Raw genomic sequence first — 72,089 nt, 5'->3', positions numbered from 1 at the left:
TAAATATCGTTCTGTTTGAAATACGAACGACGGTTAAATTTGTTCATACAAAAATAATAAAATCGCGATTAAAAAATGGGAGGGTGAAAATTTGGGGTTATATGTATTTTTTTATGCCAAATAATAAAAAAAAAATACAAAAAAAAAATTGTCAAAAAAATAAAAGAAAATTTTTCTGTATAGAGATACCCTAATCACCTAGCGGTATGAAATATACTTGTTGACCTATTCTCATACCTAAAAAATATACATAAAAAATTTAATAAAAATCGGTCGAGCCATTTCGGAGGAGTTCGACCACAAACATCGTGACACGAGATTTTTATATACGAGTATATAGAGATTAGATTTTGCTGTTTGCTATTGAGATCAGTTTGACCATCATTTAAATTGTCCTTTCAACTCAAATTGTCTAGTAGTGATAAAAAAAACTGATTTCTACTAACACAGTTCATTGAAACTCAATTAATCAACAAAAAAAAACGTTTTCATATTATTACATACGCATATTCATAATAATTTCTGATTGTCTCTCAACGCGTTGAAGTCTCCTTAAAAAATCTCAAGTATACATTTATTTATCGCGATGTTTCGCAATTTACCGAGCATTTTCGGTCACGCTTCATTAATATAATTAATATATTTTGCAGATAAAAAATAAATCCATGCTCAGTGTTTTCCAAAATACATCAATTACGTTTAATTGTGAGTCACAGATTTCTAATAAGTGACAGGGATACTTGTTCAGGATAATTATATGACGTGAATGGGTTATTGCACTTGAGGATACTAATTATTGCAAAGTCAATTATCACCATAAACTTTCATTCTGAAATACTCATAAAAACCGTTTTTCATAATATTAAAGACTGCAAATCAATGCAATAATTATTTAATTTAATAGTATCACAATTTTCGATCCTAATAAGATGTACGGTTCCAACAGATTTTTGTTTTTATGAAAAATATATGTTAGCTATTTGCTCAACCAATCAAACACACATATATTTTTCAGACCCGAGATTTGAACCTAAGACCCATGACATTGAAAGTCGATACGTTGCATTACTCGGCCACCGTGAGCGTAATAATAATACTGGCATAATTCTATTTTGAAGACATTATTCAGGTGACCAAAAGCATCCAGCCCAACTTTATAAATTTCATCAAATATACACCCATCTTATAAACACTTGTAAGTTATCCCAGATAGATTTAGTTTTTCCCTTGTTCGAGCGGAGTGCCATTGATCAGGATCTCTTTTTGGCCCGCAAATCAGTTGAACATGACTTTCGTCTTTGTAACATTTATTTTAAAGCCTAATTTGTAATTTATTTAATAATGTCTTTAAAAACGACTTCCCACTGTGCTCAAAGTGCGTCAACCAGCGTGTGCTTCCCGTTATCACATATGCGTGTGAAACATGGACCTTAAGTGAAAGAGAGATCCAGAAACTTAGAGTAGCACTGCGTGGTATGGAGAGGTGCATCTTGGCCATAACGCGAAAAGACAAAAAGCGGATGAGAGGATAAGGATACAGACAAAGGCTTGCGATGTAGAGTTCATTAAAAACCTCAAATGGAAATGGGTTGGACACATAGCTCAAAGAAGGGAGAATCGCTGGACAAATTTAGTCATCCAGTGGTACCCAAGAAGTACAAAACGTCCGCAAGGTAGACCTAGAGGCCGCTGGATCGATGAATTGGTTAGGTTCTGCGGAAGTACGTGGCAACGCACAGCACAGGGCAGAGAGAAGTGCAATTAGCTTGGAGATGCCTTCAGTGGATAGATTCAGGTGATGATGATTAATACTATAGCCTAAAACAGATTCTAATTATTTATAAAACCACGTGATGTATTCGGAAAATCAATAATATATCAATATTTGAATAATTAACAAAAAAATAACAGTAAAAATAGTTGCATATTTGATGGAAAGTTAATGAACTAACACTCATGAGAAAGGTACAATATTAAAAGCGGTAAAAAGGTAGTGTATAAGATAATAAATGTGCCTACGTTCAGACTGTGGTTGAGGATCATAAGAAATGAAGGAGGTGTTAATAAATATATTTATAAGGACGCTGAATGGACTGAAGTAATTAATATTACATGGTGTGGAGAAACATGATTTATCGAGCATTTCTTTTAAAATATAAAATGCTTTTTAATTTTTTTTTTTAAATATATTTACCTTTACTTTATATCAGTACAGGCTTGATAACAAATGAAAGGTACACGGATAAAACAAGCTCGTCGCATTTATTTTTATTTTTTGAGATTTAAATGCCAATGTGTTCAACAAAGGAAGTGCTCAAGAATGTCATCATTAAAACGATAAAAATCGATTTCATTGCTTCATAAATGAAAGAAAAAGAAAGTGTAGTCAAGGCAAAAATCAATTCATTGTAGGTATATGAAACTGCACAAAACGTAGGATATGTTTTTAGTACTTTTTTTTCACTATTATTATATTTAAAAATAGATGAGAAATCATTATATAAATTCTTTTTCTTAATATTAAACCCATTTTCCAACCAATAACGATTTCATTATTCTTTTTGCTCTCCTACACAATTATTATCATTTTGTCGACGAGCTTGTTATTGCCGTGTACTCTTCAAATTATTTGTTTAATTCATAATATGTAATTACAACTTACACATTCACCGACCTTTTTAATATACCTAACAATAATTAGATTTTAAAACAAAATGAACCAATCGTATAGGTATTAATTGAGAGTGAATTATTGTCATGCATTTTTTTCTTGAATATAACAATATATCTTCAGAATTAAGGTTTAATAGATGTCTCAATAAATTATATACTGATTAATTTTAATATTATTTAAATTAATTAAGAAATTTGTATGTTAATAACAAGGCTATTTCTGTAAATATTTCCACAGCATACCTACATCAGACATGAAACTTTAGATAATTAATAAATTAATTCATATCGATATGAATAAAATATTTTTTGATCATTCTTGAGCATAACGTAGGTAGATTGTAGAGAATGTATGTACACCAGAGTCTCCATTACTTACCAGTCTCTTTGTTTCTTTATAAGTTATGCCAGCAGCTTATAATTTCATCAAAGTATGGACAACATTCATACATATTATTAAGAATTCAGTTTGTAAATCTTCAAAGATATCAATGAAAAATGCCTATTTTATAGTTGCTATAAAACTACACATTATACAGATGTGCAACATATAAATGATGTAAATGATGTAAATTTTCTTCAATCATTTTATTCATATAAAATGTTTTACATAAATAATTCCATATAAGTATGGCCAACTATTTATAAATCATATGCGGTTCGCGGGCTGCGGGTTGCTGACCTCTGCTTTAGAACATTGTGAACATGAATAAGTGAGATTACATCTTTTTTTTATATTTAAAAATAATCTCAAGCATCCGGATGAAATAATTATGAATATATCACCAAAATAAAGTGACGTAATTGTGATAACAGTTCAATAGGGTATATTGAAATTTTATATTCAATACTAAAATTTTACCAATCGTCAAGAAAAGAGAAATGAATAGGTGGTCATTACAATATATCAATATGCTATTTTGTGGTGGATGTATTAATTTTATTGATTACACGAAAGGCAATAAATTAAATATGCAAAGAAGAAGCATGTATGTATTGTAAATCTATTATAAAACCAGGGACATCCTTTCCACATGGACTGTGTCTGCGGAGTGCCAATTTATATAGGGCGCCAAAATTTCGAAGTTACAATATGTCGTAGCTATTAATGTAATTTACTCTCTATATTTTTTACTATGCATAATAATTATTGTTAGCCATGCATGTCGTATACGAATTAAAAAAAAACAAGTAATCCACGCTTTCAGAGACGGGTGGTCTACCAATTAACGTGGATGTTGATTATTAAATAAATAAACATCTTTATTTTTAAAAACTTTTCAAAATATCTATCATCTATCGAGATTAAAACATCATAAAATCCTTCATAAGCTTAAAGTTAAATAAAAATTGAGATACATTTTGAATACGAGCTAATGATTAACAAATCATACATACAGACTGTCACTATACCTTGGTTTCATTGATTATGAGAAGGCATTTGATTCAATAAAAAAATCTTCTATTATAGACGCACTTAGCAACCAAGGAATTTCCAGACGCTACATAAACATATTGAACAGTATATACAGTGATGCCACAGCATGCGTGAAATTCTACAAACGGTCGTGTAAATTCCCCATTAACAAAGGTGACACCATTTCACCTAAACTATTCACCGCTACTCTTGAGGACTTATTTAGGAAACTTGATTGGAAGGAAAAGGGTGTTCCAATTAATGGGGAGCACCTCAGTCACCTGCGCCTTGCAGATGATATTGTTATACTTTCACAAGACCCGAAAGACCTCCAAGGTAGAATGCAAAAACTCGTGGATGTCAGTCAAACGGTCGGCCTAAAGATAAACGTCTCAAAGACAAAAGTGATGAGGAACTGTTTTTCGGACCCTGCGATTATCTGTATTAATGGCACCCAACTCGAGCAAGTCAGCAACTACGTCTATCTCGGACAGCAGGTGTCCATAGACGGAAGCATGCACGATGAAATTGCTCGAAGAACAAAGCTGGGATGGAGTGCTTTCGGACGTCTGAATAGTATCTTCAAGAGTGACCTACCATTGTGTCTCAAGCGTAGGGTGTTCGACCAATGTGTTCTACCCGTGCTCACGTATGGCTGCGAGACGTGGACCCTCAACACGAGAGATGTCCAAAGGCTAAGAGTCGCACAGCGAGGCATGGAGAGGTGTATGTTGGGCATCACACAAAAGGACCGTAAGAGAAATGAATGGGTTAGGAAGCAGACAAGAGTACGCGATGTAATAGACGTTGCCAAACAGCTGAAATGGAGATGGGCGGCGCACATTGCTCGCCGAAAGGACGGCTACTGGACAAATGCCGTCATCCAGTGGTACCCAAGGGGCACAAAACGGCCACAGGGTCGCCCTAAAAGCCGCTGGATTGACGAACTGGTAAAGTTCGGCGGAAATACGTGGCAGCGAACGACACAGGATCGAGAGAGTTGGAAGAAGCTTGGAGAGGCCTTCATCCAGCAGTGGATTGACCCCGACTGATGATGATGACAACACAGGGGTTATTGTCATTGATACTGATTTTATTTATTTGTTCATCGCATTATTTATTTAAAGGAATATAATGTTGGGATATTTTTATTTGATTAAGAAAAGTATATGCATGGACTTGTCCTTTTACAATGTAGGTATATTACCTATGTAGTTTGTACCAGTGTTTCTCAACTGTTTTACACCTATGGACCACTGAAAATATGAGAAGCGTTTTGCGGACCGCTGATTCAGAAATAAAAAATATTATTCGTACAGTAACGTATTATAACGTCTGATCGCGGTTAATTTAGTGACGTAAAACCATTAATCTATTTTAAGAACAAAAACACAATGCACAAATAGTTGCAAGTGTACGGGTTTTGAAGATTTTATTGGAATTTTTAGCATAGGTATTTGGACGCCAAAAATACGCGGACAATCACACAATTTTTGCGGACCATCGGTTGAGAAGCACTGGTCTATACTAGTTGGTGAGATTGTCTGTATTTTCGTTCCAGGTTGTCCTGTTATAACTGCTGGACTAATATTAATGAATTTTTTAAGACCAATTTCATAGATTTCCCATCCAAAAAAACAATTTTTTTGTTAATGATGCCATCAATTTGAAACCTTCTTTCTCTCCTCTCCTCTTCTAAAATTTTGTTATATCTTATAGTGAAATGATATATTGAAAACTAGGTAGAGTTGTTAGATAACACCGATGGAGTGGCGAGGTACAGGTAGAGCGGAGCTCATCTAAGGCCAACTGATGTCGAATAACGCACTTGCAACAAATCACCACGAGTAGGTAAAGTAGTTAGATAGCAGCAGAGGAGTGATGAAGTGAGGTGCTGAGAGAGGGGCGTGTGAATAGATTCATCGTACGCTTGTACTCCAGTGCATATGATAACAGTGGCGCAGGGTAGAGGTAGGCTGTTAAGATCCGCCATAAATAGTGCACACTAAGCTTTGTGAGTCATACGTATTTGTTTTCATTGGACTAATACTACAATTTACTGATATTGTTGGTAAGTTATTAAAATTCAATTAAACCCTGCGAAACCAAACCTTAAGAGATAATAATCAAAAAATACTCGTCTATCTATAAAATATTTTAAATTATGCCATTAAACGATACATTATTTTGGATATTTCATAAATAGAATAACATTTTTTATATATTATAGTTTGGTTTAGGCAGCGTTTAATGAATTTTAAATAATTAACAAACAACATGTCTAATATGTATTTCTAATTCAACGAAAACAAATAAGTACGAATGCAAAAGTGTGCCCAATTTTATCGGATAATATACCAACCCAACCCAAAATATACCAAAAGTATTATGGCTTAATTTTTTTAAAACTAACCAACACCATCTGTAAATTATAGTCTTAGTTCAATAAAAACAAATACGAATGACTAACAAAGTTTAACGTGCACTATTTATGTCGGATATTAGCAGTGCTCTCATCTGGGAGCTGTGTTTTTGATCCCGGTGAGGTCTGAATAAATATTTATGTATTTTTATCAAAACCTGGGTATTTATGTTATTGTTTCGTTTCTACCATTGCAGTATTGTTTCTCTACATTATCATCACTGACCCTCATGAGCTGTTGTAGTGTGAAAAAGAATAAATATGTATTGACATATTTCTATATATATATATAAATATATAAAAATCAAATCAGTCTATTTCTTTATTCTGTATTTCGGTCCATATTTCACGGATGCTATTTTTCTGGCTATTGTCACTAATTTATATGAAATAAAAATATGGTTATCTTATATTCTTCTCGGCTTGTGTCCATTTAGTACTGGAGAAGGGAATGGGACGATTTGGCACCGCGAACTGGCCTCCAGCGATTGGCCTCCGGTAATTGGCCGCCGGTACAATCGGACGCCGACCCAATTCGATGCCGACCCAATTGGCCTCCGGGAGGATTGGACGCCGCACAGTTGAATTAAATGCGCAAAGGAATAGACGTACGTTACGATTTGTTGGAGTAAATAAGCAAGTCAGTTTAATATTCTTCTATCTTCTCAGTAGTTGTACCTTATACATTTCGCACTTGACACATTTTTAATATAGATTGAGAATAATTATTATGCCTTATGATGTTTATTAAAAGAAAATAATTCTTCCCTCGCTAAAACTTGTGCTCGCTCAAAATCGGGAATTGCGCAATTTTTGTAGGAGAGACAAATCCCATTTTTTGCGGAAAATGGGTTTTTCCGATTGCGCAATTTTTTTTTCAGGAGAGACCATTTTGTAGAATGAATGGATTTTGTGTCTCTTGCAAAAATTGCGCAATTCACGATTGCTCAATTATCGGTGTTTGTATTTTACATTTTTTTATATTTCCACAAAAAATGGGTTTTTGTGTCTCTTGCAAAAATTGCGCAATTATTGATGTTTGTATTTTTTTATTTTTCGGGATTTTGGCCTTCGGGATTTCGGTATTCGGGATTTCGGCTTTCGGGATTTAAGCCATTCGGGATTTCGGCCATTCGGGATTTCAGCATTCGGGATTTCGGCCTTCGGGATTTCGTCCGGCACCCAGTACCTAAGTAGTTTATCAATCAAACTACTGAAACATTTATACTTAGCAGATAACTTACTTAATATTTTGTTTGTAATTTCATACTATCTTAAAATACGCATTTATGCATAACAATATACATGTTTAAGCTTTATTATAATATTAAGTCGATAAAACGCTGAAATATAATGTTATTTTCATTCTAACATCTAACATTATTTTTAATATTTGTTGTAAATATAAATAAGTACCCATGTATAGACAATAAATTAATTGATTATGCACATCTTTAAGTTTTAACGAGGGAAGAATTATTTTCTTTTAATAAACATCATAAGGCATAATACTTATTCTCAATCTATATTAAAAATGTGTCAAGCGCGAAATGTATAAGGTATAACTACTGAGAAGATAGAAGCATATTAAACTGACTTGCTTATTTACTCCAACAAATCGTAACGTACGTCTATTCCTTTGCGCATTTAATTCAACTGTGCGGCGTCCAATCCTCCCGGAGGCCAATTGGGTCAGCGTCGAATTGGGTCGGCGTCCAATTAGGCCGGCGTCCGATTGTACAGGCGGCCAATTACCGGAGGCCAATCGCCGGAGGCCAATCGCCGGAGGCCAGTTCGCGGTGCCAAATCGTCCTAGACCCCTGGAGAAAGCTTTGTTAATTATCATCGTTCACTGCTATATTCATATCCTTTGGGATTGTTTGTATCCAATTTGCCTCACTGACCTTCTTTATATAGCTTATACTCCGTTAAAGCCTTCCTACATTTTATTAGTTGTCTCCTAATAAATAAAATTCAGCGTAATATCTTAATAGATATGTAGAATAAACAGTAATCAAATATGACAACAGTGAACATATTAAATAATGTAATGATAAAATTGACTGTGATCGACCGGACCGGTGAAGTTCGGGAAAAAGATGCCTAAGAATCGAGCAGTATAACATTATTTATGTTGCTTTTAAATATTAATATTTAACAAAGGTGCTAAATGTTACTACCTCAGGGTCAATTAAAACTTTATGACGGCCCTGTAAGCGGGTATAAATATGTTGATTGTATTAAATGATAAAATTAAATTAAATATACCACATGCTGCCAAAGGCATATTTTTAACACTATTTCAAACGTCAAAATATATAATTAAAAAAAATTAAATTGTTATTAAAAAAAACACTTTCATTATATTAATATAATATTTTTTTACGCTAGTAAAATAAAGCATAAGTTTGAATTTATATAGTGTTACTAATTGTATCGATGGTGATATATTTTACATTTTTTCACGCAAATTAGTGATTCGATTAGTTATTATTACCAACAAAATTTTTTGACGTTGAATATAATTTTTCAATTTAATTATTTAAAAATTAAATCTATACTTACCTCTGATACCAGTGTATCTTAAGTCCAAAAAACATATCTATCAGAAAAACAGCTCTTCAGATTTTTCGACCATTTAACGTGTATGGTTTAATGGTTTTAGAAAGTTCAGGTTTCTGCTATGAACTGACTGAAAAGGTTGATATCGGTTCTGAAAGATATAATAGCTTGGGTACAAACCCCGTACCGTACACATTTTCATTTTAAATTGCCTTACTCTAAGAATCTAAGGCATATAAATATAAAGTGACAATTAGGTAAACAAAATGTGAAATTATCTTGTTATTATTATGATGTCGATTTTGTTAAATTAAGATATACTTACCTTTTGAGAAGTTGTATTTACTTATTTAATCTGATATTAGTATTACTTAAAAAAATAAACTTCTAAATAATACCTACTCTTACAGGTTTTATTGATATGCATGCGTTGCCTTCATCTCAGTAGATGCTACGAGAGTGATATATGCACTGCAGAATTATGGTGGAACGTGGCTCTAGATCAAAATAAATAAAATGACACTGTGTTATCCTATACTTCGACGATTAAATTTGAAGGTATATACCTAACATTAATATTTTGTATAATCAAAATAATATGTGTTTTGTATAAAGTGTGACAGTGTATCCAATAAATGATAACGTATTCAATCAAATGCAATATTCATTATAATTGAATAAAGGATGTATGGAAAGAATCTGAATGTGCACTAAAAAGTTTTAGTGCTGTAATATTATATATATATAATAATATAAGTACATATTCACATATTATATGAAAACTAAACCAGAATCTCGATGCCACAGTGTTGCTTACCTACGTGAAAACTTTATAGACGGTTTCATTTATTTCTATTGTTGTACAAAAAGAGCTTCATGCTGAAAAAAGTGTATTTTGATTCGCAAGTTTTATTTAGGTTTTTAACCAAGCTGACTTATGTGCGGCAATCAATTTATCATATTATCTGCTCCTATAAAATTTGTATGTGCGCGGAAAAGTGTACAAATAGGAGACACTTCATACTGGTATAATATATGTATACGATCGTTTTAATGAAGTAAAAAGAATGATATTGAATATTATAATATTATGTAGTATCCTAATTTTACTATACTGTTTATTACATTTACATTTCAATTCGGTACTAAATTTTGACTGCTGATGCTTTATTATTATCACGGGCGCATGTGATGCATTTATTTTAATTCGTCTCACCTTGCCGATAATTAATTATTCACCTGTTAAAGTATGTAAAACATTTCATTAAGTTTATAAACAATTTTAAATATTTACTAACAGAGCTAAGTAATAATTAGCGATGCAAACACTATTCTACGTGATATGCCTTCCTTGCAGTATTTATGTGTTTACAAAAATGTTTTTATACCGTTCGTGTTATTGTATTTGTCTTACTTTGTTGTCAATAATATTTATTTTAGTTACCGTTAACATAATTTGACCTTTTGTTATTTTTTAACATTCAACAGTTTAGTATTGGATAGTTTTTGGGAATTTCGTATGTCGGTAATTTGGTAATGTCGCTGTTAGTGCGAGTGGCTTCCTTTTTCTTTCTATGTCTGCAGTGAGTGGCTTTTTTTACATTCTTTAAAGGCCGGCCACACGCTCATGCTTCACTACGGTGTTGCCTGCGCAAACCATTTTGGGCAGGCAAACCCGTGCGTGTGGATGGCAAAACTGTACACCGCGCAAACCAAAAAGTGCGGCTTGCGTAAAATTCAACTTGCTTGAAATTTTAACTACGCAAGCCGAGTTTTACAAGCCGCGCTCATTTTGTCGAAGGTTACGGTCTTTTTTCATTCATACTTATTTGTTTTCGCTAGATTAAGAATACATAATATTTATTACACATATTATTGTTGGTACGTTTTTTAAATTCCTTAAAATCTGCCTAAACAAAATCAGAATAGATAAAAAAAATATTATATCTATAAAATATTCATATTTATATATGATTTAATTGCATAATTTTAGATATTTTAGAGATAGACTAGTATTTTTTGACCATTATATATTATGGCTTGGTTTTCGCAGGGTTTAATTGAATTTTAAAAACTAACCAACACCATCTGTAAATTGTAGTCTTATTTCAATGAAAACAAATACGATGACTGACAAAGTTTAGTGTGCACCATTAATGATGGATCTTAACAGCATACCTCCACCCTTCGCCACTAGTATATATTATATTTAAGCAAAAAATGCTGATTTATATGCGAGTGTATGTTTCTTCTCAATAGCCATTGTTTGGTCCACTTGAATCTGGAATATTTATTTCTCTTTTATTAACCAATAAACAATAGAAAAACGCTTGTGACAAAAACAAATCGTCACTTGACGACATTGCTGCGATTCCGAAAAACAGTGTTTTCACGACGACGACTTCTGTCGTAACGTAATGAGGTTTGCGCAGTTTTACTTGTGCCGTGTGGCCATGCGAGAGTGTTCCGTTTTTTTTGCACAGGCAAAACCACGCAGGCAAGTCGCTGCCGTGTAGCCGGCGCATTAGAGTCTGTTTTTTCTATGATACATGTTTTTTGATCCTGACCGTATTTTTGTATGCACTAATTTTTGTATAACTTTCAAATGCTACATGCAAATATAGCCAGAGCTTAACAAATCGTTTGATACGTTACTTATTTTTCTGTAGCATACAGTACGGGTGCTATGCCCGGTGATTGTTGGACGACTGATGACATTCATGCTCACATTTCCGTAATATACTCGTCCCCTGCACCGTTACCGGTGACATGTAAATTATTACATGGAACTTTGAACTATTATCTACACAACGTCAACTCACTCATTATGATTTATTGAATAGTTTTTAAAATATTACTTTATGACTTACTTCCAATTTCCGGCTTCAATACAGGCTCGTCAGTCATATACTGTAAAGAAATATGTTATTTTACGTCAAAATGTATAAGATTTTTTCAAAATCAAATGTCTAGGAGCTGAAACAGTCAATTATGAATCCCTGTCCCAACATCAAAGATTATGTAGAAGATTATTTGTAACACATATTTATAAGAAAATCAAAAATGACATATTCAAATATTTGCTGGGGTGTTGCAAAATATCAGATTTATCGATATACACTTAATGCATTTTAACATGCTAATCGCCTATTCAACAATGATACATCTGATAAGAAAAAATGACAATGCTGGTTTTGAGCAGTATAAATTACATACAAAGATATTGAAGTAAATTTGAATGACAAGGGAACAAATTGGAAGACAATAATAAACATATGTGGCATGTTAGTAACTCGCATTATTTGACAATTAAGTCAAATTCTGGTTATACTGTAAGCTGGCTATGAGTGTTTTTAGTTGTTACCTTAAAATTTTTAACACTTAAATAGTTAATATTATTACAAAAATATTAATTTACCAAGAAAAAGCGACATTTTATATATAATGAACCTGGGTACATATTTCATTTTTAAGAAGGTTTAGTGCAGTTTATTAATATTAGTTTTTTGGTAATAAATGCAGTTTTTTGAATGAATTATAATATTTTACATTAATTTACCGGTGTATATTATGTGTATAAAATACACAAGTTTGAATACGTAAAAAAAGAAGACTTAGTATGACATACAAAATAAGAGGGATTGTTGACATTTACAACTGGGAGTCAATAGCAGATACTGCGAGTTCACGGTCGTTATATTAATTATAATAAATATGAAAAGCTATTTTAAAATATCATATTACATTTATAAGAATCACGTAATATTTTGGGAAATATGTTGTAATAGTGGCTAGGTAAGGATAAGGTAAAATCGCGGTCAACTATTTTTATAATTCTAGTAGTCGCCACTCAGTCTGACATCACGGTTCAACAGTGTAATAGCACGGTTTAATCACTCTGCTATAATTATCCAAAATTGGTGATTAACGATTTTATCTTATTAAAATACTTTATTGGATTCAATTAATTGGCAATTGTAAAATCAGATATTTAACATAACTTATCGGTATGGCGTCGGAAAGAAGAGTTCTCATTGCAATGACTATATGCTCAATATATAGGTCGAACACTGCACAGGCATACATATAATCTATTATCACATACATGGAATTCTCTCATGGGCTAGGGTCACCGTAAGAATATTAAAATCTGCAAGGGATATAGCAGATGTTCCAAAAAATATCATAAACTATCGATTTTATTATGTGAATATTACACGTCATATTATTACATCCTCTACAACATTATGGTAATATTGTTCGTTCTTAAATCTAGTATAATCGGTACTTAAGGTGAAGTCTTTATCTACCAGAGGCACCTAGCGGAAAAATACGAAAATTGCCATTTGAGATATTAATTTTTGATAATTTACAATTTTAACTATATAAATTGCAACAACTAATATAAATAAAAAGGATTTCAAGTTGTACCCATTTATATTTTCTATATGAATATAAAAAATATTAAAACTGTATTTTGGTCAAAAATTTCTTCATTAAAATATAGGAAAATCAATAAACTAAATTTTAATGTTAAATATGACCATACAATAATAATATGTAATAATAAGATGGGACCCTTTAACCGATTCATATTTAATATTTTTTTTAAATTGTAAGTTTATCTTTAACTAAAAATACAAAATATTTTCCTTTTTAATTTTTTCAGAGATACATATTTATTAATTAATGTAGTTGAAATTGTAAATTATCAAAAAAATGTCTCAAATTGCAAGCTTCAAATTTTCCGCTAGGTGCCTCTGGTATGTAAAGACTTCGTCTTAATCTAAAAGGTATCTCATATTTATTTATATAAAAAAACATCTCTTGCTATAATATTTTACAAGATAACATGTAATCAGGCTTCCCTATAATATCTGAAAATCAGTCTGCATAAGAAAAAGTAGTTGATATTTTTGTTTTTAAAATATACTTGCAACGCAAAGGTCTCAAATTAAGGTTTTGAGATATCGTTAGGAACTTATTCTGAACAATCTATAGACTTTGTATGTAATATGACGTATATCTTATCAACATTACGAACAATATTTTATATCATTGAAATTGATATTTTCATAATCAGAATATAAAATAGTTTATAGTAAAAATATGTGTTATTTATTGTAAACATTGTCATTTCAAACTCCAAATAAAACCATATCATGTTGTAAGGTACGTCAGACTTATATGGTTATAACATTTTTTTAAATTATTATTTTGTCTATATGTACGTATACTATAGTTTTACTTCTATTGAAAAATAACATTACATATACATACATTTTTTTACCATGTCCGTAGTATCTCCATATAGTAGAGGTTGTATTAACAGTGTTTACAAGAAATGAATGTTAGCAACTTGCTCAACCTCCATAATCTGGGTCCAAAAACACACTAAAAATCAACATCTATTTTTTTGGCAGACTTGAGATTCGAAACTGGAACCCACGACATTATAACCTGTCACTTTACATTATATAACTAATAAAATATATTCAGCAATCTTTTCATTGGATTCTGCAATTGACCCGTAATTTTGGAGAATTTACTACATTTTACGTTCTATATTTGCCTGATAATATAGTTAATAATATATTATTTATGATCGTTTAATATCCGCTTTTTCAAGTTTTATCGTTTTACAAATAAAAAATGATATTATAATATCAATTTATTTTATAAATAGTGGTTAGTAATGGTTTTGGACAATGGACCTTCTTTGAACATGTCTGTTTTAAAATTAGTGTTTCCAATTCCGACAAACAAGATGGCCGATGAAAAACCATATTATCATTAATGAAAATTAGTTTTTCTCAAATAAGTTTCATTTTGAATGTAAAGTAAGTTAGAAATGCGTAAAATTTTTATAAATGTTGTACACAAAGTATAATGTCTTTCAGAGACAATAATTATTTGCCCTTTGAGTACAATATACCTATACCTGAAATTATTAAAAGCAAGAAGCTGAATGTTCATAAACATTAAACTACGGAAGAATTTTGAATTGAATTTATCCGAAAGTGCTATTTTTGGACGTAAGACATACCGTCACTGTTCTGGCAGAAGACACTTATTCGAAAAAATGACATATTGAGTTAGTTATATCAAAATGTTCCTTATTTCACCGTCTGGAAACCTTCTTAATAAATAAACAGTCTTTATTTTTAAAGTCATCTTTTTTACGATTACTTAATAAACTCACATGATAGACCATTTCAAACATTTTAACAACTTCAAAGTCAAATTACTCAAAACTAGTATTTTCCAGTTAGTGTGTTCTGCCAGATCAGAGACGATACTATCTCAGGTACAGAAATAATAAAAATAAAGATGTTATATATTATTGTTTCACACGTTATGTCACGAATATAATAGAATATAATTTAACGTAAATGTGATAGGTATTTTTCAATTCAATTTATTTTGATCGAAACAATTAGAAAGTGTTTATTAACTACCATAGTCTAAATCGATTGTGTCATACTCGGAAAATATTCATGGGTAAGTAAGTGCCTGGCTTACCTACTTATATTTTGAATAATATATTAATGTGCGATCATTTGAGAATAAATTATTTACGCTTCCGTATTGACGTATGTGCTTTATGACTGCGTTTGCCTTATCAATATTATCATTTAACACGAAGATGTATGTAAATCTATTCGATAGTATTTGAATTTAACTCCATCATAATGTCGTAATATCCTATTAAGTCAATTTTTCCTTGGAATATTTTTTTTATCATAATGCTATAATAAATATTTATAAAAAAAATAGTAGAAAATGTATTAGAATCATTATATAACAATGATATAATACGGTATTAATGAAAATAACAGATAATATAGATATACTCGTAAATAATAAAAAAGGAAATATATATCATTGAAATCACTTTCAAAAATTCATTTGTTATTTTTAAATTATAATAACATTAATAACAATCATGTACTGTTATGTAGTTTTCCCAAACTTACGTCATATCAGTAGATACCTTTTAGAGATGATGATTATACCGACGTATCCGATGAACGAAGTGTGTGAAAAATAAAATCAATACAAAGTTTTAGTATACCCTGCCAGAACTTTTCCATTACAAATATTCTTTCGTAATAAACAGATAATAAATTATAACAAATGAAAAATACGGCAAAATGAACTCTACTTTCTTTGTAATAAAGAGTAATTTCAAAATCGCTTTAATTTATATACTTACGTCTACGTACTACTGTATTGTTACTTCAATTAAAATCTCTTCTTTGTACAAACACATTGTATGTACTTACAAACTATATTCTACCTACATTGCAATTTGTGTACGGCTGCCTTCCATAATGCAATACACGTGTCTGAATGAAAAGATTTGAGTGCCACACTTCCTTGTCGCAAAACGAAGCTGCACGGCAATGATGTAGTAACCATGCACCATGGTGCTTAAAAAATGAGTTTAAAAAAAATGAAAAAAATCTGGACTTGCTCTGTCGTTGTCTATCTTTAGAAACAGTCCTCTGTACCCGTGTACTGAAACTTTGCCAAAACATAGGAGACAGGAGTTAAAAGTGATGAATCTAAGGAAGGATCGAAATTTCTAATGCTGACTTTTCACAAGTCGGGAAGATGTTAGTGGTCATATGGTACTCACCATTGCAAAGAAGGCGTCATGCGCGTTAGCCAGCAATTATTTGCAAATTATCGACACAATGTCGATATTTCAACAAAAATGAACGGGCGCCAACATTTGCCTGGCTTAGGCATTGTGAAGAGGGACCGTTACAGGTTTTTGTCAGATGTCGACAACCTTTTCAGCAAAAGTACTAATTTTTCTGTTAAAAAATGTTTTTCCCCTATAAAATCAGATTTGAGAGAGGTATTCTTTTTACTTCAAAGTTTTAGCTTATAGCTTTTCCGATTTTCTGAATGATATATGTATATCCGATTAAACTATTTTTAATCACTGCATAATACACAAAATGTAAGACTGTAGTATTTTGTAATTGAACATACATTAGCATTTTTTAAAATAAATAATAAGTATAGAATATCGGTTTAGCTTCTTGTCAAAGAAAGCACTTTGGCCAAAATCCGATCCTTTCAAGTTCAGTACAAATATATTGTATCATTTTTTTTTCTTCTAAATGTTTCTGAGGTAGTTATTAATCTAGGATTTTTGACAAAATTAAAATATATATTACTAAAATACAAAATTAAAGTGTTTTTGGTGAACTATACATAGGGATAGCATTTCAATTGCCATTTCAAATCTTTAGCGTACCTCCAGAGGAAGGTGTACCAAAGTTTCAAAAACACCGTTGTAATAAAATGATTTTTTTATATCTCATGAGAATTTTGACCAAATAAACTCATAAAATGTTGTTGTTTCTTTTCTCAAAATAGACTAATAGCAATGCAGTTTTAAAAAATGTTGTTTTTTTCAATAAGATTATTATCTTAAATAATTAACAACATCTTTACGTGAGAAGGGGTAACCAGATACATTAAATTTATTTTTAAAATAAAATTACATTTTGGTTTCACGCTCATGACGTATTTTAAAGTGACTACTATCCTCGTAATTATTAGGTTTTTTCAGAAAATAGTTTGTTGCATTGCGCTCACGAGTCTGGAAAATCTGGTAACTAAAATTATCATGTTGTTATTTTGAATAAATAACCAAATCTATTAAATAATATTAATAAAACCATATATGGATCTACGAATCTTCTAAAATAGCTACATATATTTTGAGATATTTAATAACAACATATAAACCTGTTAAATGTTTACGACAATGGCAGATGCCTACATACTCCTTATTAATGAATGAAAATGTGGCTTTGTTTCTTTTACATACAAATTGTTAGAATTTTGCTAACTTATTGTGAAACAAAACAGTTTTTTACTACTACCCAAAGATAAGTAGCAGCATTGCTTAGCTAATAAAATACACTGGAATAACCATTCAGCATTTTTATTGCATACTCAATGATATGCGTCGTCACGATATCATTGTAAAAGAACATATGCTACACACCTTTCGATGTTGATGTTGTATATGTGCATATTAATATGATCAGCAATATTTTAAAGATATATTTAAAATGAAATTAATAAATATTATGTATAACTTGACGTATAGGTTTAAATTAAATGTTATAAAGTGAAAAAATAACACACAACAAAAATTATATATATTTGATAAACATACTAATTATATAATTAGATATATATAAATACACCGTATAGATACAAAAAATGCTCTTACCTACTCCATCTCCTTAATCATTAATTTTATATTCGATCTCGATCAGCTTGAGGGTCTCCAGAAAGATCATCAATTTTAATTTGATGGATGGCCAGAAATGTACTTTCTCATTAAGCTATACACCTGGATTCTTTTTCTCTTTATGCATTTGAAAGAAAATATCTTCTAATTATTATAATGTTCAAATATATTATATTATCCTTAGGTACGTCGTTTTTGCTTGACGGGCTCGATATACATATATATCATAGATAGGTCTTAAAGACCTATTTAATTAACCTATTTAACTATTTTTTTTTTTTTTTTCGACCATGTCCGATCCTGATAGGATCATATGGGCCTCCACAGAGTGGAGGTTTGTATTGACAGATTTTGTTTTTTACGAGAAATGGATGTCAGCCACTTGCTCAACCTATTAGGTCCATACCCTGACACACACAAATTGAAAAACAATTTTTGTACTTGCCAGACCCAGGATTCGAACCTGGGACCCACGGCTTTGTAGTCCAACGCTTATGCCGCGCGGCCACCGTGGGCGTAAACTATATCGCATTGTAAAACTACACATACGTAAAACAAAAAAATAACATATTGACATTATTTAAAAAAATATATATATATATTATTTATTTTTCGATTGTTTTACCCGTAATGAATGGATCTATTAGTTTTCAAAAATAAATGTATGCAAATATTAATTATATTCTTTTTTTCTTTTATATTATAGCATTTACTTTATTATATGTGACTCAAGATGATGCATCGATGGAATGTTTCTTTTTGTGTGCTCATATTTCGTCATATTATTTGATTAAATGGACAAAAATATAAAAGTTCATTGACAAAATATTGTCAAAACCGCAGCCGCGCATTTTGTAAGTAAAAGAAGCTCGGCAACATTTATTTTGATTCAACAAGGTCAAATGCTAAATAAATACATTTTCTCTCAAATGTTGTCCGCCGAGTTGACACACGAAGCTCCGGTTCAACGAATTACACATAAATAATAAACTGTACAAATTCAAAAATGGTGTTCCCAAAACAGGTGTTAAATCCAGTTTCGTGCCAATTAATACGAATAAAATTGAAATAACTTATCCACAAACTCGCCAGGCGGATGAATATTAAGACTTCTTATACTAATTAAATATACAAATTATGCATATCCCTCCGCAAAATTAAACCAGAAATGGAAAATGCCTTGTATTATAGGTGAAAATTAAAATGAAACAATATATTATCAGATTTATTTCGTCCGTTTTTATCGAAATATCAAAAAAAACCCGAAAATCTCCAATATTATAACATTTATATTATACAGACCAATTTTATAAAATCTGAAAAATATTGTGATTATTAGTACAAACTCATTTAATTACAATAACATTAAGGTTATTTCAAGCTTTATATTCTGGTCCCGGACGCTTTTAGAACAATTTAAACTTAATGGAATATAATAACGAATAATTCACAAGATTTGATAATGTAATAATATGCTATATATATTGAATGTGCATAATTTGAAAACACCTCTATATAATGTTACATTCTCAAACCTTGTGAATTGTTCGTTGAATAAAGAAAATGGTTTATTAAATTATTAGCAAGTGCAAGTACATTATAACTAAACATTTTGAGCGATCCGAGCGTCGGTTGGTAATTAAGCCAATTAATGATATTTTAATTAAAAACAAATACATCGATAGTCAACATTAACGCAATTTTATAAGCACGAAGTACTAGTTAAATTTGTCTTAATTGAGTAGGATGTCCGCCGTTTAATTGGTAAAGTGAATCCAATGGTTATATATTCAAGTCACGTCTGGCGTCGTATTTTTTCAAAAAAGATTTTTTCTAGTACCTAGGTGTTTTCAAATTGTGTATATTCAATATAGTATAGAATGTTACATTCTCAAATCTTCCGCATAATTTTTTGAATAAAATAAAGAGTATATTAAATTATTAGTAAGTGCGAGTACGTTATAACTAACAAAATAATGAAATACATACATCATAATAATGGGACTGGGACAATTAGACGCCATGACAATTGGGCACCACACTGTCGAACCAAATAAATAGAGCCAGATAGTAGACCGGAAATTTATCTACTACTTACTAATTTAAATTAATTTTGCTCTTAACATAATGTTTTTTATTGCGGATTGAGAATTATCACGCCTGAAGCTTTATATAAAAATACTAGCTGACCCGGCAAACGTTGTTCTGCCATATAAATTATTTCTAGTGAATATTTTGGTTATTAAATAAAAAATAACGAATGTATCGTAAGTGTGTGGGGATGGGATCTATGACAGAAAGAGGAATAGAGCGCTGTAGACGATGACCGCCGATAAAAACAAAAAAACATCAACCATTCATTTTCTCAATTAAAAATGAGTAATGATGTTCATAATGAATGAATTACCTGTCACAGGATCTCGTTGTTTAATGTTTATGCAATATCCGTCTTGTCCCTTCCATAAAATTAGCGGATATTGGAGAGCGTCTTATGAACGGTGTGTGTCAGCGATGAACTCCAGATTATTGTTTCTTCTTCGAATCACGATTTCTCGCGTCGATGTGCGGTCGCCAACCATGATTCCAGCAATGTCGTCAACAACAGGCGCATTGAATCGACGCACGTGCTCTCCATCTGGTGTTTTATCAGTATTGATGATAATAGCGTGATTGTCACTTTGCAATTCGTGCATGTGTGCTTTGAAGAATTTCAATAATTCATTGTGCTCATTCAACAGGGCGTCCAGTTTGCCGACGATGCGCCTGGCATTAGGCGAATTGAGGCTATTGTAGCCGCAACGTGCATCCACATGATTGATGTCCTCACCGCCCATGAAGTAGATTTGTAAAAATTTATGTGGTTCGTTTGGCATTGGCAGCAATGAGCCTACTTTGTGGTATACTTGGCCTTTGATTTTGAACGTAGAATGGAATTGTTGACCATTTGTCGCAGTATTGTGAACTATTTCTGTTGCTCCGAACGAAGTGATTTGGAAGCATGAATTGAATGTGCGAATGGACTTCAGAACAGGTTTGAATCTGGAACCGTGCCGATGAGCAAGCTGTTCAATGGTTCTGATGGTATCTCAATTTCTGGTAGTTGCACTTTTCCTGATGCGCAACACATCCCGGCTGACTCATGTTTGAATTTGAGCGCATGACAATGGGGACATTCTTTGTCCATAGCACCAATCAGCACTTTCGGATGAGCGGAATATTCAATATCTGGCTCGTACTCGAATGCGAGACGAAGGAACGAAGCGGATGTAAATGTTCGATGTACTTGTTGGCGTTGTCGGTCATTTGCTCTGCGTGTGTTAACTACGAACCGGCGCGCTTGGCTCCGTTCCAATTGTCGTTGTTGATTGGGATGCACGCAATTGCAACATGCTTACACGCACGTTTTTGTTATCTTGTTGGATTTGTTCGTCTGTTCTTTCTGCTCTACTATTTCGCATGTTTGTTGCTTTATTCGTTCGAGGGCCCAAATGGCCCCCCTTGCGTCTTGCTGGCATTGTGCACTGTAATACACGCACATAAAAATAGATAAAGTAAAATAAATCGTACAAAATTTTGCACGCACTGCGTTGTGATATGCCGAATGAAATGTCAAAATGATGCGACGCTTCTCTTGAATTCTTCTCGGACGTAGCGCCATCTGTCATTCAACAACATAAATATCGTTCTGTTTGAAATACGAACGACGGTTAAATTTGTTCATACAAAAATAATAAAATCGCGATTAAAAAATAGGAGGGTGAAAATTTGGGGTTATATGTATTTTTTTATGCCAAATAATAAAAAAAATACAAAAAAAAATTGTCAAAAAAATATATTTTTTTTCTGGATAGAGATACCCTAACCACTTAGCGGTATGAAATATACTTGTTGACCTATTCTCATACCTAACAAATATACATAAAAAAAATCATAAAAATCGGTCGAGCCATTTCGGAGGAGTTTGACCACAAACATCGTGACACGAGATTTTTATATATATAGAGATATATAACTCTCTTATCGTTGGAACTTAAACATATGCACAATTAAATCATTATTTACATTTAAATTATCATCAAGTTTTAAATAATAATAATATTATTATTTAAAACTTGATGATAATTTAAATATAAATAATAAAATTAAATATATATATAATCGATTTATTTTCGAATTTCGTTTGAATGCGTGGCGCCGAATATTCCTAGATCTATAAAAATGGATTAAACTTTAAATTTTAATTAGATTTATTTTGATATTTATATGGAGAAGTGAAAACAAATCGTAAAAAACAACTTAAGTAAAATTATAAAATAATATTACAAATTAATTGATTTTATTATAATATTGATAAATAAATAAATAAGTAGTACGCAAAAAACTAAAATCAAGTTTGTAAATTTATTATTGATTGCATATTTGAAGCGCTAGCATATTGTGCTATTTTTGATGTAATCAATTTTAGATGACATTTTAGTGAAATATATAATAAATTCATTAAAACCCCAAAATGTCGGTTTTTATGTTACCCGGTCACACTACTTTTTTTGGATTTATTTTTGACATGCTCGTCATAATTATGAATAACTTAAAAAGTATAATATAACACAATAAAAAAATCTAAAAATATTCTTTGGCAACCATTGATGTTCGAACCATAAATGTTGACTGAATTATGGTTATAATATTATTTAGTTTCAAAACATTGGTCATGATTTTTTTGTTTAGATATTAATAGTTTTAATATGAATTAAATTCGGATATTTTGACAGTTGTGCAGAAAAATAATTTTTAATTTGGCTGTCTGTGTTTTGTTCCGTTAACTTAAAAACTAGTTAACCAATATAGATGTAACATTCACGGCTTACGTTTCAAGATTTCAAAGTTAAAGATAAAACTTACAACGAAACAGTTTATCACGGGTAGATAAAATGATCTGATAGAAGAGTTGGAGTTTGAGGTGAGAGTAGAAGGGTCCGTACCAACATCAAACCATTGTTGATCGAGCTCTCAGTCGAGTGTAATACTGACGTATGTATATAATTGCATTGACTGGATATTCATAGAAATGGAACGACTGGGTAAAAGGTCGCGCGCAAAAATCCAACCGTTGTATATTTCATTGATTTGAAAGGGAAAAAATCAGTCTATTTATTAATTACGTATTTATGTTTACTTTCTATGTCCGTATCTCAGGAGGATTAAGGCACGGGCACTGGACAGTGGAAGATACTACCAATCCATACATTTTAAAGCCTAGTAAATATGTACCTACTAATACCTTTTGGAACTCACGTGTGTGTTGTGGAGTCCTTCATTCGGATAGGTACTTCGGTGTATTGGTGAGTGAGAGACAATAATATAACGGGCACAAGTATAAAAATGGATAATACAGGTGTTTATTTTATAATTCCGCGCAGAATTATGTTTTATTACAATTGGGCAAGCATTAGTTTTATTACATTAGGACAAAGATTGATTTTAAAACGGTTCGCCGGGAATTTTTACTTTTGCACGGTACTGCCAATTTAGGGGTTGATTCATATTTGTCACATTTCACAGTATTCAATTGTTTTTTATTTCGCTCTTGCGTGGTAGGGGTTATACGATTTTTTATTAACACGAGTACACTACTAGAAATATACTGATTTGAAAAATCGTGACGGGTGGAGTTTAATTTTCTCTAGGTGGCCCCCTCCGCGAAGACAAAGGGAGGCGCGGGAGACGTATCTCCTGTCTTCGCGGGCGAAATCGTACTACCGAATTCTTTTCAACATGTCTACCCCTTTGTAAGATACGGGGAGAGGGGTAGACATTTAAACTTTTTAGAAATCTAACGGTAATATTTTGATTGAGCCGAAAAGCAGTAAATACCCTCGGGTTCGGGTAATTTACTTTGTGACCGTCGGTCTTCGAAATTCGCCCCTCGCAAGATCGTTTGCGAGATGTTATTTTTGTTATAATATTATTTAGTATTTACAGAGGTTGCGAACATTTGCACTGCTGGTCATTTTACGGGACAGTAGGCGTTGTTTTATGTAAGGTTTCTGATATGGGATTGGCGACGTCTCTTCGCGAGGGGTTGTATTTGTTATCACCACTTATAGGCAGCGAAATACACTGAATCATCAATTTAAGAATATTTAGATTGAAAATCATATAAATCACGTATTTCATACGTACATAATACTGAAATGTAAAAACAGTTATCAAAGTGGGTGGCTATAAACAATACTTTATAGTCGTGATGTTAAAACGCGACAACGGACACAATAATAAGTAGTTTGTGGCTAACAATACAACCATACTAAAAACTGCAGAATCGTTAACAAGTAGGTATTATAATACTAAACTACTCACCAGTCAGTCTTGTTATAGCCCAAACTCTTTGATTTAAACTAAGTATTATTTGAATTTTTTTTCGCAGTTTGCATGTCGTATAGGTTGATTGCAATTTGTTTAAATTATTTATTATGAATTATTAAATTAATATCTCAACTGTTGGGTTTGTTTAAATATAAATTAAAAGGGTATGTATTGGTGCAGTATCATGCTGTGTTTTACAGTCTAAAGATTTATAATATTTAAAATACAAAGTATTAAAGCTGGATAAGAATCTTTTGTAATCAGGGCTCGATTTATCATTGGGCAAAAGAGGCTTTAAAAACCCAGGGCCCTGTGTTTTCAAACGTTAATTTTTTTCTCTCACAACACCGATGATACTGTTCATTTCCATGACATTTTTTTATATTGTCATGAATCAAAATATATGTATGCAAAATCATTGTCCAAAATCCATTAATTTTAAAATCAATCTTATAGATTTTGATGAAATTATCAGTGATTTTTAGACTAAAAAAGCAAAAAGTACAATCTAATATAGGTATATTATATTAATTATGTATAGATGTGCGCATGCATCTATGAAATACAATAGTAAAACATAGCACAAATAATAATAAATAGGTACTACAGTTATGTATAATTTACACAACAACAAAATACAATAATTTATGGTTAAAATTTAAATAAAATAGAAGAAATAGTACACCAACATAAAAGAAGGATATCAAATTATGAAAAGAAGTTGAGTAGGTAGATATCAGAAAAAAAATGATTTATTACAATGCTTGATTTCTTGAACGGAAGTATTGAACACATCAATAGAATAACTATTAGAAAGAGATTATTATTGGTATTAAAAAATAAGCAGAGAAGTTGTCTTTAAAAAATCAACGTGAAAAGGGTCGTAATTTTTTGTCTGTCTAGTAGGGACACGAAAATGGATCATACTTAATTGGAGCAGTTGAAAATTGAATTTATGGTTTTAAACATATCCAAAAAGTCAGCTATTTACCGCCATGGTTTTAATGTGGAATATTAGTCATTTCTTACTTTTTATTTAACACAAAACAATAAATTTCAGGAACACGTGGTTGCAGTTTTTAAATGACTGTAGTCATTCAAATCGGCGACGTGTACAAAAAATATTTAGTTCAGCCGTAGAAATTCTATCTTACTCTAACGCATATTTCGGAGACATAAACGTGCTGAATGCTTTCCCACTCGCACTTATGGTTCGTTTTTGTTCAGGCCATGGTTTGCAGATCCCAATATTTTTAAACCCACGTATTACAGTGAAAACATTAACTAAAATCCAACTGAATAAATAGTGTTGTGATATTCATGTAACATAAGTAATGAAACTGATATTTTCATGGGACGGGAATTGTGATTAATTTAAGTATATAAAAATATATTCGTTTATTCTGTATAACTTTGCTTTATTAATTTCTAGTAATGGTTCACTCTTATATAATAGATACTTCCTAATGCACTTAAATATAATGGTAATTTCTACTCTTCTAAAACACATCCTGGATAATCTATTAAATATTTGTTTGATTTTTTACTCCTTGCACTGTAAAAACGAGTAAAATGTAAATAAATTATTTAAATATAACAGGTTCACCCGAAACACAAAGCTTGAAAATATTAAGTGAGAGAATGTTTACACAGATACAGAAAATGTTGTCATACTTAATTTCTTGCTACTGCCGTAAATTATTATAGAGTTTTGCATAAAATCTACTTAAATATTTAGTGTGTTAACGACTCGGCATCTTTAAAAAAAATAGAGTTCACACTTGTCAAGTTATACGTCATATTCTTTAGAAACTCGGCTCACTTTGATTTATCATCACCCCGTTATTGTATAAAATATTGCATTCACTCATCAATATAACGATAAAGGTTATGTAAAAATAGTTTTGATGATATCAATAATAATATTGTTGCGTATAATATCTATCTTTTTTAATTTAGTTTTAAATTAACTGTTAATTTATTAATGTAATCGACAGAAACAAAAATACTTTACAAAAAAAGATTCTGTAATAGGTGTTTAAATATGTTGTTTTGTTAGAATTGTTAAAAAAACTAAAATTGGGGATTTAAAAACATATTTTAATTAAAAAACTGTTGGAAACTAATTACATAGTAATATATTTTGAAGTGAATTAATTAAATAATTTCAATTACAAAAGCGTTCACTTCACGATAATTTATTTTGTACTAATCTTGTCGACATGAAACTAGTTTAAATGTATATATTTTTAATTAAACGTTAATAAAAAAATGAATTTTCCGATGAGAATAAAACCTTTCTGAATCAATAACTTCAAGGTTAATTTAAAACATGTACTTATATAATTTTTGAAAAATAATTATAACAAATAGAAAATCTGCGATAAAGGTGATTTTTATCGAATGAATTATTTATATAATCGATTAACCGATAGGTACACGACGCCATCCTTTATAAAGTTCAAATAAATTTAATTACATATTATGTAGGTATATTGTTTACTTTTGTGAGCCTTTCGGTTTCTTAATTGTAACCGATTTTTAATGATTTGATATTTTGATAAAATTAAAATATGCACCCACGGATATATGTACTTTATAATGAGATTGAAGATATAATATTTCAATACACGATTATATAGATAAATAATAATAAATATAAATATTTTATTTTGTTTTTTTAACGAGGATGTTAAAGACTTTGTGTACGCCTTATTAGTTTGAATATCCGTGGTTATTGACATACAATATTTTTGGTAATTTTATTTTTCTAATGGTTAGTTAATATAAAATATAATGATCAAAATAACTATAAATTTGGCTTGATATTGGCTATACATAGCTCTTTGAATCCATCGGCATAGTTACAAATCTCGCGTGTGTAAATGTAATATTTTCAATGTATGGTATAAATCTGTTAGTGTGGACCTTATATTATGTATTTTGAATGAATGGATAACTATCACTTTTTCTATAAAAACTTGTTCAAATAAACTCCACTCTATCAAATCTCATAGCTTTAATTAGATATAAAACCGGTACAAAAAGTGTTTAGATAGATAATAATTTTCCATATATTCTTCATATATTTGTAGCGTAGAGCCAATTTTAAGATTAAAACAGATTTTGTCTGAAATGAAATAAGTATACATTTTAAAGTAAAATAGTAAAATATATTTCAGAGCCAAATCATATTTTGTAACATTACTTCCATTATTTTTAAGTGCATGGGTAATCGTGAATTGAGCTTTTCGTAAAGTGTTTTAAGTTTACTTAAAACAAACTAGATCCTTGGTAAAGAAATCTGAAATACATAAAATCAGTTTTATTTTACCTTGTTTTAACGTTGTGTAATATTACTATGAGCATTATTGATGATTTCATTTTAAAATTTAACATTTTTGAGATATTATCGGATTGACAATGTTCACAATTTAAAACATAATAAATCTTGTATGAGAACACCGTTTTGGTTTTAATGTTTTGAATATTGGAAAGAAACAGTATTAAATGAAGACCTTAACCATGAAGCCCGGTAAAAAAAATGCTGTCTAGGTGAACAGCGACCTCAGAACCCCGATTATACGACAATCGACACACTGCTAAGCCAAGGTAAATAATTTTGGTGACAACACAATATGTTCTAGCTTGCTCATGCTTAAATTAAATTATCTCCGGATATATTAAACTAGTATGTAATAAAATCTTTGATTCACGATGACACCTTAAAATGATTTGTGAATAGAAGTTCACCTCGAAAGAAAATAAGAGATTTGAACATACATAAATATCTGTCATATTCAAATATCATTAATAAAAGATATTACTGATGGAAGCATACACATATGCTCACATTATACGATAATTTGTAAACGTTATAGGTATATTTATTTTATTAGCAAGTGTTGTATTACATGATCGTTTTTTTTTAAATGTATATTTAAAACAACGTGTGAGAGATATTGTTCTAGCCATTGTAATGGCGATCAACTGTTGATAATTTATGCAACCACGATGAAATGTGTTTTATTACGTAATTGTCACTTAAGATTATGCTCACGAATTCCTGGCATTAAACAAACTTATTCTATTCCATAAGCGCTTTGTATGTTAATGCTCATAATCCTGTATCGAGGAATTCTTTTATCGAATATATTATATTAGATATTAGTATCTCTCAGGATATTAACACGAAGTTAATTTTTATACTAATGCCTTACAATGAATGGCATGTAATAAGGAATTTATATTTAAGTATATTGATAGATTGTAAACTAGATATATAATATAAGTTAAGTCTTGATAGGCATTTAATCTGGAAAGGCTAAACTTTTTTTCTTATATTATGATGAATATTGAAAGAAATCGAACTAACGTTTTCTTCTTGGTAATATTGAAATTTCAAATGAAGGCAAGAATCAACAAAACATTTTATAGATATATCTAGATAATATTTATATTGTATTTTTGTTAAATCGCGCTATAACTCAAATTCACTCTTGGCTACTCCACTGTTGCTGCTAGAAAATATGTATACACTGTTGCGCTCATTTCTGTCAAGTATGTTTGGCACCTATTTTTCTTTGTCACAATATACTAAATGATATTTACTTATATATGCAGAAAAGTTATCACTTCTAGACTGTTATTTATTTGATTTTATTCTTATTTTTGTCGCGTATCTTCTACTAACGGAGGTTGCAAACGTCAGAATTTTGATGGCACGTTTTTATTATCTTTCACAACGTTGTTTCACACCAGTGCCATTATTAAAATCCCAGAATTATCTGCCACTAAGTTGACTAACTCAAGCAATATCATCCGTAACTAGGCTCACCATAGATCTTGATTTGACCGGTATTATCCCAGTTTATAATTTTATAATAGTGCCTATACACATGCATAGATTTACTGGCACAAATAATATCTAAGTTGAACTATCGCGATAATAACTGTTTATATGTAAAAGTTCTGACTGTCTCGCCAATCTCATTAACAAGTGGATTGAGATAAACATAAAGGAACCAACTGAAAAATTGATAAATGGAGATATTGAGCTTCAAAGTCTGTACTTGTTTTTATATACTTAACGGCCCACGTGCCAGTCAAAATGGAGATATTATGGTATTTTCAGAGCATAAGCCTGGAAATTCCTTAAACGTTGCAGGTAATATATTTATATAATTTTGAAGCCTTATTATCCTTTATATTTATTTTAAACATTAATTTGATGACAGCATAAAGTATTTTTATTACATAAAATAGCATTCTTTTAAACCTCTCGATCTAATGTTTTAGAATATAGTCATATTTAAGTACATCCATGTGCAATGGTGTTAAGATTTTTTAGATTTATTAATTTTTAAACGCATTTATAAAACCATTAGTAAAATTAATGTTAACATTATATATAGTGAAATATTTACGATAAAAAATTATATTTATAATCTCTGTGATCCCAAATTTTACAAGAATTAGGCATTTTATTATTCAAAAAATGGGCACGATTAACACATTTGCAGATAATTCTAAAAACATAGCTTATAATCAGACTTATGCTCTGAAAATACCATAAAATCTCCATTTTGGCCTACATGGGGCATGTGGGCTCTTAATGTAAATGTTGTGAACATGAAAACTATTAAATACTGTGACTATGTATTATTAATATATCTCTATTACCAGTAAAATAATATAAAATAGAGTAATATTATATCTTAGGATATTAATCAATAATACAGTTGGTTCCTTTTCATTTTATGACATTTTCTATACAAACAATCACTAGAAACAATTTTACACAAAGGAACCAACAGGGTGTGGGGCGCACCCAGGGGCGCCCCACACCCTGGCACCCCCCAAACATGAAAATTATCAGAATGATTTTAAACATTGAAATTGAAAGCCAATAAACTATACCTTAGTGCAAGAACGTAGTGATCGCGCGGGAGCGGCGCGGCGGCGTCTTGCAAAACTCAAACGCATAACCGTGTGTAAAATGTTAGTAGACAGTGTCTTTTTTGGGTCATAATACACACGGTTATACGTTTGAGTTTCGCAAGACGCCGCCGCGCCGGCCAATTGACTACGGCCGAGCACAGGCTTAGACAAATAACACGGCAAAAAAAATGATTTGTAATTCTCCAGCACCCTTTTCAGAAAGATTTCTTAGATTTTAATTTCTAACACAAAAATTTCGAAACACTAATGTCAGGTTTTTTTAGAAACCAAATCCCTAATGGAACTGTCAAAAAATTCTCGGTGTCCACCCGAATTCCAGAGTGGTGTAGGTCATGGCTGGGGAGGGCTGACAGGACTCTAGCCTGGAGGCCCGGGCTGTGGGGGGCCCGGCGTGTCGGGTTGACCAGATAAGTGAGATAAACACACATCATAAACTAGCTTTAATAGTAAAAAAAACTAAGCGCTATTATGCTTCATGACCATGAAAATTTTCAATTATATAATTGTGCAATAAATTTTGTTAATTATTATGTGTCGATACTCGACAGCTCCATTGTTAAAGTAGATGTAATAAAAATCGCCAATAATTCACTGTATAAGTACCTTAATTTGAACTAAAACACAATTTGAAAAACGTTAATGTAGTGTTTCACACTTCCTTTAATCTTAGCGGTAGGTAGGGGGGTCGCCAAATATCCTAGCCTGAAGGCCCGTTTCAGGATGTGGGGACCATGGTGCAGGTACACCGAGCGCAATAGACAAAAGACCGATAAACGAGAAATTAGGCTCTGAAGAAGAAAAGGAGCCTATGGGACTAATTTACATTCTCCTCCTAGGCCCCCCCCCAATATTAAATCCTGGGTGCGCCACTGAACAGGGCATTCTCTTTTTTATTATTTCATATTACTTGCAAAGTTGTAAACTATTTATTTATCATAAAGTATCAAATTGTGAATAAATATTTGTATATCTTTAATAACCTAAGCAAAATAACTTAAGGTAAAGATAGAGTACTCTAAACCAACAAAAATATTTGGATTTTTTTGAAAAAGTTCCCATTTATAACTCCAAATAGGTACCTAAAAACGTTAGTTGGGTCCTTTTTGCTAACCACTATTCGTGTGTAACAGAGACGCGCTGTTGTCATCTTATGGTGCTATTTGGCTGGCTGTGAAAATTGGTAATCGTCAAAATTTGCGCAGTGCATATAATTCGTATGTTTTTCGGCAGTTTCTCTACTATAGTTCTACTGCGCAGGCGCAGATATTGCACAAATTCCAACTGTCGCATGAAAATTTAAAAGCTGCTGAATTTTTATGATCCATGCATCCGATTTTGCTACTGCCACATGTTTACACGTGCATTTTCTTGTCATAGCTGCAATATTACGTACTGTCTGCATAAATCCATGCACGTGTAAACGGGGTATAATACGTGAATTAAATCTATCGTTATCCGCATCTATTCAATTTAATCACCATGCTAACATTGGCTGTGTATATACTGAAGCATATCTGCTTAATGGGTAATATTCACCATTTAATGTTAGGAAACAGCTAACAACAAATTATCGTTATTTTTCCGCAGTAAAGTCTCTCAAATTAAACTTAATTTCAAAAAAAAATCTGTACATGTATGCAACACAAATATATTGTTTTACAGCTGTTATCCGTAATCTTTGCAAGTAGCACTTGACATTTTAAGTTTTCACCCTGCCATTTGTTTATATCCTCTTCACAGGTTGCAAAATTGCACCGAAGTAATTTTTAACTGTTACTGCAAAATCGAATTGGCAAAAATAAAATAACATAAATGAAAAATTGATTCTTAATTTACATACAACTAAGGATAAGTTTGACTTTTATATCAAAATCAGATAACCAATCTTAACATGTGAAATTTGACATTTTTTTAAAAATTTAGGTGTGTTTGATTTCTGCAAGAAACATTAAATTTAATAACTTCGCATTTATTGGGTTTTGATAATAATGTAATATGCTGATATTGATATTTATATGAAAATAAAAAAAACGTTTATTTTAGTAATAATTTGCCAAACATGTCGAAAAAGTTGTCATCTGAATTAATTGCTAAATAAATATGTTTTCAAGGATTAAAATAAAGCAAATCAATAACAATTATTCACGAAGGTTTATTAATATTTCCGGCATTTAATTACATAAAATAATAATTAATAATTTTGCATCAATTTAATTTAAAATATGATTCATTTGTAAGCAGGAAAATTTTGTGGAAATCGTTTCTAAATTCTATAAACTGGATAATTATCTTTCACTGTATGTTGTAAATAAAAACAAAACTAACATTCTTACATCTATTTCCTATTTCACTAAAAATATTTGTGTATCTGTAGTTTTAATTAAATTATTATTAACGTCGTTTTCTTTATGACTGAGCATCGCGACTCTTCCGGATTACTACAGAAGCCTTGATGATCCATCTTCGTTTACGTTAATCTTGATGTAGATACGAATATTAATACAATAATCTCTTAAATATAGTATTATCATGCAAGCTATTTTGCAACACATTGTCATTACGACCTTAACAAATAGAAAAGAAAGAAAACTACACAATACATGGAAAGATAGAAGACAGCTATTTCCTGATTCCTTAATTCCTGCAGTACGATCATTCAAACTATGTATCTTTGATAATTTCAGCTTCCTTTGCTAGAATCATATTATAAAAAGGGCCAACCATTTTTTCGTTCATCGAGATATAACAATATAATCAACAAAAATCCATCTTTATACCATGAGCACTCCATACATAATTCTTAATACTGATGACGTTAACAGTAAATCGCCACTCCAAATATAAATCCTGCCAAATTGTTAGTACGATAAACAAACGAAATATGCAGAAAACCAAAAAGGAAATAATTCTAAACAAAACAAAAGAATATCTCAAATTTGAATCATAAAGGATATTTTTTTTATTGATGAAAAGTGTTCGGATAAGAAAAATGAAAAAGAGAGCTGAAAACGGGACAATGCTATTCCTAGTATTGCTATTATATGCTATTCTCAATATTTTAGCACCTACTTTTGTGATAATTCATCTAAATATTAATATTAATTATACTAGGCTGATTTTTCTGCCATCTTGTTACGCCGTCTAACATGGTCGCCACAAGGCCCAATTTTATTCAATTTAAAAAATGCGACGTCTTACTGTGGACGCATCTCTTTCCATAGAATGTTTGTCAGGTTTGAATTATCTTTGATTTATATTACTTTTATATATTATTATTATTTATATGTTATTTTATTCTCCATGCTCTCTTCTCCCATGGGTGTTTTTTTTATTAAAGTACCTAGTAAATTTAAACTCAGTTAAAGCAAACTTGATTGGATGAATTTAGTCTTATGCTCCTGAGATATTCTCAGAACCACTGATGCTTCATCCAAGCCTCGTGATACACTGAATTAAAGCTGAATGTGGTGCGTGTTGGTTGGTTTGGTTCAGTTTCAGGGTTAATACTGTTAATAACTGGACTTTTAATAATTCATGAAAATTGACAATTTGAGTGAATCTGAAATGGCGTTGAAATGCTTGCGGGTAATGATGTTAAATTTGCTACGAATGAATTCGCAATTCGAAATGACTTGCAGCTAATATAATCATATATAGTTAGGTATATTTTTTACTTTTTAGATTCACTTTAATATATTTAGGCTCCGCATGTCTGTATAGATAAAGGTTTATTCAGCGACTTTGTTGTATTACATACATTTTCTGATTATTTATCAGAAAAATTCCGGGATTCAAGGATTTAAATTAAAAATACGAATTTTGAAATCCTGAGATTAAAAACTCTGGTATTGAAATCCATACTTATCTTTTTACAGGATATATTATAATTTAAACAGCAGAGGAACATGAGTTGTAATGTTTTTTTTCTCTAGCGAAAACTAACTTAAGTATTTAAATAAATTGATATTTTCGAATACTTCAAGAAATCAGGATTACATAGAGAGGTCATGATCTTCTGCCAAAAAGAAAGAAGAAAAATAAGACGTAAACGCTAAAATTTGTTAACGAATTAGAACCAAAGCGGTTCCTATTGACATTTAGAACAGCCCGTTTACCGCAGGGTACCATAAGTTCACGGACATTTTTGTATTCATGCGTATTTAATTATTATTGTGGCTAAAATTATATTTCAAATACTGTTTTGCAAAAGTTATCGATAATATTAACATATATTATTAAATTAAGTTATTGCGATTGGTTTCCGTGGCTGTTGTGGGTTGGGTTATCTGATGGGAGTGTACGGCACATCCTTACAAGCAATCGTGTGAATTATTAACACAACACTGCGAGTATTTTATTGCAGTAAATAAAACTTTATTCAGCACATTATTTTTAATGATTCAAAATATTTAATTGAACAATGCCAATTGAAATGAAATATTATTATTGTTGACAGGTTACTATTATTTAATCTATATATATTTTTAATGAAGTTATGTCTTTCTGAATATTGTCTATGGTTCAGATAATGTACTTTATATAAAAGACCAAATCAATAACTGTTTAAAATCGTTAAAATGTCAGTTTGTGATAACGGATTGTGTGAACACAATATCGTCGCTAATAAATAAATAAATAAAAACAAAAAGACAAGTTTTTCAGTATTACAACATAATATTATGAAAACAGATTTCAGAACGATTTAAAAATGTTGATTTTTTTTTTTAAATAGAACAGTTAATATTCGACGTATATGCAATGTTTTGTAACTGGCGGCCTGATTTTGAAGTATTGATTTGATAAATTATGTTCTATTTATTATTTACTATTTTACGCGATTGTTCATTTAAATGTCGATTTTCTTAAAATATAAAAAAACTTATATAAGAACATTAACTCTAATTTAAGTGGTGTTTATATGTTTTAATGGCGTTGTGAAAGTTGGCAACAAAATCTCGAAGTCGGGCATGATATGTGGTTTAAATAAAACTCTGATGCAAAATTTTCTCGACCATGTCCAATACTAATAAGATCATATGGGCCTCCACGGAAGGCTTCTCCAAGCTGATTCCACTTCTTTCGGTCCTGTGCGTTGCGCTGCCACGTAATTCCGCAGAACTTTATCATTTAATCGACCCAGCGGCCTCTAGGTCTGTCTACCTTGCGGACGTTTTGTACCTCTTGGATACTACTGGATGATTAAATTTTTCCAACGATTGTCCTTTCTTCGATCTATATGTCCAGCCCATTTCCAATTGAGGTTTTTACCAAACTCTATTACATCGCAAACCCTTGTCTGTTCCCTTATCCACTCATTCCTCTTTTTCAGCATGCACCTCTCCATACCACGTTGTGCTACTCTAAATTTCTGGATCTCTCTTTTACTTAGGGTTCATGTTTCACATGCATATTTGATTACGGGAAGCACACACTGGTTGAACACTTTGCGCTTTAGGCACACTGGGAGGTACACTTTTAAAGACATTATTCAGGCGGCATTCAATGGCACTCAGTTCGAACAGTTTAAAAACTACAACTATCTGGGACAACAAGTGTCTATAGATGGTTGTATATTTGATGAAATTATTCGCAGAGTAAGGCTAAGCTGGAGTGCTTTTGGCCGCCTGAATAATGTCCAGCAGGATTATATAATGGAAATTATAGAAGTATAAAATAATACATATGTGACAATTCTATAGTGGTAATATTATTATTATGTTGTCAGAGAAAGACATCTGACATGAATGAAATAACAAATAGTTATTTTTGAAAACTTTGACACGAAATCAATACGTGAAAAATATATAAGCAAGTAATACGATTAAATAACTATCAAGTCAACTCTAGGTCAAACAGACGTTTTTTCATTACCTGTCTCAGCTGTCTACCATTTCGCAATTCAATAAAATTAGCACCCATTGAATAATTGATTATATTATGTCACTATGCTGTAGCGAGTTTGAAAGAAAAAATGCTATGAGGAATTGGTTGTACTTTTTCACTCAACGCCTATTATTATTAGAGTCCGTGTTTTATTTGGTTGTCATCTGATCTATGTAGTAGCGCAAAGATTTTTAAAGTGTGTGTCTTTATTAATTAATAATACACAGGGACACCCCAGGATTTTTCAAGAACTTTATTAATTCCAGTTAATGCAAGAAAACGATTATCATGACTACCAAGACATTGAACACGTCCTCTGGGATTATCCGATTATGGAACCCAAACAAGCGGAGCTATTTGCTAGGGCCCGTCACACGGGCTCAATAGACCACGCGTATCTAATAGCAACCGAGGCCAACTTTGGGCTATTCAAGAAATTTGAAGCATCGTATGGGGAGCGGGATATTCCCGACTTCTCTGTAAACTCATCCATTTCTACTCGCGACACTTAATATGCGGATACACAGGGCGCTTAACTTCAGCGGACAGTAGAGCCAGTACAAAAATTTGTTTTTCTTCTTTCTTAACATCCTTCTTTAAGCACTACGGTGCATAGTTTTAGCATCAGATCCATGCGGCTCGGGACTCTTGTTACTATTTTACCTGAAATTTAAAAGATTTTAAATAATAAAAAAATAATTTTATAAGTCATAATGCTTTAACAGCATCCTTAACGGTAACATATAGAATTATAGACTTATAACATGTAAAAAATCTCATACTATTATTGAATAACTGAGTTTACCTGCTAGGTACTGTAAATTTGGTAAATATTATGATCGATGATTTACTTGTTTTAGATATCAATACAAAATGAATATACTTGTTTAAGTGCTAAATCTCAGCGGAAAATATTCCAAATGCAATATACAATCTCTGCGAAGTTGAGTTTTAGGTGTTAACTGTAATAAAAACAAATATTTCTGAACCCCAATATGAAAAGTGAAATCATGAGGATAGATATTTATTAAAGTTTCATTCCAAGATGTGAGAAACTGTGTCGTGAACAACTAGCTCACTTATATCATAAATTAATATTTTTAGGGTGCCGTAAAATGAGAAACTTTGAAAACCACTGTAGGTAGCCAGATTTTCTCGCTTAGTAAAAATACGACCATTTTATGTCAGAAAGCTTTGGGTCCAAGTTAAACCCGGACACATTTTCCGTGATACCTTTTATCATATAACCTATTTACAATAAAGATACTTTTTTTAAAATATTACATGGTGATTAACGTTAATGAACCCACTTTTAAATTAGTACATAATAAATAAATGAATTTATCTAGATAGCGATAAAATTATATTTTTATTTTTCAATGATTTTTATTATTATGATTTTTTTGAACGATATATCTTTTGAGTTTTGGTGAATTAAAAAAAATAAAGGTATATATTACTGTGCTTTAAAATATTGTATAATAATTTAAATGAGTGGGGATTTATGTATGAACGTTGTTAAAATAAAAAAAAAGTTTTATATCGTGATAGACAGCCATTCCCACGGTGTGTTTGAATTTTGAAAAACGAACGCCGGGCGATAAAAGTGTTTCAGAGTGTCAGTGATTGTGTGGTATAGGCGGCATGCCATGTGAAATTCAGGTTTCTGCGTTAGATGAATCTTCCAATATAAGTTAGGACAAACTATTTGCGCAATCCATAATTAAATGATCGCCCGGACGTGTGCGTCGCCGTGCCACTTCGTTATTCGTCTGCACATTGGAACAAAATAATGGAAACAGAGTGCAAAAATAATCACTGCCATTTATTTAAATAAAAGTTTTTATTTAACATTTGAACAAAAAGTTTATAAAAAAATATTTCAAAAAAGTGAGTGTTCTTTTTAATCAGTTCTGGATAATTAAAATTATTCTTTTAACTGATTAAAATTCCCCAGAAATAATCAAGATGGATTATTCAATGAGAACGGTATGAAAATATCTATATTTACAAATCAATTTTCGTATAAGTATATTACTGTACTAATTCTTTAATATGTTAAATATAAAAATCAAATGTTTTAAACCTTCTATGTCATAAAAAAATCAAAGTAATTAACCGGTGTTCACGTGATAAAGCTTCACTTTAACGGTTTATTTTGTTTCCTTAATTTATATTATGTTAATAGTTGTTTCGGATAATAAACTATTCTTTCAGATCAAAATATAACGCCATACTTGAAAATATATTTGGATCTTTCCGAGAATGAATTTATAGCCCGCAGTCAGCTGGGAACATATTATAAGTAACTCAAATATTGTTGTTTTAATATTCTTTCTATTTTAAAACCATTAAAATTAAATTCTTATAGTAGTTTAGTATATCGAGTATACTACGTCAAAAATACATTAGTAACAATTTTCAACTTTACACGAAAGTAATATAAAAAAGTTTTTTTTATTTGTCATATCTTTTTCAATAACCTGCCAAAAGATAGTTGTAACTTCGTCATGGAATGATCCATGATAATACACTTTTGTAACGTGAAAGATGACATTCTAAATAACCTAACGACACAAATAGGTACTATATTTTCAAGATAATTTGACTTTTTATATATTTATATTAATTGTAAAACGTACTGCTATATTCAAATAATAGTTTATTCCATTTATTATACGATTATCATTTTTGATTATTGTTTTGTGTACTAATTTATTCGTTGTCAAGAATATAAATTAATACATTTGAATTATAGAGAATAATTAATAATTTTTAATCTGTAGAAATGGTAGGTACCTATAAGTTGAAAACAGTGATAAAATAATAAATTCTAATTGATTTGAGTAAATATATTTGATAAAATATTTTATTGATATGGTTTAAATAGTTTAATTAAAATAATGTGAACATTGACAGAGTAGTAAAAATATATTTTATGAATATAAAAGAACTTTCTAAGATTTTTAACACTGTTTTCGTTATAATGTCACGTCGACAAGGTAACACTGACCCATAAATTACTATTTCTCAATTAACTGTTGAAGAAAAATCTACTGCGGACAATCTGAAACTTCCTTAGGTATGCCTGATTAAAAAAAACATCGGAAGTTGTTTATTATCAGAGAAAATTTGTTCAGTAAGATTTATTGGTCTTCACTCACAATAAATGTTTATTATTCAATTATTAATAGTCGAATTTGTCAATTTTCTGAATAATTTTCTACTTAGTTATCAATAAAAGTCGAATTCCAACATTATTATCAGGCAGCTTAAATCTATGATTAATTTATGCGTTTTTTTCATTATGCATGAATTCTGTTTCTCCATAGTCAATTTTTTCTGTTTCGATAATGTAATTGTTTGACAGGTGCTATACGAGATTTTAAAGCACAAATATTATGTAACCAATTAATATACTATCTATCTAATAACACAGATAGAAGAAGCATACCTACTTGATTATCGTTTTATGAGAAAGTAAATAAACACATTTCAAATGTGTATAATCGCCATTTGAGTTGTTATTTTATTCTTCATATTTTTTTATTTTTGGAAAACATGCCAATAGATTTTTTTATAGAATAAAATACCTTAGACCGAATTGGATTATATTATATAGTATGACATATGACTATCGTACTGACATTATTTAATAATTACGCTATTACAAATGACATGCAAAATATAATATACTTTTTTGAAATATGTATTTTCAATGAAGAATCTTAGATTCTCAAAATTTTGTCATCATTTCATTTTTCATCAAGAGATTTCCATGGAAAATTGGATCATTTTCTTTTCTTCAAAAATAGACATAGTCGAAAATTACGTATTTTAATAATGAGCTCTGTGAGAATATGAGAAGCTGTACATTCAGATACGTTTTGTTGTATATTTTCTAAAAATACGAGTCTGACAATATAACAGCGCTGTTTTGTTGATAGACATTTAGGTAATAATTCCGTCTGTATAAGATAGGTAAGAAGATATGAAGAATTATTTTATCGATTGATCGTCCAGAAAACAGAATTATAATCTGCAAGGCCTAACCATTAATCGCCGATTGTTAATGAAAGTTACAAAACAATTTTAAGAAAAAAACTTATATTTATAATTAGTTAATCAAACACACTAATTTTAAACAACTATTGTTTAATAATATTTCATCAATACAATTCTGTAATAAACTTTTCAACAAGTGAAAGTATTCAAATAATGTATGTGATTGCAATAATTACTACTTTAATTATGATTACAAACAAGAAATTATTTCAATACACATGCTTCATTACATACAATATTTCAGCTTGTCATCTTACAATTTGCAAGTTGTACAGTGCATAGCAAGACGTCCCCGATCTTTTCACCTTTCAGCTTGTGAGTTAAACGACAGCTATTTCATTGGCCTGCACAAATATTGTATTGTTTCAATACTATGGTCAATGGTGCTAATACGTAGAACTATTTATGCATATACATTAATAATAGGGATGATATAATTTTGATAAATTTCGATAAACTACTCATAAAATATTATCGATTTTATAAAATGATTTTTCGGTTATTACATTCTTAATCGATTGAATTGGGTGTAATAAAATGAGAAACTGAATTACAATATCAGAGTGTCCCACTAAGTATCGTAATAGGTACCGACCAATATATATTATAAACTATATAATATACAATTTATATAAAATTAAAAATGATTTAATGCAGATTAAAATAATAAAAGCAATAATGTGTAGTTACTATATTTCAATTTTTCACGTATGGTAAGCCATCACGAAAGAAAAATCTTCGTGAAGAATAAAAAGAAACTATTAATACCAAACTAGTCATTTTTTCTTTAAATTAACATGACTGGGTTTGGATCTAGCCCATAACTGTAATGTTTTCCCTTGTATTAAACTTCTTATAGTCCCGTAACGAAATATTTAATACAAATATTACACAACAGATTATTATGTATACCTCAGAGTCAGATTGTTAATTTTATCGAAAATGAGTTAGACATAGATATCTTGCTTACATTATTATATATATATATCGGGAAAATTTCACACTTTGAGTATATTCATAACAGAAACTTAATTTTTTAATACCATACAACCGTAATAAAAAAAGCATGAAAAAAAATTAATTGCGTTTTCCTGAAAGTGTTCTATTTGGATAAGCTTTTAGATACAGAGTTATATTGGATCTAAAATGATAATAGAGACATGAAAAATATATTAAATATGTGCACTTTATCTAGTTTCCTGAAAAATCGTAGTAAACAAGTAAATTACCATGTACGGTTCTAAGCGGAGTATGTGGATATTAATAGATTTTGTTGTTAATAGTTTTGGATGGATGGATGGATAAAAATGGATGTTAGCCACTTCACTTATTTGCTCAACCTATTAGATCCATGCTCTGCCATATATTAAAAAAACAACATAATAATTGGCGATAACCGAGATTCGAACGCTAAACCCACGAATTTATAAACCGACACCTTATCGCATGGGCGTAGTAAAGTCGATGGTATGATTAAGTTTTTAGTAGTTAGTACCTATGTATTTTTATTGATAAATATTAAATTGTCCAGACCAGTTAAAGTACATAAATGAAAAAATATAAATATTTTTCTATTGTTATTAAGACAGGTTAGTAACATTCGATTATGAATGAACTACAAGGTCCATTGTAATATATTATAGTATTACGTCTACCTATTATAATTATTTGTGTCGTACAATATCTATTATTTTTATTTAGTTAATGAATACAGCATTTGGGTTTACGTTTACTCATATTTTTGTCTACCATTATTCACAAATTACAGAATGAAATATAGTTTCAGATTTTAAACATGAAATCAATTTATTTATATACATACATTATATTATTATTATAATTATATCGAATCAAAATCAGCAATCTGATGTAGGTAATTATTATTCTTGATTTTCTTGAATTCAAACAAGTTTTGGGTTTTTTTTAAATTTAAAATATTGTTTCCGTTATTTTTAATGACATCTTGTAGTTATAAATATTTTTCACATTAAGATAACAGAATGATCCATTTAAATAAATATTAGATGCAAGAAAATCTACACATAATATGTATGCTAGTTTTTAGTAATTTATAGTTACCGGTCGGATGTTTTTTGTTTATTATATCACTAAAACTAAAAAAAAATATTTTGAAATTATAATCCTGTTTCACCTTGAAATAATTTTAATATCATCGACGACAGCTAACTTGAAAATTGCTAAATGCATAATTATCATTTTCAAAACATTGATATTCTACTTTGACATTATAATTAGTTGTATAATTAAGAAATATAGTAATTATTTATTTACAAAATGGGATATTAATCTAAATCTTTTACAAAAACAAGCTTTTAAAAACATTTTACTGCAATTATTTTTTTTATAAGTTATGACTGTGAACACAAATGCGTATTATGGATTTTTTCATTCTTGCTTACCGTATAGTGTATTGATTTGAGAAGGCGTAATAATAGCTCACTGATATTATGTAGTAATGAGAAGGATGGCTTTATAATATTTGTATTTTTTTAATTACTTGTCTTTACTATTGTTTATTACTATAAGGCCAGCTTAATAAATAATAACACAAATATTATACTGCTATGGTTATAGTGATTTTCAACATTTTATTTTGGATAATAATTAAAAAATACTGGATTGTCCCTATAAACATTATCCTAAAAAAATATCATAATATTGTTGAGCCTAGTTCATTCGATATCAATACATTTACAGAATCGTAAATTTGTACAAAAAGTACATTTCGCTACCTGAAAGCAACAGTGGGATAAGTCAAAAATAATAGTTTCTAGATGATTGAACTTTAATGTTTGCGTCATCCAAATGAAATAGTTAACTACGAGTATATGTGTATTTTGTTTTTTTCTGCAGTTTATAATATATGATAATACTAGGATTTCTTATACCATTATTAATAGTGGGGTATCTATACCAGTTATCCCACTGTTGCTTTAAAGTTACAGGACAATTTTAACAAACGCAACAGCGGCATTTTTTTATGATTTTACCGAGGCTTTGACTGCGAAACATTTCTTCTTTTAAATGGGGTATTACAATTTTAAAAAAATCTCAGTAATTCATTACGTAGATATAGCTTTCAGCAATCGATTAGCTTACTCATTTTATGAGTTAGCGAATTATTAAAGTAAAACTAACAACAATTAGTATTGTAATGTTGTTTATTTTACCATTTGTCTTTTGTTTCAAAATACAGCACATTTGTACTACCTACCTACTTTTAACAAAATGTTGTATGACCGTCAGATATGTTTTACTTTATTAATAATCTTTCTATTTATGATATGTTTTTTTTATTACGAAAAATTATTATGATTACCCTTTTACTAAATCTTCATAATTGACGGTATATATTTATTTACCTACAATACCTACCAATTTAACCTTACTAAAATTAGGTAACTAAATAATAACTAACCTAACTAAACTAAATAATTAAATAATTATCAAACTTCACACGTTTGCGCTTCTTTATTTAACAGTCCAATAAAATAAATTAACAATATATTGCGTGACTACGAACAAAACAAATTGTTAGATATATTTTATAAAAAAAACGAATAAAATACCTATGATAGCATTGAAAAGATTGATTAAAATATGCCAAGCCATTCTAGTATATAAAGGTCGTTATATCGATATTTACACACTTCACCGTTTTCACTAGTACAATAATAATTATTAATAAACGTGATTACTTATATTTTTTTATGTGTAGTCGCTTACAACAATGATGAGTTCATTCATAAACATATCATTAATGTTCGTTATAAGACAAGCAGTCAGTGTTGCCAACTCTAGTCAACAAAAATATGTCAGTCAGGGCAAGAAAATATGTTTTTTTTCGTTAATCATGTCCGATCCTCGACGGGTTGGAGGTTGTATTAACAGCTTTTTGTTTTGACGAGAAATGGACATTAGACACTTGCTCAACCTAATAGGTCGTCTATACACACATTGAAAAATAGTGTGTGATTTTTGTGTTGCCAGATAGGGGATTTGTAGAAAAATGTTAGATTTTAAAAAAAATCTGCTGAAAAAACTATTTTTGATGTTTTCAGAATAATAATATTAAAATATTGCGAATATGTAAGTTTCCTCTAAAAATGTGAAGCTTTTTTAGCTCTTACATTGAAAATTTGATGATTAAATTTGAAATCAGTGTACGAAATAAGTTAGAATCGGTCTGAAGCAAAGATGTTGAAGAAAAACTTACTGTATAGAGATTGAGCCGAAACATATGAAAATTGGGCAAAATAGGTAGTTGTTTCTTTCTTCCATAAAACTGGCATTTATATACAAATTAGTGAAATGATTATCGATAAAAACTCTTACATTAGATAAAAAATAACCCATAACTAGTACATTATTTTACTTAAGAAGAAAAATTAGCGTTTTTATGAATAAAATAATCGCGAGTTTAAAAAACCTAGACTACTGAAAAATAGGAGATCTGACAAGAAAAACGCTAAGTTACTTAGCAACGATGTGAGCAATCTATGCATAAAAAATCTCAGTTTATCATATGTTATTGTATTGTTTATACAACACGCAGGTGGAAAGGGTAACGTTAATCATGGACAAGTGACCTGTAATAAATTAAAATCGTGTCTTCGAAGAGATATTGGAATTTATCAATGCGTGGAATATTTAAATAAATAATACGAAGAAGGGCTTCTTTCCGCAGTTCAAGGATAACAATGTAATAAAACTGTACACGATAAACCAAATTATTATCCAGCCAGTGTCATTTATCATATTATGTGAATATTTAAATTTAATCATCATTACTTTAATAATTATTGTATTAAAAATAAAATTATTATTTCTCAGAAAGACAGCTGGAATCTATATTAAGGTTGTGTACTTACACCATCTCAATACTAACTTGTGTTGGTATTACCAACAGATAATAATTATTAATACCTAATAAACTAAACAAATCTCGATTGTTATCTTCCTATATGCTTCGTGTAGTTTATCCAGAAAAAAAACTTCACATTATAGTAGATGTTTGTGCAATAATAATAAATAATATGTTATTATGTGGTCTTTGTTTATGATAAATGCGAAACTATTATCTTTCAGTGATAAGAATTTGAACCTAAAATTTCCATTTGAGAGTACAAAAGGGGTTTTTACCAAATGAAATATTTCACAACATATAGCAGCTGTACACATATATGCTTACATACTGTAGCTTAAAGTTTAGAAGGAATCTTTATTTAGCTACATATTTTTTTCGACTTATACGCGACGTAAATGGAAACTCTGCCATTCTTGGTGGTACAGTGAAACCCCGATTCTACGGTTTTCAAGGGACCCTGAAAAAACGATAAATGCGGAATTAATTTTTTTTAAACTCTATTTTTTCCTGGATCTTTTTCGACGTCTTGGATTATTTTAAGTTTCTCAGCTCGAGTTCTAGTTTTCTTCATGGGGTGCATTTTAGTTGCGATTTATAAAAAATCGTGATACCAGATTTCGAGGCAAGCCTGAGCGCCAACCGACCTGTGCAAACAAAGTGACGCGACTGAAAGGTCTGTATGTATCATAAATAATTCTACGAAAGCGAAATGAAAAATATTCAACAAAAACAGTCAATCGGGATAATATTTGTGACGGAACCATAATGTTTAGACGATAGATCGAGGAAAACGATAAATCGGGGAACGGTTAATGCAGGATTATTTAACATTGTTTTTATGGGTGTTTGGCGGGAAAACTATTTATGCGAGAACGGTAAATCGGGGTTTCATTGTATTGGCTTGTTTGTCTCTGATAATTATTTTAGGAATTGAGTGCATCCGTTGTTTGTCCTCCCAAGGTGCAGAACTTGCCATTAGAAATGCCAATTGGGAGATCAATAACTATGTTTAATTAAATCGCTTCGGATATTGATATATTCCACTTACGTGATGGTGAATTTAGGTAGACGTTGTTTTATAGGTTTCTAAGATAGGGTCTATCAACTTAGTTCACTTTGTGTGCTTCCATGTACTTTTATTTTCCGAATTTTGTTATTGTATTATTTACTCCCATTACCCATATTTTTATATGAAAAATTGTTAACACTTACTTTATGTCATGTCCTGAACGCTTTTAATTTATAATTTGCCATGTTCGTCATACGTAAAATAAATAAATAAATTCGAATTGGAATAGTCAATAGATATATCTAAAGGTCGCGCAAAAAAGAAGGGATAGTTTTAAGTATCCCAATAGGATTTTTATTTATTTATTTATGAAAAATAACATCAGTTAGTACTATTAAAATCGTCTAATCGATTTTTTTTTTATAAAATCACAACCGTCATATTTTTTACTATTTTATAATTTGAATAAAAAAACAATATTTGAATACGGAAACAAATATTTTTTTATTAATTTACAATGACTCATGTCAATATCACAATCATGGATGTCCTTACGAAGATTAAACTAATGTTCAAAATTTTACTTTTCTTGCGTAGGTAGGTGCTACGTACCAAGATTTTTTTACATATACAAGTAATAGGGAAATAACATATTAGTAATTGGTATTAGTTTTATGAAGATAATTCAAGGATACAATTATGTTATCAGTTAATACATACTCTCGATAAAGTTTACGAACTTTGGCTTTATGATTTTTTGTGTTTTTTTTTATTAAATATAGCTGAAGTACCCGGCTTCGCACAGGGTCACTTCGTGGATACATTTATCTTAGATATTTAAAAAATAATAAGGGGTAATTATTTTTTTAATAATAAAATATCTGTGTAATACAATATGGCAATATGAAAATAATTCTAATAGGAGTAAAGGTCAAACAAAAGACACTAAATTAAAATCGAATCCAAAATATGCAAACGTTATTAATTTTATTAATATATAGTAAAAAATCAAAATTGGATGGAACAAATAAACAACAAACTTTGTATTTTATATAATACTAATTTAGACATCTTCGCAGATGTGCCCACAACAACTGACAAAAGCTTCATAGCAATCGGATGAATGGTATAGGAACGCATACGAATAGAAGAAGATGATGATTTTCTAATTCAGAAATCTTTGTGGGCATGCGCACGATAACTTACCAAAGTTTCATTGCAATCGGATGAATGGTATAAGAACGCATACAAATAGAAGAAGATAGAATAGAAGAAAAAGAAGAAGAAAATGGTTGAATCAATTCAGAAACCTTTGCGGGCGTGAGCACAATACTTGATCAAAATTTCATTGCAATCGGATGAATGGTATAGGACCGCATACGAATAGAAGAAGATAGAATAGAAGAAGAAGAAGATGGTTTGTACTAATTCAGAAACTTTCGCGGGTGTTACCACAACAACTGACGAAGGTTTCATCGCAATCGGATGAATGGTATAGGAACCATACGAATAAAAGAAGATATAATGAAGAAGAAGAAGAAGATGGTTGTACTAATTCAGAAACCTTCGCGGATATTGGCACAACCACTGATGAAAGTTTCATCGTAATCTGGTGAATGGTATAGGGACCATACGAATAAAAGAATAAATAATGAAGGAGAAAAGAAGGAGATGGTTGTACTAATTCAGAAACCTTTGCGGGTGTTACCACAACAACTGACGAAGGTTTCATCGCAATCGGATGAATGGTATAGGAAACATACGAATAAAAGAAGATATAATGAAGTAGAAGAAAAAGAAGATGGTTTTTTCTAATTCAGAAACCTTTGCGGGTGTGCGTACAACGATTGACGAAAGTTTTGTGGCAATCGGATGAATGGTATAGGAACCATACGAATAAAAGAAAATATAATGAAAAAGAAGAAGAAGATGGATTTTTCTAATTCAAAAACCTTTGCAGGTGTACATACAACCACTTACCAAAATTTCATCGCAATCGGATGAATGGTATAGGAACGCATACGGGACAGACAGGCAGACAGACAGACAGACAGACAAACAGACAAACAGACATTCATTTTTATATATAAGATATAGCCTATACTCTTTGCGATAGTGCAAGCAATAAGTTGATAAAGTTTTATCGTAATCGGATGAACGGTATGGCAGCGGCAGCATACTAATAATAATTTTACTACAACACTCCACGAGCATGATCAACATTATTAGTAGTTAAGTATTAGGCCATTCGCTCACGCAGAAACTAAAATCTGACGAACTGGTTGGTGATGAAACTCATAAACTGGACAGTAGCTGATGCTTCGCACACGATGCTACTGAAACCTAATAATCTCATAACCTCAAACTGTCAAACCCATTGTCTTTCCTACTTAATTTTAAGCATTTTCCATAATATTTTTACAGGAATATTCTAGCAGCCTGTAATTATATAGGCAGGAGTATTTTTGAATATCTGCCACATATTTAAAATTAAAAATCTTTAATACTTTGGACGCGGAAGACGCACACGGCGCGTAATGACCAGGCGGCCGATCGATGTAATTAACGTGCATTTTAAAGGGGGCAATTAAAATCTCATTATCTATTCAGCAGCGAAAGCGTTAACTTTTGACGTCTTGGCTTGTTCTTTTTTGTTCAGTTTGTTCAGTGCTACCAATTTTGGTAAGAAAATATGATTTTTCATCGAATCTACTAATATTGATATCACTGTTTTATGGGTGACTGGAAACTGAGAGATTGGCATGTCGCGTCTCTTCGGTTTCGGTCGCGGACGTTTTGAAACTGAGAGATTTCAGAATTACCGTCAGCGAGCCGCCATTGGAATACATTAGCCATTAGCTAGATACTGGAGTTTCAGTCTCATCTTTTTTTAGTATTCATGTGAGCGGGTGGCCTTACAATATCTAAAAAAATACTTAAAACTCATTCTAAATACTCCTAGTAAAAATAAATAAAACGATCCTACTTAATTTCTTTATTATACAAGTTTTTTATCGCTGATATTCAACTGGTTTACAAATATTCGAACATTTTTATTTTGGTATTTTTTAACCAATTTGAATTTTTAAAATATACGTTGCAATAAAATGTATTTTAAATATTATACACCAGCCTCCGTAATTATATATTATATTAACAAAGAATAATTCTTTTTTCAAATAAAAATTATTTACATAAGTACCTAAACTTTTCATTGCTTTGTTAGCTTTATGTAATATATGATTATTGATGTCCACAATAAAATTGTTAACAACCATGCAAATTTGTAAAATATCACTTTACGATATGCATACTGATACTACTTTTAAAATTTATTCAAATTAAAAAAATCTGGATAGAATTAGTATCTATCGAAAATAAAATAAAAGCTAATGCATTATATTAATAAGTATTTCATTGATATGAGTCCACTTATAAAAAAATACAACCATTCCTGTTAATCTCGTAATAAAGCTAGTTTTTATAATACCACGTCGGGGTTTAGGATCACAGGGGCCTATCTACAATAACACAGTTTTGAGATAAATGCAAATAAAGATTTTGCTACTTTGAAATTTATTAAATATGATACACTTTACTCAACTATATCTTGTAGACACACATATTTACGACATAGAGCTATGTGTCACCAATAAATATGATGACGGCATTTTATCGAAACTAGGGCTAACTCAAAACCTGCATTTCGTTAGGCCCTTATGATACTGTAAAGTTGCTATATTTCACTTTAAGTTATCTAATTGTTTCAAATGCCAAATTATGAAAAATAAAATACCTTCACAACTTCAGGTGATCTGAATGGCTTAGAACGCCGAAGAATAAAACACAGTAATTTTAATACTTTATTGATAGTTTCGTTGATATGAGCATTACAATTTATCTTATTATCCATTATGACACCCAGCTCACGTATTTTTGAACTACGTTCGAGAGTTCGTCTCCTAGTTTGTAATCGAGTCTAGGACGATTCGACACCGGGACAACTGGACGCCACGTAATCGAATGAAATTCGAAAAAAAAATGACGTTCGTGAATTATGGGTACTTTTAGAATATATATATATATATATAATAATATTATTAATATTTTAATTATTGTTTTATTATTCGATACTTGGTGTAGATTTAAATATGCATACGTAAATAATGATTTAATTGTGCATATGCTTAAGGGGGAGACGCATGCCAGCAGAGAACCTAGCGGAAATATACGAAGCTTGCAATTTGAGATTTTTTTTTGATAATTTACAATTTCAACTGTATTATTTAATAAATATGTATCCGAAAACATTAAAAAGATTTTTTTTTTTTTTTTAAACCTAAAGATAAACTTACAATTGTAAAAAATGTAATAAAATGTGGATTCGTTGCAGGGTCAAATCTTATTATTGCATTATATTTTATGGTCATAATTATCATTAAAATTTAGTTTATTAAGTTTTAGATTTTATGTCGTGTACATGTTTGACTAATCATCGTTTTAATATTTTTTATATATATTTTAAAAAACATCGATTTTTATAAAAATATAAATGTGTATAACTTGAAATCCTTTTTATTTATATCAACTCGAGCTTCAATATTGTGACCATGCCTAAAATAAAATTAGATATAAATAAAAAGGATTTCAAGTTATACACATTTATATATTTTTTTAAATCGATGTTTTTTAAATATATATAAAAAATATTAAAACGATGAATTAGTCAAAAATCTACGCCACATAAAATCTAAAACTTAATAAACTAAATTTTAATAATAAATATGGCCATAAAATATAATGTAATAATAAGATTTGACCCTGCAACGAATTCACTTTTTATTACATTTTTTTACAATTGCCAGTTTATCTTTAAATTTAAAAAAAAATAAAAAATCTTTTTAGTGTTTTCAGATACATATTTATTAATTACTACAGTTGAAATTGTAAATTATCAAAAAAAATCTCAAATTGCAAGCTTCGTATTTTTCCGTTAGGTGCCTCTTTTCGGCTCTGATAGTATAAGCATCCCCCTTAAGTTCCAACGATAAGAGAGTTATTTTATTTTTATATAAAGTTTCAGGATGATTCAATTCAATTTCAATTCATTTTTTTTCAACATATTGTGGACATTACAAATTATAAGTTTAAGACATTCATAATATGACATGAAACATTATTATAAAGAAGAAAGGAAAGGAAAAGTAATAAAAGAGATTAAAATGAAAATATAAAAAGAGAACATAATATAAACATACAAAAGCAGTGAAAATACAATATTATATAAGTTTAAAGAAGTACACCGAGTTTTCTAAGGATACCCTATTTTAAGAATTTATAAAATGGCGTCCACCTAAACTCACCCTTACGCAAGTGGAATATATCAACACCCGAAGCAATTTGGTTGAACATAGTTATAGCCCTCCCAATTGAAATTATCAGTAGCAGGTCGGTTCTGCACCTTGGGAAAATAAATAACTGATGCTCCCTATTTCTAAGTTAGTTATCAGGGACACACAAGTCAACACTACCCAGAATGGCAGAGTTCTCATTTATGCCTCGTATAAGTCGAAAAAAATACGTAGCTAAATAAAAATCTCTTCTAAACTGTAGACTGCAGTATGTAAGCATACCTAAGAGAAAGTCAGTTGGAAAAAGCCACGGATAGTATTCATACAACCTCAAGTAAAGGATGATATTCGTGACAGAAATCTGCCATGTATCGAGTATTGGAAAAACCACGCTTTTGAGGCGACAAAAGATTGCATTTATCAATATTGAATTCTAGTTTGCTACGCCTGCCCCAGTCTGATAATTGTCAATAAAAATCTATCCCTAATAAAAAAACATTATGTTTAGAGCAAAGCGATTTAAAACTACTAAGTGGTAGACAGAAACTAATTAGAATTCCTCGCTTACTTTCTGCGAAAAAATCGTAACGAATGCCTTTTTATTTCATTCGAAAGTGCGGTGCCCAATTGTCCTGGCGCCCAGTTGTAATCTGTATGGATAGGGTTGATACTTCTAGAGGACGATAATGTCGAGAACTCGTTGACATTTAAATAATGATGATTCAATTGACAGTGTTTATAATTATATTATATCTAAATCAGATTGTAACATTAGAATCATCGGCTCACGAAACCTTTTAATATATTTTAGCGTCATCTGCGTATATATGTTTTAGTTAGTATTGTGAAAAAAATAAATTAATATATCATCGTATAACCTAATATCTTCATCAACGACCTCGAAATACGTGATACCGATTGTTAATATTATTTGAGTTTTATTAGTGTCAAGTTAATTAATATAATTTTATAATTCCCATTATAAAACCAAATTCATTTGATTCTGCATAAACGTTTGACAAAAAAAAAACATTAAGTTCTTTATCAGTTAGAGATTAACATTTTCTTTAAATTATTAAAACATATTTTAAAAATTAACCTAATTACCATGCTTGACATTTTTGTTTTGCTATACACAACATATAAAATTAATAAAGTGGGCATATATTAAAAAATGAACAAAATATTTTCATTAAAATTTATTTTAATCCGTACTACAAATTTAGTGTTTTTTTTTCTGTAAAAATTGCGATTCTTTACCTGTAAGTGCTGCTAATAAAAATGTAGTGACTTCTTTATTGACATTACGCAATAATTGTGACTGCTCAAGATGTTTGACCTTTAAAAATAAATGTTACCTTTACGAGTCGATGTAAGACTGAACACACTGTTGATTGATATCATGAACTGGTGTTAGGTGTTATTTTGTGTACACCGCTGACCGTTATGTCATGTCCGGTTCGTAGTCCTTTAATGTTTTAAGATACGGTTTAATTTTAAAAATATATACTTATTAGTTTCACACGATATTATATTATATACAACATTTGTATATTGATATATCATAATCATCATCAGCTACAATCTATCCACTGCTTGATGAAGGCCTCTCCAAGCTGATCTTCTCCAACAATTTTCAGATCATGAATTCTTTTTTTTAAATAAAAACCTACACGTAAATGGACGTAAAGAAGCCAGTAAGAAAGGACCAGTGAAATTGACTACATCATCACTGACAGAAAATATACATTTTTAAACTGTAAGCTGATGAACTGGTTAAACACTGGCAGCAATCACAGGATGGTGAGATGTAAGATAAGTCAAATGCTCGCATATACTTGAAAAAAATACTGAATTCCAAGATGAACTCAAAAATGCATTATTGGCTTTCTTAGATGAGAACGAAGCTGTTTTCCTATCCAACGCGGAGGATATAGCGAATATCATTCTACAATGTGCAGAAAAAAACAAGCATACAAGCTCGGAAGTCACACCTCTCACCAAGCTTTCGAAGGCAACATTAAATCTTATGGAGCAGAGAAGGAAAACCAACAGCGATCGACAGGCGTAAAACGATATGGAGTTTCATCACTTTGCAAAACCATCCGAAGAAAAATAAAAGATATCTATAATATACGATATAAAAGATCTTCGTAAATTCAATATAAACCTCATACAAGCAATTGTGAAAGCAGGGAAAAGTTTGAAAAAACACAAGCAATTGACATATATATCATTATATAAAATCTATCATCCATGTATAATTTTTATAATTTTTGTACCTTTTACTTTACTGTTTTTGTGATACTGGATATATTTATTTCTTCTTTACGCTGTTTAATAATATTTCTTTGTTTTTAAATGCCATGTTGTGAACGTCTTAAATTTATAATTTGTAATGTTCACCTTATTTAAAAAAAAAAAAAAAAAAAAAAAAAAAAAAAATCTAATTTGAATAAATTTATCGCCCAATATATACGAGTAAAATTGAACATTTACGTTCAACTGACTGATTGACTGAAACACCATTGTTCAACCGACTAATTTCAATAGTCTAAATTTTATATTTGACTTTTTTTTTGAATCCCTGATATGAATTAGTAGAGTTCCAAGATTAAATCAGGCATTGCTTTTGTTATGTAAACAAGTGTATATATAAAAAGGTAACTGTATATTGATTATAATATATTGTACCAGTATTAGTCCATCGTAAAACTTGAGTTATTTGTGTCAGTTTAAATTGAGTTTCAAGTTTGAAACTTTCATATTCACGATTGAATAGAAGATTCGTACATGTATTTAAACTTTGAGGCGAAAATGGTGTACATTCTATAAACAACGAAAAAAATTTTACTGAAACTGTATGAATAAGAAAACGCAACAAAACGTACAAAACAACAAAACTATGAAATATTTCAGTTACTTTGTTGTAATATTATAATTGTAATAATAGTTTGATAGTGTGATATATTTTTTAAGTGTACACGTGAGTTTTATTAAGTTCGGATCAAATTATTATTTTACCTTGGTTTATCTAAATTTATAAATAGCACTTAGTCATGAATCGCTCTGTAGGATATACGATAATTATATAAAAATAAAATTATGCAAATGTCTTTTTACGTTTTTTGGAAATGCTAATGCCATGATAGTATTTTAGATAAGTCAAAAAGTTTAATTATTTTTTCCCCATAAAAACGTGATTTTAAAAGTGAAATTAATAAAAAAATAAATCACGTGTTAACACACTAATATCCATCGCATGCGTAGATAATAATGTACATGTGTAGTTAGCTCGAAATAAAATAGCATATATTTGCGTATGCGACTGATGAGTGGTACAATGCACCTTCTGAAAGGGTCAATCATGAGTTTGAAACCACATTTTGTATATTTGTGTTTTAGGTCAAGCTGCCTCAAATAACATCTTACTTAAACGTGATGTTGTATCAATTTGTTCAAAAATACCCATCTTTATATTATATTACTTTTGCGTCGGAGCATCTTATCAAAAGAAAAATTCTCAGCACCTGTTATTGGTATCGTATCAATACCAAAGTATCGATACTTTTTTGAAGATCTTAATAATGTTGTGTATTGCAGGGGTGGCGTTTAATGTGTGCATTGTAAATATTTCTTCCGATGTTTATTTATTCAACTTCACTGATTTCAGTAATATTATATTTTTTATTAAAAGTACTTGTCTACTTCTATCGACCTTGTGGACCCTCGAAATTTATTGTCGTGAATGCGAATGCTTTATCTGTCTCGAGATTTAATCTAATTATTTGTTGATTCAGTTTTCGGCCCTACAACTATTAGCCCATAGGCAATAGCTCTTTCAGGTATATGATAAATCCGGACCTGTTTAGGTCTAAAATATTGATCTAATATTTTGAGGAAATGTTTTACAATTCATATATTTTTTTAAATGTGATATTCATCTCGAAATGTGAAGCTAATTGTGGTGATGACTATTACTGTAATACATTAGAGAAATAAATCCTCTTTCTTAGCAATTCGTATGTTTCTTATACATATTTGTTTATTAATTTCTCTTTAATACGGCTTATATATGGCAACGTGTTCTCTACATAATTCGTTTCTAATGTGTTAATCGGCAGATGTCTACATAATAATATCGTAGTTTCACGATGATAATTTGAAGTTTTTATTACTAAAGTATTTTAATATCATTGTTAACATTTTAAAATCATCTTCAAATCAATGATGTCTAATTCAGATAGCTATTTAAATAAATATTTTTGTTAAATATACGAATCATTTTTTTGCATTTGCGATAAAGATTTTACCCATTTAACATACATACTTGATACACAATACATAAAGTGTTTACGTCAAGCGCTAATTAACTTTAGTTTAGGTTTGTACATATTTGTGCAAAATGCTGGCGCTATGTACATTTCGTAAGAATTTAAAAAAAAACTGTGGACCTCTGAAATAAATATTGTTTCGCGAAATTTTAATTATGTTATCCAGTACTATCATATTAAGGATATATATTAAGGACTATCATATTTTCACTAGCACAGAATTTTTACAAAAAGGAATTAATACTTCTAAGTAATTTGTTAATTTTTAACTCTATTTAACGTATGGTATTATTTTTGCGTATTATTTACCGATACGATACGATGCAACTGTATATAATTTTTTCTTGCATTATTACTATGTATCGGTATCATACAAACCTATCAGAGTGACATATTATCATACCTTTGATGCAACACGATAAACTGATAAATGACCAATCTGCACTATATAATACAAATACATGTATATGCACTAAGTAGATAGGTGCCACCAATAAAGGTGCTTTTAGACTCTGTTCTGCTGTCCGTTCAGTGGAAGTTTCCATTTGGGTCTGTTTTAGTTTTGAAATGGCGGTATATTTAGATGATCAGTTTCAATATCCATTCAGCATTAGTTGACAGTTTTGTTGAGTAACGGTGATGTATATTTACGTATTTTTTTATCCAGTAAAAATGAATATATTTTTTTAATTATTAATGACAATGTCCTTGGTTTTTCGTACAAGGTGGTTGATAGAAATTTTGAACAATCACAAACACCAAGGCTTTGACAAAATCACACAAATATATTGTGTCCTCTCCTCCCGGAGGGAACGGCTGCACCACGAGAGCCGCATAAAAATGAATATTATTTTTATAAGTAATAATTTTTTAAATATACTAGTTGGTATAATGCAGCATCTATATTTGAAGAAATAATAATTCTTCAATCGAAATTAGAAAAGTAGTATGAAAAATATGGCAACATAGTAATTTACACGTCAATTTAACAGGCAATTCTAAAAATGGATTCGGTAACTGATGGAAAACCCATCCTGTCATCCTGTCTCGTCCCCGTTTTGGTTTTAGTCAGCCTCTTCATTTATACGTCAGTTTAACTGACAACTCGTCTGAAACGGAGACTAAAAGGGCAGCAAAACTGATCGTTTAAAGGCACCTAGGGAACATCCAGTTCAACATTAGAATTATTTTTAATAAAAAAAAAACCAACACGCCCGTTAATCATAGAAGGGAAAGTTTATGGCTGATTTTGTGAAGGTTTTTGTGAAATATAACATCAATATTATATATTGGTAAATTCTTTCTTGATGAAAAAAATGCTGACTAAAATTGCAATTAATAAGGTCAAGAAAATTTAATGTTCATCTATCTCAATATATTTACATCAAATAAGTTTATGTAAGAGAGATACAAGTTAGGTTACCTATATATTTGTGACCATTCATATGCAAAAATTTTGTTAACATAACGATACTATGTTAAAAAAAACTTTATATTTCGAAACATAGAATGCCTTGCTTTATAAAAAAAATATTTTAAAACTATTCACAATAATGTTAAATCCGACTAAAAATTGGTTACTAAGCTGAAATATAATATTTAAATAGACAATTTATCACAGTTATAATATAGATCAGGGTTGGCGAACCTTTTCCCAAATATTATTTTTCAACTGTCTGACGTGCCGAGCAGTTATAGGGAAAAACAGTTTTTAAAAATTCTATTAAGAAAATGATGATATTCTAGATACCACTTACAGAACATAGCCCACATGTAGCTTTATCACTTTTTTCAATTACGCCATACATTTCAGTCCACCAATTTTGAAACCATCTTCCAGAATTACTAATACTAGCTTCACCAAGTTTCTGTTTCTTATTTGGTGCAGTCATGTTTAAGGTATAAATGAAATTGTTTGTTATTGTATTGGTTATTTTGGTTCTTTACGCACAAACTGACATCATAATTGCTCTGATCAGATGAGGGATTCTCTCTTTACAGTGGTCTCAAACATTGTAGATCGTTCAACATTAGAGGTTTGCGGCGCGGCCCCCCCCCCCCGCCGCCTGATGAGGTTAGTGCGATAATATTATTATATGTGACGCATAAAGTCTAAGGACCGTCCTATGCTATTATATATTTAAATTAAACGTAATGCTTATTCTTGAAGAGTATTTGCCTGCTATTTTTTTTATACAAATTCATTTATTATTATTATAGGTATTTTTTTCTCTTCAAACGCGTACCTTGCAAAATTATCTCGCATGCCATAGGTTTGCAACCACTGATATGAAGTTGGGCACGTGCTTACTTAATTATTAAATAAAAATTATTCTTGAAATCATAAAAAGTAGTAATTTATATCAGATTTTGGTCTTTGGCGGTAAGTAAATTAACGTTAAAATTATAAAGTGACGTTTTTTCCACCAATATAACCTAAAAATACATAATATATAATTGTATGAATTACATATAATCAATTCAAAATATTTAAACATATTCAACCAGTTTAAGCACTGGCTTTAAAAAACCGGTCGGTTTTGCTTTTACCGAATATATTATTTGTCCCAGTATAATATTATAATATAAAGAAACTGTCGTTGACCCATGATCCTTGCAAATGTAGGTAGACAGTTCAGCGCCTATAAATAAAAAAAGTCACCTGCGAATTGAAAAAGGCCTACAAAACTGGTCAAACAGGACCTAAAAATTAAGAACACTTTTCACGAATTTTACCAAATTACTCATAAAGCGACCAGCCCACATTATGATAAGCGATCAGAGGCACCTAGGTTTTTAGCACTAGAGTTTTTTTTTTGTAAAACATCAACATAATAAAGCTCTATCTCAAAAAATATGATATAACAAGCAGAATAATACCAAATTTGTAGATTGATTGGATATTCAAAATTTGGTAATAATTCATAATAATTAACACGTTGCAAAAAATAGATGGTTGGTTTCATCGCTATTTTAAAAGGGGAAAGATATTGTACTTTTTTATATACGTTGTTGTAAATAAATTCGGTTAATACTATTTTATAGGTATTCGATAGGTACTATGCGTAAGTTAATGGTAATAGGTATACAGCGTTTGTTACCAGTAATAATCGGAGATTCCAGTGATTTCTATAATTTTATAACTTTGTTTGACTAATCGTGATTTTATTAAAAATGATTTATTTTTGGAGCTCATTGATTCCTCACTTTTTATGGGTAGGTAATATAAAAATGTAATAAATTTCAAATTGTAATAATACAGAGACTGAATGGTGGATCCCATATATTTAACTGCACTTTCAACAGAAATAATAACGAAAAATCAAATTAAGGAATAGTGTCACGTAACAACACAACATTGTCAAATAATCATCAACAAATGATACATAATCTTTGTGTGTACATAAAAACAAGGCGAAAAGAATATAAAAATAACGCATTTTGTTAAAATTGTGAGTTGATTGCTTTCTGCATAAATATATCAAAATAATTAAATAATTATTAAAGTAATTAAATAAATATGTTATACAATTAACAACCTTATGAGGAGTGTACGCCTTTTATCGACAATGATGTTCTTATTAACATACTTAATCAATACACTATAAACTTTTGAATTGTGACAGTAATCGTCTCAGTATTATTTTAGCATACATTAAGGAGTTTCAAATCAATAACATTTTTGGCTCATTAAAAACAAAGTAAAATATTTTATATTGACATAAAAAAGCTTCCTGAATACTAAATATTTCGAACAGTATCGTTAATGAGATTTTTAAGACAAAGTGCCATAATTTAAGCGATCAATGATATACAATTCCATGTTATGGATGTCTCATGTTCATCGATTAATAATTAAAGAATTTAAACTCTTTCATTATGACCAATTATTAAAATTTATTATGAGAACGACTTAATTAATTTTAAGATTTTTCTGTTTTTATTTGAATCACTTAAAATTATTACGTTGTGAAAATGGTTTAAGTATAATTTAATTTTTAAATGATAATTAAAATTGTGTTCATATTAAAAAGTGGTTTATTTAATTTAATGTCCAATATTCATAAACATAAGCGAAAAAAACAACATTATTATTAAGTTATTGTAATTAATTTATATATATAGTATTAACAATGTTTTTAGTCACGCAAGCAATCCCGATCATTAAAAAATTATTTGAGTTTACCACATATTTGGTTAATTTTAATTATACCTTCTCATAACCTTAAAAACTTTTAATCCATTTGTCTCCTAATTAACCAATATTAAGGACAGTATTAGAGATCATATAAATGTATACAAATAGAAAAATAAATAATGTTGGTATAATCTAGAAAACTGTAAATAAAATTGATATATTTTGTATGTAAGTATGTATATGTTTATCTTTAAAAAATTATTACATATGATACGTAAATACATATTTAAACACGTATTTTTTATAATCTGGTTAACATATAGAACAAGTATTATTGCAGGTTTCTGTTTTTATTTAACAATATTGCATTTTATACATTATTATAAGTATTATTTAAATATCTACCATTTAATTGCAGTCATAAATTTTCTCAAGATTTATTTTTTTCACGTTTTTTGTCTTCTTAAATTTTGTGATACGTAAAGGTTTTATTTATTTAGTAATTTACGATTATAATAACTTTAAAATTCCGTGTGAATATTATGATTCGATGTTTTAGTACACACTTATTCACTTCCTTGTCGTGGCCACCTACAAACTCTTTCATATTGATTACTTGCTTTACTACTAAAGTGACACTTGTATAAGACATTGATTCGATTTTAGCTAAACCATAATATTTACCACATAATGGTAGAGTTCAGGTTCAATTGCCGTACGCAGGATGAATATTATATTATAGACATAGATCTATTTAATTATAATAACCATACCAAAACTCTACACTATTAATAAAAAGAATAAAAGATAATAATAAGAAGAATCTCCTAAACCTTAAAAAGAACTTATCGAATTATATTTAAATTAAAAATATATAATAATAAGATTATTATTTTATAACAGTTTTTTCGTTACAAGTCTAACAAGAAGTTATGTTAAGTTATATCACTTATAGATTGTAATTTTTTATTAAGCTGTAATAAGTTACACGATGACGTTTCTTTCTCCGTACATATATTAGATTTTCCTAGAAAAAACTATTAATTCTCCCCTTTTATGATTTGGATTAGCAAAATTTTAATATATTTTTTAAGTAATACAGTAACTAACTGAATAACATCAATGGGATAAATCGAATGTTATTGTCTAAATTTTAATTATTATACTTAAAAAATATGAAAAATATATAGGCTAGGTCTTACAAAATTGTGGACATACAAGTATCGTTTAATGATATATTTTTTTTAATAGTGCATTTTGGTTATTTTTAGCTATCATTAATTTAAAATTTGAACTTTTTAACCATCATTAAAGCTGATAAATCTTTCTCGTTTGTATATATTATCAAACATTGTTCAATTAACATATTTTTCTTCGCGTAATTAAGGCACAATGTGTTAAATATCTAACATGTTATTAAAACTACTCTTGAGATGTTATTTAACACAACAAAGCTTTTGTATTCTTTCGTAAGCTTCCGCCATGTTATTCACAATTGAGACCTTGTAGGATAATTAACAAGGAACCGAGACATTGTAAGGTTTGCACTGTGCAGCCTTCATCAGTCGGAAGATTTATCGATTTTTTAAAGTGCCACAATATGTCTACTGGGATAAAACACAGCAATTTTATATGTTTACTGGTGGATTATCGTTAACATAAACACCTTTTTGAAACGACCTTCTCAGCTATATCCAGTATGTGAAGTACAGTACCATTAATATTATAGTTACTAGGTATTGTAGCTCACGGAATATAACATCATTGCAACATTATAACAAATGTAATAGTCATTGAATTTTATCACTAACAAATTTTATATTATTATTAAGTCATCTTTTTTATGCTAGTCATTAATAACAATAATTTGAAATGTGTAAACAAGAATCACGTAATTATTTATTATTCTTAATTCCGTATTTAGAGGTATCAACATAGTTGTGATGAAACTTGAGTGGGTAGGTAATTAAAATCTTTAATTATAGGTTGTTTTACAACCGATCGAACATAGTTCCTTATTGTTATTTATAATTCAAGTTTATTACCTACTTATATGATTTAAAAAAATATTTCATTGATTTAATACCAATACAATAATACCATCACAATGTGCATTGCTTGTTTTTAAATTTAGAAACACTTACGGCGACTGTATTATTATGGTGGTATTTTAATGGTTTATAGTATTGTTTTGTTTAGTTAATTCAAAATAATTCATAATAATTATATTACAATTTTTCTAGAGCAATCACTGAAAATTTAAAAATATGTGTGAAAAAATATTGTATCAAAGGGGCACGACAACCCGATTCTTCCATATATTATTGTCCAAAGAAATTTCTTTCCAATTTACTACCCCAATCATACGACAGTCATTGGTAGCCCAATATAATCAGCGAATATTCGGCATGCCTTCTCGTCTTATTTGATTGGTTCAAATTAGTCTTTTTTCACACGACCTTTCAGCCCAGTCTTCCAATCTTCATATAGAATATATACTATATAGCTCATCACTTTATCCTCTCGTCCAATTGTTGTTGTCTCTGATTAGCCCACTTATTTTTGTTATTTTTTGTATTTAATCCTTCAAAATAATATTTTTTTGACATATTTGGCGTAAAGTTATAGTACCTGTAGCTTACATTTTACACTGAACCAAACATACAGCATCAAAGAGATTAGAGGAGGATTGTGAGGAGGAGTCCAATCTCTTTGTATAGCATCGTTATTATAATCATAGAACGAAGGTTGGAAAGACTGTCTTATTTCGGATTTACTCTTAATACAGAGCTAATAATGTGTGTAAAAAACAAAATGAATCGTTTTAAAACTCAAAATTTTGGCAGAAATATATGCATCATTATTGGAACCTTATTTCTGTATATCTACGATTGATTAAAATGGACTAATAGTTTTTATTGTTTTTTTTTTAATTTACTACCCGAAGTAAGCAATCGCCAGAGTATATTGTTGTGAATGAATTATTCATGATTACTATCTATACTTACTAGGGATTGCTATTGCGGTAATTTTTAGTGATCTTCTGTCCGTAATAATTAAATTTAAAATCTAGCAGGTGCTACAGACATTAATGTTTACCCCGCTGTACATTTTCAATATCCAAACACACTGCACTTTAAGTCTAGCGATAAACATCTGATCTGCAGCTATAAATTGAAGTTACTTACCTTTGAGTTATTACGATCAGTCGCATCCACGAATGGTTAAAGGATGCGCATGGCCTAACGGTGATAATTATTAGGATCGTTAGCCGGCTCTCACATATAAACTCACCTTGTCTGCCGCACAGGCATAAATCAAACCTTCTAGGAACGTTGATCCAATGTTGCATATGAAGACCGCGCACATCTACCTAACGACAGTTGCAAACCTCACGAAACGTATAGATATTTGAATGAGGTGACCGGCAGGTATAGGAATGACCGATGTGTATGTATGTGTATGCGTTCTGGCGTTTTCGACTCGCAGCCCAAACTGCATGCGATTTGTTGATAGCAGAACTAGATGTTTTTTACTAAAACTAAAAAATTGCTTTCGACCAATCTGCAGAGCTCCATTTAGCAACGAGTATTTTGTGAATAACGATGAAGTCACATCGACGTATTCGATACGTTGCAGACGAGACGAGTTTTGATGTGTGAGCCGGCTCAGTTTATGTCGTTTTCGCTAATATGTCTTTTAAATATGATGCAGAATAGTAGAGCAGACCTTCATTAGGTTACTAACCAAAACTAGCCTCAAAAACGACTTGCTGTCGCATTTCTATCTTATTAATATGTTCTGCGTGTAATAGTTATTCGTAGGCACGTTCTATAGCTTCATAATTGTTCACGTACCAAATCATACACGCGTTAGCACTACTTAATGAAGTATTAAACAAACATTTGACAATGATTATGAAGTGAATTTTATTTTTTAAAAATCCAGAACTTTTTATTAATTTTCTTGTTCCTATTCTAAGACACTGGATGATATAGTTCGTCGTACATAAACTAATGTCAGCCTTTTTTATTATTTTTGGGAAATTGTATTATGTATTTTTAAACTGTATATTTTTTGTTACAGATGCTTAAGTTGGCGGTATTTTGCTGTCTTCTGCCATCATTCTACATCACTAGCACTGCGGCGCAAAACTCCGGAAAATATACAGACGAAAACAGACCTTACGAATTTGGATTCAATATTGAAGGAGAACAACACAGGAAAGAGAAAAAGGGTTCGTTAATAATTTATTTATCAACTTATTTAAGCTTTTAAAGTATAAATACATTTTGAGAACAAGTGAGGTAGTACTTAGTCACAATATTTAATATAGATTAAGACCGATGCCTATATTTCTTGATCTAACCCAGTTTGGTCGTGATACCGTTATAATTTTCTATAATAGGTATCCACTAGAATTGAAAGTTTACAAAACTAAAATTAGTGACATTATACAATATTAGACTAGACTAGACAACCCACGGTGGCCGCGCGGCTTAAGCGTTGGACTATCATGCCGTGGGTCTGGCAAGTACGCATATTGTTTTTCAATTTGTGTGTGAGTCAGGGTATGGACCTAATAGGTTGAGCAAGTGGCTGACATCCATTTCTAGTAAAAAACAAAAATCTGTTAATACAAACCTGTAATACTACTCTGTGGAGGCCCATATGATCGATCCTATTAGGATCGGACATGGTCGAAAAAAAATACAATATTAGACTAAGAAGAGCATAACTAGATACACCAAACGACATAATACAGTTGAATGATAACGTAAATTTTTAAAGTATTTTATTTAATAAATTTATGTCTAGAAAATTTAAAAAATCAATTTACAATTATAAAATCTTCGCTCGTTGTTTGTTCTATTCGTATTATGACACATTATTGCATGGTTATTTTACCACTCACATAATAAATTCTTTCAAATGTGTCAAAAGAAATTAAGCTTCGGTTTGGTTTCAATACCTACGATGTAATTATCGTTAAATTTCTCTAGTAGAATTGGGTCTTGAAATATTTTTCGCCTACAATTTATCGAGCACATTTTCCCACCCATATCACAAGTAGGTAGGTACATAAATAAAAATCACATTAATAACATACTTATTTGAAAACATTTGAAATAATTATATCGTTATGCTGATTTAAATTAAAAAGTTTGTGGAAACATCAAATAGCGCAGTTATATAAATTATTCGCAAGAATGACAAATAGATCGACGGTGGATAGTGAAAACGTGACTTCGAGTTCAACTGGGCCCAAATAATTTTCTAGGGTTTTTGTAATAGAATTGCTTCTAGAATAATAATTATTTTAATAATTACACTATGCACTTTCATAACAATATATATTAATCTAGTGAATTGGGTTTAATATAATATGGCCTGTAATAGTTCATGCTTAAATAAAAATGTTTCTCTGAAAAATAGAGAAGGAATTTCATACTGTCCATGTAGAACCAGCCTATGTATAGATGCATAATTAAATTATACCAGTATTCAATTAAAAAAGACAATATATAAAAATAATTAATAAACTATTATTATATAAACGTATTATGTCAAAGTCTAACATAAAAACTATTAGACCAATTTATGTATCCACAATAAACAATACAATTTTAAGTTTTCCCTGTATTATGAAAAATAAAATGGCACTAGATACAGAACTCTGACAATATATACTATTAGGCAGATATTAATTAATGGTGATGGATAAAATCTGACTGAAATAGTACTGCTTTTTTACCTGAGGTACAATTTTAGGATTGTTTTTCATTGGAGTTAGAATCAAGATTTTTTTAGCTTTTCTGAGCTGCCAATTTGAATTGTCGCATTGGGAACTATTAGGAGATAAAATTTATATTTCTAATAAAGGATATACTTACAGAACTTGTTTATGATAAACCAATTTTTGTGATTTAATAAGACCGGTGGAATTTTTCTCACAATATGTCATGATAATATCGCAGTTAAATCGTCATATTATATTTTACGAGTATACCGGTGAATTGGTATTTCCGGCGGTTTTTTTTGTATATATCAGTATTATCATAAAATAAAGCTTTTGTGTGAAAGGATGAATCTAAAATCACTTAAATAACTAAGAAAACTGATTAGTTTGTTGCTATGCGATTAAAGTTTGCATATGTTTTGTTAAAAATATAGATTTAAAACTAGTATGCATATTATTAAAATTTGGCTAGTAAAATCGGTTATTTTTTCTTCTTATCTGAATGAAATCACTTCTCGGCTTTATGCGAAGAGCAACCCGTTTGCATGAATCGAATACAAATATTTATTTATATGTTTTGTGTCAATTTTCGTCAAGCAACTCTAGCATAATGCATTGATTATGTTATATTATGTTGTGTGGGTCGCTGGCCACATGTGTCAGGCATTATTTGATGGCCATGACATTGCGGTTGTTTATTTATAGCTTAGAAACTTTTATTGTTAATTAATGCAGAATGTCGATTTTAATATCATTTTCACATGTATATGAATGCAATAAATATTAATTAGGTCATCATTTAAAAACTCTTCTATAAATTTAAGCTGATTAAAACCTGTTCTTTGACTACAATATATATTTTTTTTTGTTTTGTAGCGCGATTTCAAATTTGCATTTATATTTTTATAATAAAAATAAAAATATTTTTCAATAATATATCATTTACTCTTTTAATGATTTTATAGATTATATTTGACATAGCATTATTAATTTTACCATAATGATGCAGAAAAATGTGATTATGTCATCAAGAATAATTTAATTCTTTTGACTACAATAAAATGAGCTTTCGAAGCTCATTTTATGACAAGGTGTAGCTACTTAAAATAAATTTACTACTTAATTAAATTTTAGAATATATTAATTGAAAGGATACAATATGATAAATGTTTTATCTCATATTTTAATATTAAGTATATTTATAAAATCTACACGTATTTCATTGTGTATTTTTGTGTGTCATAAAATATTTACAAAATTAATATTGTGATATTTAGATTTGTTACATAATTAGCATGGATACAGGATATATTATCTAAGATTGCAATCCCGGATAGAATTTTGAATAATTCTGTGAATAAGAAATTAATATTTTCAATCCTGGGATCCCGAGGTTAAACAAAATCAAGGAATATTTTTCCATTAGTATTTTTTTGTGTTTGGTATCGACATAATAATTATATATTTGAATAATATTTTATTTAAAGAATTTCTAATTTATTAAATTTATTATATTCCTTTAAATGCTAAAAATATATACTTTTTTTTAAATTGTACGAATATTGAAATATTAATAATTGAAACTAGGGATTTATTAATTAATAAAACGAGTGCAAATAGTAATATGACTGGACTGAATAAAAAATATGGTAATGACAAAGCAATGAGAAATCTTAAATGTAGTCAATTAGTTTAATAATAACATCGAACATATTTATACCTAATTCGAATAAAGAGTATAATCTTGAATTATACAATTATAGGATAATGTAGAATAATATGTTTGTCTAAATATGCATGTACTTATTTGAAAAATTATTAATAATGTATAATTTTCATTTTTTTTTAATATTTCCCTTTACATTTTTTCAGATGAAAATGGCTTAATTATGGGGGAATTCGGATTCATAACAGCGGACGGTGTATATCATGTGACAGTTTACGCTACCGATGAAAATGGCAACTTCCGTATTATATCCATGAAGAACATTCGTCTTGGTCCAGGTAAAATATACATAATTATGATATTAATAATCTATTATATTGGGTAAATATCAGTGGCGAAGGGTGATTTTAGGAAAGAGGTAGTCTATGGAGATCAGAGAAAAAAAAACACATTCGTCAGATATACTTACGGGAAATGAGTAGATAATACGATATTACTGCTGATGAATAGGTAAACTTCAATGACAATGACATACTATATCGATGAAGTTTCAATACCTCACTAACGATATAAAATTGAGGGATGAGTTTGGATTATGTATTTCTCTAAACATTTATTTTCACACTTCAAAAATCATTACATAAAAATATTTTTTATTTTTCAAAAAAATCTATGATTTATGTTTGAATGCCAAAGAATTTATTTTGTTATTAATTATTTTTAACAAAGCTGCAGTCATAGACAATAATATTATGAGCAAAGGTATTGCATACATTATGGTAGGCGGGGCTGAGGGTAGGTAAAGTTGATACATAAAAATCTGTATTTCTCGAACAATAATCTGATACATACAATGACATTATTATGGAAGAATCATCTGGAAAAGAAAATGACACTCACTTTATTGTCGGGTCTGCCGAATGACATAATCTGTTCTAACGCCATTACAATAAAGGTGATATTTGTCATTGGATACATACAAATACAATAGTTGACAAAAGATATGACAGATGTCGTTGGCAAATTAAATTATTTTTGTAGAGTATAAAATAATCAAGTTATTTAATAATAGGTATATGCAATAATTAAAAGTTACTTTTCTTAAAAAGGTAGGCTTTAATTAATCGACAAGTGTGAGGTCTACGCCATTGGTAAATAGTGACGTTTAAATTTTAAATGCGTAACTGCCTACAATTAAACCTTAATTATAATAAAGTAAAAGTACAAAATTTTAAAATAAATTTTAACTAAAAAGCCACAAAATAAAAATTATATATTTTGATTTAAAAAAAACTAATTGATAGAATATCATTCATAGTTCGAAAATATGTATCAACGTTTTTAGTTCTCAACGTTGTGTTGGTATACAAAAATGGAAGATATGACATTATGGCCGGACAATTAAATATTGTGAATTATTTTAATACTATAATGATTATATTATATTTCCAGGTAGTTTTAGATTATAAAATAATTTTTGATTATATTTTTTTTTATTTAATGAATAATTCACAAGATTTAAGAATGTAACAATTACATAATTTTGAAAAAAATGAGATGCAGGTTCGATTCCTGCTGAGTATCTTACTTTTTTCAAAAAAGATTTTTTTTATTGGTTATATTATATTTTTTTCAGAAGTGTTATGTTGAAAAATTGTCTACTTATATAAAATAATTATTTTAAGATTTTTTTAAATATAACAGATTGGTAACGCATAATTAAAATGTTCAATGCTCAATCATTAATTATTTCATTTATTTTGTGTTCAATATAAAATAAAAAATAAAAATATTTTGACGGTTGATTTAGAAAATGACATTAAATACAAAATTATTTAACACTATAGAAATACAAACACATCGTTGTGTTACATCCTGATTCTAATATTAACAAGGATGATATAGACATTCAAATTAGAAGTAGGTACTTCTCTTGTTAACTTAATCAAATAATGTGCGTTTTTATAAAGAATTTAAAAACAGTTTTTTCGTTGTATGCGAAACAAAGAACCTTGAATGTTAAACATTTTAATTGCGTATATTCAAATTTAATTGTAATTCATAATACATTTGATACTTAAATTTGACATCTCAAATACTTTACGGTCACCATATGGTTAGCATAAATAATATTTATATATGTAGACATCCGTTTTTAATATCCTAGTAAATTGATAATTTGCTAAAATATACAACTGACTCTAAAGAAAGGCGACTATTAAGCTATTAATGTATCTGTTTATTAGTTAATTATACTTCATGAGTGGAAATTTACCATAATTAATTTCAAAATTATAATGAATATCCTTCGAAATATGACAAGAAAAAGTTGCAAAATATTATTTCGTAACATGACTAATTATTGGTACAAAATAATACATTGTATGTGTATTGTATTTTTTTTTATTAATTTTTATCAAGCTAGATTATTTTGTATTTATCAATAAATGTGTGTATAACTTACTCTGAGATGTATTATACATTCATCACTGATTATCATATGCCTAAATAACAATTATTATTTTCATATTCTTAAATAATGCTTTAAAATCTTTAATAAATTCCCAAGCTTCGTCTAAAGTTAATATATTGTACTCTTTTTAAATATTTTTTTAAATACATATCACGCTTATTATATATTTCATTAAATTTTATATGATGAAATACGGTGGTATACTCATAGATTTGCCATTAATTAAAAAAAAAACTTGGTATTATTTCAGCACCAAAAGGAATCACTCGTCCACCAGTCGTCAGTACAGTTGTGACAACTCCCGAACCAGTTACATTTCCTCCACCGCCACCTCAACCTGTCAGAAGATCAGAACAACTTGTGTTCACCACATTGAAGCCACTTCCGATCGCTTCGTGCTCACATTGTAGTATCCCAAGTACAACACAGCGACCATTACCGAATAGTCAGTTTATCAATCCTCCCCCAGCGACCTTCCAACCACCATTCCCGAACTCACCACAACGTCAAAATCCAAGTCCATTCCAACAACAGAACCAAAACCCACAGTTTAACCAACAGTATAACCAATTTAATCAACAACAAAACCCTCAACAGTACTCACAATTCAACCAAAATCGACCACCTTTCAATCAGAATCAACAGAACTTCCCAGTTGACAATTTCAACCCAGCAGCTATTCAACGACAACCGTTTGAACCCCAATTCCCAAGACCGCTTCTGATATCTGGCAGTATAACCCCAGTTGATCCTACAGCTGTTATCCCTGGACCACGCCCTGGCGAACAAGAAGGATTACCTCCAGGAATAACAGTTGACGACATGGTGAACTTGCTTTATCGCTTCAACTATACTGTCGGTTTCCATGGCCACTACGAGGAAGGATATACTAACGGAGATAAAAAGGGAGAATACTATGTGAATAATAGAAATGGATATGCGACTAAGATTTCCTATATTGCCAACGAAAGAGGATACCAACCAAAAATTTCTACTGTCAAAATTACTCCAATTGAAACTCCTTTCCAAGAAACTGAAAAAGATGATCAGTTTGGACTCAAAGGGTATGAATTCACGTGGTTTTACGTACCAAAATATCATTTTTTGAACCATCAGTAGTAGATAAAAGAACTTAATAATAACAGCCCATACATCAATAATTTTCTTCCTGATGGTTGGATAGCAAAATCCATATGCCAATAGCGCTGGTAGAGAAACATTTCTTTCTTTGAATTTTTGACAGAATTTCAAACGTCCTAAAGAAATCTGTTCCTGGCTGCTGGCAGAAATGATATTCCGTGGGCCTCTTATTGACTAGTTTCTAGAAACCCCAGTGAAAATACAACACCCTAAAAAATACTCGATGAAATAATGTCTGGTCTAGTTTTTTTCAATTATCGTTTTTAGATGATTGCTAAAAATATAATGTGGACGTTTTAAATTTCATATTGTAATAAATATTCGTAAGTTAAGGATTATTATTTAAGATCTGCGTGAAGTATTGTTTTAATCTGTATTGTATCTTATTTATTAAATTACTAAATAAACCTGTAAAAAATATATTTTATTTTTTGACCTTCCTCGAAAATTCTTTTAATATACATAATAAAAATCACTTTTATCTGGAGCACATTTTTTCGCAAGAAAAACAACACCGACACAACACGATATAATATCACTCCGAATTATTTATTTATTTATTTAAGAAGACAAAACATTGTGGACATAACAAATCAAGATACAGGACGTTCACAACATAAGATTTACATTATAATAAATATTTCTCTCACAAGAGAGAAGATGAAGAATAATAATAATAAAACATAAGCAATTTTAAACAATAAAATAAAGTTTCAGA

General features: G+C 29.9%; 1 protein-coding gene across 1 annotated transcript; it reads left to right on the top strand.

Moving 5' to 3' along the window:
- The first annotated feature begins 38,282 nt into the window (after positions 1–38,282).
- Positions 38,283–71,814, top strand: LOC147067791 (uncharacterized). Its single transcript, XM_085952195.1, has 4 exons — positions 38,283–38,556; positions 64,439–64,589; positions 67,965–68,096; positions 70,482–71,814. The coding sequence occupies exons 1-4, from the start codon at positions 38,536–38,538 to the stop codon at positions 71,348–71,350; spliced, it is 1,173 nt and encodes a 390-aa protein (XP_085808321.1). The 5' UTR covers positions 38,283–38,535; the 3' UTR covers positions 71,351–71,814.
- The last annotated feature ends 275 nt before the right edge of the window (positions 71,815–72,089 follow it).

This window comes from Rhyacophila brunnea, unplaced genomic scaffold (assembly GCF_057557595.1).
Source record: "Rhyacophila brunnea isolate RB1 unplaced genomic scaffold, BYU_Rbru_1.0 scaffold_3, whole genome shotgun sequence".
NCBI lineage: Eukaryota > Metazoa > Arthropoda > Insecta > Trichoptera > Rhyacophilidae > Rhyacophila > Rhyacophila brunnea.
The sequence above is the reverse complement of the archived record's forward strand: the minus strand, read 5'-3'. Positions and strand labels throughout refer to the sequence as shown.

Excerpts from the sequence above, each read along its gene's own strand:
- LOC147067791 (XM_085952195.1), top strand. The coding sequence starts at position 38,536 with ATGGATTATTCAATGAGAACG. Across the intron at positions 64,590-67,964 it reads ACACAGGAAAGAGAAAAAGG|ATGAAAATGGCTTAATTATG; the intron begins GTTCGTTAATAA and ends ACATTTTTTCAG. Across the intron at positions 68,097-70,481 it reads GAACATTCGTCTTGGTCCAG|CACCAAAAGGAATCACTCGT; the intron begins GTAAAATATACA and ends GTATTATTTCAG.